Below are 55,608 nucleotides of genomic sequence, written 5' to 3'. Positions count from 1 at the left end.
TTAAATGAAAGTGTATGAAACTGCTAACAGTTTTGAGTGCTTAAAGTTAAAAACGCGTACAGTATGTCAGAGTAAAATAGAGACGCACGCGTTTTGCGTCGCATTCTGCAGTCCTGCGCACATATTAAATAAAAAACAAACAAACAGTAAAGATAATAAAACAACATAGATAACCTATGAAAAATAAACGTAGCCTCCCTGTGAGTGCGCAATCACGGAGAATGAGTTTACGCGTACTTAGACTTTCAATCACAGCTCATACTGTTCACTATAAGTGCGCGTGCTAAAACGACATCAACAAATCAACTTGAACTGAGAGGAAGTGTTCTCTCAGATTGACATGCAATAATTACAGGGTGGTTTGGGGGGGCATGAAACATGACTCCTCCACAGTAAGAGGTGTTTTAAACGGAGGACAATCATTCGATACAAAAGAGGTGGCGTGAGCCATGGAAACGTCACCAGTCCCCGCCTTAAGTTATAAGAATCAATTGTTGGATCCCCCCCCCCCCAAAAAAAAAAAATCAGAATAGATTGTTGGAGGCGTTATCTTAACTGCCAGACACAGAGGGCACGCGGCTGTTGGAGACTTATCATCAGGATAAGTCAGACTGAAATAAAAAATAAAAACATCAGTGGTGTAATTTAATAGCTCTCTTTATCATTTTACTGGGGACAGTTCAAGAGGTGTGAAGAATGCGTTGCACCTCAGCCTGGATTGGCTGGGCTTTATGTTTGTGCGCATCTCTGGCCGTGCGTGCACAGGACTACACCGAGGACGACGGGATGATCCTGGACCTGGTCGGCGAGGACAGGACTGATCCTGAAACCGGAACCGACCCGGCAGCCGAGTTCATCAGGTGCAACAAGGTAATGGCATAGTGATTGCGTCAAAGGCATTAAATGCGCATCTTCAGTCATCAGCACCTGTCATTATTCCAAAAACGGGTAAAATATTTGGTCAAATATTTCAACAAACAATCTTTGCTGATGTACCTGACAAGCTGCCAGTTTGAGATACAGATTCGTTAAAATGTGCGCTCACATGCTGGGAGATAATACTTATTCATGTGTTATTGTGAAAACAGCGCAATACACACAATATAGATATATATATAAATCCAACTTATTGCACGCATGCTACATTTCTCCTGTGCACGTGGACATGAAGATCACATGTGCGCTGCATTATTTTTACTGTCCAGGTAGCCTGGCGCATTCCCGGACAGTACATAGTTGTATTGCGTCAGGGGACGCACGAGTCTCAACTCCAGAGGACCATCAGGAGGCTGCGAAGTAAAGCAGCCAGGAGAGGATACCTGGTGGAGATCCTGCAGACCTACTCAGGAGCACTGCGTGGCTTTCTGGTCAAACTGAGTAGTGACGTCCTTCACCTGGTAATTGCGTCACTTCACTGGATGTGTTCGGAAAAAGTGTGATTTAAACCTTTAAGGCAAAAGGGGGAACACAGGGAAATAGATGTCAAATCATAGCAGATCCATTTTCTAAAGGTTAAGACATTCCGAACGGGACATCCTAAGAGCTTATAGGTGGAAGGCAGATCTAAGAAAGCAGCTATAGTCTTGAATAACACTGTTACATTGTAACATTGTATACTGGCACAAGACGAGTTAATGGCAGAAAAGATTGGAGTAATATGGATTTTCTGACTGCAGCTTTTTGCAGAGGTCTGTGCAGTCTGTGTATATTTGACCTACTTGACCAAAATAAAGTGAGAATACGGGAGTCTGGAATGAATGATAGACAAAGTGTACTACTTTCGGTTAAATATTGGCGGCGTTTTCAGGATTATTTATTTCGATTATTTATTTATTATATATTTTATAAAATGGACCGAGAATGATGAGATGTGTCTGTGTATTTATGTGTTTTTTATTTTAAAATCTGTAAAATTATAAGTAAGTATAGATTTAAAGTAAAAGAACTCCTCACCCGCCTTTAGAATGTTAACAAAGAGGTTTTGTGGAGCATTTGAAATCATTCAGCTGTTGGAGTTGAACAAAAATAATCAGAAACTTTGCTGAAAAACACACAGAAAACGTGAATTAGTTGAACTCTGTATAGTATGAGTGCTGGTGGTAATTTTAGACAGAGTTTCTTGACAGTTGAGAGGTTGTAGACCCACCTTTGGTATCTGCGCATTCTTGAATTATGTCAAAAAATAAAAATACACAAATAAAACGTGAAACAGTGAAACAGACTTCAAAGAAGAATGGTCAGCTTTACCCCCACCTGATTTAACAATCAACTTCCTGTTAATCATTCCTTACCACCCACAGTTAAGTTTGATTGTGTTCCTGTCAGGTGGCGAAGCTCCCTCACGTGCACTACATAGAGGAGGACTCATCCATCTTTGCTCAGAGCGCCCCCTGGAACCTGCAGAGGTTACTGCACCCTTACGGTGGTTTCTCCGAAAATGGAACATACAGACCTCCAAGTGAGTTTGTCTCTGTCCATGACTTATCTGTATTTTTCGTCAAAATATAGGAAACCACGTGCGCTCTTAAGCAATGTAACTACCGAGGCAAACAAAACATTTTGCATTAAGAGTTTCAGGAGTCATTGGGGCGGTTGGAGTAATATACAACTACCCCAATGTTTCTATTGTAAACAGCTCAAGAACAGCAGAAAACACGACTTTTCTTATTTCATTTTCCACATTTATGACAACAGGAACATTTATTCTACAGCAGCATATTCAGCAGTATCATCTCTCTTATTATATCAAGCTGTAAACAACAAGGAATTCCTGTCTTTGTGCAATAAGCCTGATATTGAAAGGTGCCTCTCAGTTTAATTTCTATGAAGTCACCCGACGGTCACCATCACCATGGCAACCTTTAATTGCAGCCGCTTCAGAAGAACTAATTACATGCTAATATCTGTGTTGTGTTAGTTCAATTCAAGCTAAGCTTAAATACAGTTAAGTCCATAACTTGCTGGGCCAAGACACCATTTTTGTAGTTTTGCCTTTGTGCACCGCCACAGTGGACTAGCATTCAAATTAGCATTATCTGTTAGGGAAGTAAATCCATTTTTTATATACAGATACATTTTCAGAGGCTCAATAATAATTGGAAAATGGACTGACAGTTTCATGGCCAGGTGAGGCCTGTTCCTTGGTATTTCACATGAAGTAGTATATAATATCTGTGGTTGAACCAGGGTGTTGAACTTGCATTTGGTAACTATCTACTAGAAGTCTCAATGCCAATGCAAGAAACATTAATTTGTATAAATTTACTAGCCCTTAGACTGTGATGGACAGGAGCTCAAAGAACCAGGTCTTTCTTTCTCATCTTCCCAAACATTTGTCACTGGAACTAAATGCTTATGGGGCTTTAAAAATGATCTTTTTTCCATTTAAATGACATCTGAGCCATTTGTGCAGTTTAGCTGTCAGATATCCATCAAGCAGTGCAGCTTTCCAACAGCAACCACACTGAGATTTCTCCCCTCAGAAATTGCATTTTCTAATTACATGTCAAATTCACCATCTGTCCTCTGCAGATGATGGAGGGAGGACGCAGGTGTATCTGATGGATGGCAGTGTGCAGAGTTCTCACAGAGAGGTTGAAGGACGGGTACTCATCACAGACTTCAATAACGCCCCTGAAGAGGATGGAGTCAGAGTTCACAGACAGGTTAAACACATGCACGCACAAATGAAACATTTCAATTCAACAGCACTTATGTATTTGCAATTGCAGCTCAATAACATTCTAAATCCTCGTTCCACTACAGGCCAGTCAGTGTGACAGTCATGGTACACACGTGGCAGGTATTGTGAGTGGATCAGATTCAGGTGTTGCTCGAGGGGCTGCTGTTAACCTAGTGCGTGTGCTCAACTGTCAGGGTAAAGGGACCGTCTCAGGAGCTCTGGCAGGTAAGACAGAAACTGTTGAACTGTACTTTGTACTAAAGACTACCAGAGCCAAGCAAAAACTCTTGAGTTTCTTTCTCTTGGGTCATGGTGACACAGCTTGTGGATGGCATGAAAAATATTTCAGTTTTATCAAAACATTGTCTTCCAAAGGACATCTTCTGACTATGACTCTGGCCCTTTCCCTCTAGATATACATGGGGAGTGTCATAACTGAGTTATTGCAAGAACATGAGTGGGTCATATGTTTAATATTTTGGCTGTTGACTGGTTCTTTGTGGGCACAGGTAGTGCAACCATCATCTACAGTGTACAGAATTCTAATCTACATTATGAGCGCCATGTTTCACTCTTACAGCAACTTTGATTTAAAGCTGCAGGTAGAAAAAAACGCCCATATTTGTAGAAAAAAATAAAATTAAAAAAAGACCCCAACTGCAGCAGTTCTTCAGTCTCTGTTCACCAGACAGAAGAACCAGACTTTTCTCTTCTTCTTCTAAAACCTGAGAAGTTCAGGTCAGACTGCTTGTGTTAAAATATAAATAATTATGGGTAGTATGAATCCCTAGGAGACCAATGATCCCTAACCATGCAGCTATAAACTTTTAGTCTGGTTTTAAAGACTTTTAGAACACACTTTCATTTCATTAACTGTATTGAAAGAGAAAAGGAAGATGACCACAGTGTAAAACTTCCAATTTTTCTTGAGTGTATGAGGTTTTAGATTGTCCCTTTCCCCTTTCTGTCAGGAATGGAATACATTCGAGCCACTTTACTGGCCCGCCCAGTGGATGCAGTAGTCGTGTTGCTTCCTTTTGCCGGTGGCCTCAGCCGTTCATTAAACACAGCCTGTCGAGACATGGTGGCTAACAGCGCTGTGGTCATCGCCGCAGCAGGCAACTACAGAGATGATGCCTGTCTCTACTCACCTGCTTCAGAGCCTGAGGTAATTTAACACTGAAAATGCAATCACATTCTGGCCCACCTACACGCGACCCTCACCTTTACCTCCTTTCATGTGTGTGTGTGTGTGTGTGTGTATAGGTCATCACAGTGGGGGCAGTTAACTCAATGGACCAGCTCATGTCACAGGGAGCAGGTGGTACCAACTTCGGCCGCTGCGTTGATTTGTTTGCACCCGGCGACGACATCATTAGTGCCAGTAGTGACTGCAGCACTTGCTTCACCTCCCGCAGTGGAACCTCACAGGCTGCTGCACACGCTGCAGGTACGCAAACACACACACGCGCACGCAAAAGCAATCTGTGTATGCTGTTGGTATATCAATCATTCTTTTATTACAGACTCAATGATCCTTACAAAAAAAAATCACATAAACACTAGAAAAAATATAATTGCATATTATAGATCATTGCAGGGAAAGCAGCTGTAGCAGTGTCTCCACACCTGGGATTGGTTGCATGTTGTAATACATCTTATATTTGATAATCCCGCAATGATTTTCAGAGGCATTAAGCCTGCAGATAAATTTATGCATGAGATTTCTGAAAACAACTTTAAAAGTACTGACTTGTGCATCCACAAATATTTCACTTGCGCTGACAAATCAAGGTTTTCTCTCTAATGATCACTCAGAAGACTTTCACTAGTTAGCATACAAGTATGCAGTGTACAGATGTGTACAGCTTGCTTTAAATAGAGATATCTTCACTAAGGTTGCATAAGAAAGGTTGTGCATAAATCATTTTTGCACATCAGTATCGTTACCATTTGTCACAGCACAATTACTTCATAATTTGTTTTTATCTGTGTAGGTGTCGTAGCAGTGATCCTGTCGTCCAGTCAGATTGCATCACCAGTGCACGTCCTCCATATGATGTTGCATTACTCCATCAGCAACACTATCGACTTCCTATCTCTGTCCGAAAGCCATCGGCTCACTACGCCAAACCTGGTAGCAGCCATGCCTCCGGTTATTAAAACGTCACCAAGTTAGTGACTCACATTCCTTTATCACACACAGACTTATAGTATCTATATGTGGTTCACATATGCGTTCCTATTTCTACAAGCAGATGGGGAGCTACTGTGTCGGTCAGTGTGGTCAGAGAGGTCAGGAGTCGCGAGCACCGACAGGGTCATCAGCCGCTGTCGTCAAGGGGAGGAAATGATGGGCTGCAGCAGTTATGCTCCTGAAGGCGTCCGTGTGGGGGAAACCATCACTGTTAGTTCAGTTACATCAGCCATAATATCAACAATAACTTCACTCTAAAGTCTATAAGTCTACGGACAAACCCTCACCCCCTGTGTTTACAGATGAACAGCGGACACATGGAGTGTATTGCCCATAATGGTCCAGCAGGTAAAGGTGTGTATGCTGTGGCCCGCTGTTGTGTGATAAGCGGTCTGCAGTGCCAGGTCCATGCTAGTCCTGAGCAAGGACAAGCTGCTCAGTGCGTCGGCCCCCAGCACCACCTGACCGGTGAGTCACGTGTACAAGCTGCAGGAGTTTGAATGAGGCAGTCAGTCTGACATTTTAGGAGAAGCTCTTACTTGTTTTCTTGCTAAGAGTTAGAAGAGAAAATAAATGACACCATCATGTGTGTCTATAAACCAGAAGTTCAACTATCAGCTCATAATTTTGCAAAAATATTACCGTAAAAAAAATCAAAGGGGTAATATATTAAATATTTACACTCACAGGACACTTTATTAGGTACACCTTGCTAGTACTGGGTTGATCTCTTTTTTTTTTTTTTTTTTTTTTTAACCTTGCTTTAGTTCTTTATGGCATAGACATAGATAGAATAAGGTGCTGGAAACATTCCTCAGAGATTTTGGACCATATTAACATGACAGCATCGCACTGTTGCTGCAGGTTTGCCGGCTGCACATGTATGATGCAAATCTCCTGATCCACCATATCCCACATGTGCTGGATGGTCATTTGAGTACATTGAAGTCATTGTCTAAGAAACCATTCTGAGATGATGTGAGCTTTGTGACATGGTGCGTTATCCATAAAGGGATAGACTTGGTCAGCAATAGTGCTAAGGTAGGCTTTTTCTGACCACTCTGCATATATCCAAGAGATTGTTATGTGTATTTCAGCAGTTTGTCAAGTACTCAGACCAGCCACTCTAGCACAAACGGCATTCAAAATCCCTTAAATCACCTTCCTTCCCCATTCGGATGCCCTGATGCTCAGTTTGAGTTATTTGCCAATCAAAGCTAACTTTATTTATAAGGCACTTTAAAAACAGTGAGCACTGACCAAGTGCTGAACATAAACTAAAAAGAATAAAAATATAAATACTAAAAAAACAAAAAAAAACAAATGAAATGACAGTAACAATAAAGAACACCAACATCAGAAAGACAATAAAATTAACATTCTATTCTGGGTCTATGTGATTAGCTGATTTGCATTAATTAGCAGTTGATGAGGTGTAGTTAAAGACTATTAATTTGGACTTAATCTTCCATTTAACAAGTCCTATCTATTTTTCATGAACACGTGTACAGATTACATAAAAATATAGCTGGTGCAGAGCTGTTGTTTTTTTTAAATTTTATTTTATTTTGAATATTTGTATTAATTTAATTTCAACTAGTTTTCAGTGTGTTAGGAGTCTTAGTTTGAAGTTAAGCAGGTTGTCTCAACTACGATGTGATTAGTGATATGATCATGACCATTTGTACCTAATATAGTGGACAGACAGTGAATAGGGCTCTTCAGATTTTATTTTATCCATACCAACAATAAAAAAAATAAAAAATAAATAAATACTAATACAAATCTAATACTGTTAGATCAAGGAAACAATGTTCCAGAAAGCATCTGGGAAAATGTGGAGGAAAAAATTATTTATTTAATATCTTTTTGTTTTAAATTAGTAATCAGAGATCATGGTTTAATAGCTGGCAGAATGAATACAGCTCTTTGAACACTGTTGATATTGCTTATGATAAGTTTAGCCAAGAGACTCCTCCCTCCAGCTTCACACTAAGAGATATAGGAAGTGGGATGAAATGTCAGCCCCCTTTAAAAACAAAAACAAAGTCTATTAATTTAAATTTAGTTGCTGTCGATGTACTGAAGCGATGCACCTCAGGTATATAATCTGTATTTTTTAGTCAAAGTCAGGCTGCTGCATTTAGAATATCTTAGCCAGGTATGCTTGTTCCCATGGTAATCACCCTGAAAGGAAAATGTAACCCTAGCCAGCACAATTGCCAGCTAGCAGCTTTTCAAATGTCATTAGAGCACTTAAATTACTTTACATTACATTTCTCATTGGTTGCCTCCATAGTGGTCTCTCTGAGGAGGATAGAATAGAATAGAATAGAATAGAATTCAACTTTATTGTCATTGCACATGCACAGGTACAGGGCAACGAAATGCAGTTTGCATCCATCCAGAAGTGCTTTAGTGATATAGATATATTACAATATATATTAGCAATAATATAGATATGTGAGTATATTACAGAAATGGGTCTATTATGGTATGTTATAATGTACACGGTATGAAGGATCAGTTAATGCTTGGCAACAGCGCCTCTAAAGTTCTTTGCTCCTTCGTTGTGTTTAAAGATTCAGCTGATTCTTCTCTAGGGTGTACATCGATGTCCACAGCTGAGATCTCATCTGATTCGCATCCACGTCACAGCCAGGGGAAGCGCTGCACGGTGAAAGAGGGGGTCACATCACACGCGATATGCTGCCATGCTCCATCTCTCGAGTGCAACCTGTTGGAAAACATATCAGCTGACAAAGATCAGGTGAAATAAAATAAAAATCACAGTAAAAACATTGAGAATCAGCTACTGGAAGTTACCTCAGAAGTTATTGTCTTCCTTCAGGTTGAGGTTTCCTGTCCTTCCGGCTGGACTCTGACAGACTGCAGTTTCGTCTCTCGAGGCTCTGCTATCTTGGGGCCAGTTGCCAAGGGAAACAGTTGCCATGTCTATGGTGTCACGGGAGTGGATGGAGCAGCGGGTGCTGCCGTCTGCTGTCGTGTCGCACCACCAGAGCAGCAAGCTGCAACACCTCACTGATCCGGTTTCACCTCACTTTGGTTTCTAACATCGTTGAAACAGCTTTGACGTTGCCATTTTTTGTCTTTGGTCAGTTTTAAACCCCCTTACACTTTTCTGAGAAACCTCAACATCCTTAATATTCACTTAAAGCACTTCTGTAAAGCTGTTTGTGTGTGTTTTAGTTTTAGGATTACGCCAGATTATGCTCCAGTGCACATATTATATGTGACTTGACAACCTGTAAGCTATTTTTGTATCTTTTTACAAAACAGTTATAATAAAAAGAGCTTTCACAAACATACGGTTTGGATAATAGTGTAGTATTTACCGGGTATACCATCCGCATGCTGTTTAGAAGTTAATAAACTGAACAAATGAAATCAAAATGTTAAGCTCTGGTGTCAGCCATGTGTGTTTTAGAGTGGAAAAACATGATGATGTGCACCACAGGTTGTCACAGTTAGCATGTGTTATGTATGCACTGATTTCCTGACATTCCTCAGTCTTGTGCAGCACAGCTGCAGGTAATCAGCCTGCTTGATTAACAAGTCAGGTACCTTTTGCTCATTTTGTGAAACAGTAGGTGGAAACAAAATGAGGTAAATGGCTAACAGTAGGGACACCAGTTAAACAAATTTCATGTCTACCCAGAGTGTTATTGTGACAGTGGCTTTTATGGCTCCACAGTTAGAGACTTAGTTCTGATACACAGGTGGGTGACGTCAGTGTGAACAAGAGCAAAAGGAAGCATATAAACCACTGTCAGCTAGCTTGCGCCAATCAGCTAGCTGTCTGATTGGCACAAGACAGCATTCTATCCGACTGAACCTATATGACCAAAGACTGATAAAAAATAAAAACAAAGTTTACCCAGAATACAGTAAATGAAGCTAGTGCTGAATTCATGTGTGTAATTCTGTTAGCAGGATGCAGAGTAGGTACAAATTAAAGATTTAAGCTATTCTGATTTAGAATCAGCATTCTTAAAGATTCAGTTGGTGTTTGTTTCTTATGTCATTTTTTGTAACCATTTAACTAGTGACCTGATCCATCAGCTGTAATGGTCAAACTTAGAAGCCTGAGCCTTCTATGAGTTCTAAAACATAAAAGAAACTGCTCTTGTTTTGGATTATTTGGTCTGCTGTAACCTGTAAATGGTTCCCAAATGGTGTGCCTCAAGGCAAGTTCAGGCCTGCTAAAAAATGAGCTGTTTATTGCAATTTACACAAATGGGCACCAAAAGTTTCAAAACCCATGCTGTAAACAAATTAAATTATCTGTTGTGCACTGTCTCTGATGCATAAATTGATATCAGTATCAACATTGGGGCCACAGGTAATGTTTTTAAGGTGCTGTAGACTGTATATAAAAGATGGATGTAGGTTCCAGGACTAAAAAAAGTATGTGTGGATTTGTGTGCATCTAGTTGCAAAGAGAAGTCCAGTTTAATAGAATGAGAAAGTGGTCCTTAGCTTGTTTGCCTAGTAAAAGCTTTCCTGATGAATTTAAGACCTTAGCGTGTAGATTCAAGCCTTGCTGAAGACAAGCTGGTGTTCATTTAGTGAATTATAGTTCCTATTCGTGTCTACAAAGATAATACATTGAAATGTGGCCTCCAAGTTTGTCATTATCTTGTTTTAAAAGAGCTAAGATGGTGAAAATGCTCAGTTTGAAGCTTCACAAAACAACTGGCGATGTCACAGAGGTTACGCCTTTTATATACAGTCTACGGTTGTATCATGGGACAGTATATAGAAATGCATAAAGACAATATTTGCAAAAGGTTGTGCATTCCAGTTTATTTTATATCAAATTTCCCCTTAATCAAACTCTGATGTACAAATTAAAACTGAGTCTTAACATGCATTACAGAGTCTTGCGATGTCAGAAGTGAAGTTTCAAAATTGAATGACAGTAAAAACCCGTATAGATGCCAATCCCTAACCTCGCACCTACCCATCCCTCCCTGCATCCCAGGATTAAAACAAGATTGTTTTGAAGTTGTTGTTTTTTTCTTTTTTTCTATTTTTAAGTATTTGTGGTGATGTAGCAGAGGGCCAAACCAACAAAACTCTTGGCTGAATGCAACTCATGTTGCCATGGTCATGTAATCACTTGGCACAGACTGCATGCAGCTCCTTCAGATCGCCCATAACCAGCCACTGTGAAGGGGCGTGTGTTTGTGACATTAATGATACCAAATTACACAGCAAACAACATGGGGAGGGGGTGGGGGCTGATTTTGTTTTTTTTCCATCACGCAGAAAAGACAAACCTCACCATCACTTACTGCCACACATGCAAACGTGCTGGAGAGCACGATGTGACATTCACATCTAATGAGAGGAAATGGGGTGGAGGAGCATGGAAGGGCTAAAGCAGTGTCTTTCCTCTTCTCGGATGCAGAGGAGCCAGCGGATTGATCGCATGTTGATTCAAACAGAAAATCATTTTGCATGGTAGCTTCCTAGGTCCTTACATTGTAAACATTGACCTGTTAAAGCTGAGAGCTAATCTGCTAAGCAAGTTTAGGCTCATGTCTTAAAACATGTTAGTGAAAGCGTGACTTCATTAAAACTACCTAGCATGAATTATCTACAAAGTGTCTCTGTCTGAGTGCAGAGTGAAGAGAAGCAGCATTTTACCATCATCAGAACCCTGTCGTGTTGCCTAAACCCTGTGTTACTGGGTAAAACTTCCACGCCCACCTCCCCATTCACACACAGAGTCAACAGTTACATTCCTACAGTCCTTTGTCACAACACACAGAGGAAATTCCCTGTAGTAGTTTCAAGAATAATGCAAAGGAAGAAGCCCTGTTGCCCTTCTACATGACCACAGGAGACACTTGGTTTAGCGTCACGGGTGGAGCAGATGAGGACGTACCTCATCGGAGATGTGACGAGACAGTGTCCGAGGGGAGACGGGAGGGAGATCGGGAGGTTAAGGCACTTCAAGTCTCCCGATGATGGGGGCAGGGATGATGGTAACATGGGTGTTGCTCTCCAGTAAAAACTAGAGCTACATTTGGGTTTAGCTCCTCTGTGTGTGTTTCCAAAGGTTGACAAAAGCAAAAGGCAAAGCAAAATGTGAACTCCATCGGAAAAAAAAGAAACCTGATAAAGCAGAGGTAACAGTGAGGTGAAGAGGACCTGTTCTCTGTCTTTGTGAGCGAAGTGAATGAGTGACACACGCCTGCATGTTTTTCAGAAGTTCTAGTTTTTGTATGCATGTGTGTGTGTAACCTTGGCACCTAAAAATAAAAACCTGCTCCTGAGCTCCCCTTCAGGCAGCACTGATGGCCCACCACAACTGATCTGCGCTCTTCCAGATCAGCTTTTTCCTGCATAAGGCTCGAGTCCCTAATCCTCTGCAGTAATTCAATTCATCCAGATTCAAAGAAAAGTGGCATTGAAAATAAAACAAAGCGACAAAAAGAATAAAATCCAGAACACGAGGCCGCTTGTCAGCAAGGAGGAGGAGTGGAGGGAGAGTACTGACCATGGCACTGCTTGTTTCAGATATGCTGAGGGTCTGGAACCGTCATACAACAGGACCAGCCCCCTACTGCATCCCGATGGCTACACTGTGGTGGCCGAGGGTCAAAGGTCAAGTCACAGGCAGACTGGCTTGCCATCAGGGCTCTCATGTGTTGCATAAGTGGCACTGCAAATATAAGTTGTTAAAAGCAAAAGAAGACGAGGCTCTAGAGGAACTGACCAGTGCTGCTGTACATCACAACAGAATGGGTTGGACTATAAAGTGCATACTTAAACCCACCCTCCCTCCCGAGTGCTCATATGTGGAGGTGTTCCTGTCTGTAAGTTCCTCTAGAGCAGCTAAATGTGACCTCCCGCAATTTGCATGGCTGTGAGAGAAGAGCACAGGACACTTTAAAATATTATCTTACACTGGAAATAACATCTATGGAACAAAATCTTTACAATATGAATATGTAGATAAATTGGCAAACATGAGCAGAAAATTGTTAAAACACAACCCAAACCCATCCTCCACCTTGCTGTCATTCTGAGTGAATGAATGAATAAAAGGATAAACTGAAGTCATCCATGATTGTGGAAGGTTATTTGCACTTCCCACCCTAATCAACTCTGCTGCCCTTTATGATAATGCATCTCCATCATCGCCTTGGCTCATGTGAAAGGAAGTAATTCATGATTTATTCATAGCTCCTTCGTTGCCTTAGCGACCGAGACAAATGTTCTGATTGGCTTGCTGTGGAGTCCTAAATGTCCTGACCAATCAGAGGCAAAGTGCAGCCTTTTCGAATGGCTTCCCGGAGCTGCCTCTCCTTTGGAGGGATCCCACTGGTAGGACGACCTAGGGGTCCACGTCTTCTAGATCGCTCTTAGAATCACCGAGCATCATGGGAGACTCTGACCCCTGTGGTAGAATAGAGGGAAGTTGGATTAAAAAAAAAAGTTGAATTATCCATCTGTTAGGCAGAGCCAGGAGGATTATAATTTCTATTCAACACACCGATTGTCTATAATGTTTTTATGTGAGCACAAGTGACAATCTGGGGCTGTGTGGGCTTCCTGACAGCCCCAGCGGGAGTTGGAGAAGAATGAAACAGCTTCAAATCCACCTCTAATAATAACCGTGGGCGGTAACAAACTGCCTTTATAGCTTTTGACAGAAGCCAATGAGATGATCCATTTTTGCTCTATTCTTCTCTTTCGGGCTTATGTGAGCTGAGCGGGAACTGCTTTAAAACCATGAGTCATTTGAGAGCTCCACTGTTCTAAGCTGCTCGTTTGGATGTAGCTGAGAGATACCTGTCGGAGACTGCGGTCAGCGTTTTCATTCGCCGGGCTGCCGTCAGAACCATTACTGCTACCAGACTGCTCTTTCTCATTTAACAATGCTGTAGCATAGGCCAAGGTATCCTGCAGAGTGTGACACACACACACACACACACACACACACACACACACACACAGGGAAAATAAACAGTATGAGTGACTGTGAGTGTAATAGGAGAACTGGAGGTCGTTGATATACGGTATTTTTGTGTGTGCGTGTATTTACCTGTGCAGAAATTGTGCGCTGGAAGGTTTTATTGGTGGATGTCTCATTTGAGACGTTGCTCTGTGGAGTCCAGTAATGTTCTGTCATCTGAAGGCAGAGAGAGTCACTGTGAGCATACAGCATAATTTACAGTTCTTCATAAGTGCCATAGTGGTTAAGCCAAGTGTCTCCTAAACAGGGGGCACTGTAAAGACTCTCGTTTAGCTCCAGTAATATGAAAATTAATGACGGAACAAAACAATTAATATACTGAGTGAGCTGTGAACAAAACTGTATACAGAAAGAAACAATAATGATAATAAATATGACTTAAAAGAGTTTTAAGTTCAGTTCGGAAAAACAGTTCAGTTACCTAAAGTTCGCTGTAATGAATAGAAAATAGTAACTGTATAGTCTGCATACAACAATGCTGTTTTTATGTTAGTTTATTGTTTATCTATTACTTAAATACTTTGGTGTAGTACGAATGGCCATGGGGGAGGTCTTTGTAAGTAGTAAAAGCGGTAAAACTTATGAAAACACAGTTAAAAGTCCAAAGTCGATCCTCCCCTTCACATTTTCCAATGCAGTCCAGTGGGCTGATTTGCTGAGCTGATTCTGGCCCTCGGACCTTATGTTTGGCACCAAGTGGTAACTAATATCAAGGCAAACTTTACTAAACTATCATTTAGCTAAATGAAAAAAAGTTCTAAAAATAAAAATAAAAATTTATGCCGTGCTAAACGGAGTTCAGATTTAAACTAATGTTTGAAAGGCTGATTAGTTTTTAACAACACAGTGTGTCCGAATTCACCTGTAAGAACTTGGAGGTTATGTTGGATTAAATAATAAGAAGGGAATGGGAAACACTGAGGTTTGGGCTTAAAGGCACTGGGGATTTTTTTTTGGCTGCTGTCCTCCATCCTTCTCACTTCTACTGTCAATTACAAAAGCCAAAAATGCCTCACACTAATGTGATGTACACTATATGGATAAACGTACTGGGCCACCTACAGAAACTGGTTGCCCATGGAAACCCAGGCTATGAAGCTCCCAGCCCACAGTTACTGAGCTGATGTTCATGGCAGAGGAGGTTTGGAAATCTGCAGTTACTGAATCATCAAGTGTTGGCATCTCTTAAGCACTATGCAACTCCTCTTAGTAACCTTATGTGATCTTCCATTTCATGGCTGAGTTGTTGTGGTTCTGAAACATTTTCTTCTTTCCCAAATGTTTAGAAATGTTGGGTGCAATGGGACTGAAAACATGTCACTTTAAAGATTAAGAGGTGTAGCCCTGTACTTTTGTTCATGTAGTGTAGGTCAGCGGTCCCCAATCCCCGGTCCTCAGACCGGTACCGGTCCGTGAGTCGTTTGGTACTGGGCCACAAGAGTTGAGGCTCAGGTGTGAAATGTATGGTTTTCAGGGTTTTTATCGGTTTTCAGCGTTATTTTGTTATCGTTTTTATCATTAACTCTGTTTTCCTGGGTCTTTTCACGTGTGTTATGAATAAATCTTCTTTTTTTCGGTAACGGTACTAGTTTGATCTTGTTGTATTTATCCGCGACACCTGAAAGGCCGGTCTGTGAAAATATTGTCGGGCATAAACCGGTCCGTGGCGCAAAAAAGGTTGGGGACCGCTGGTGTAGGTGGTCCTACAGTATTTCTTAGGCTTGCCTTTTTCTGGAGCCACTGCACCGCCCAACTCCAGGTACCAGACAAGTCCTTGAAGTAGTCCTTAGCTTGAGGACACCTGGAGAGTGGGAGGGATGAAAGCAGGGTCAGAATTATGTTGGTAGGTTAATCTGCTAATACTACTACTATTACAGTTGATAATAGTTCACACTGGGGGAAAAAAAACAACAAAAAAACCCCACATAACAACCAAATATTTTTCTGCCCAAGTCTGATCCCTAAACCGCATGTACTCACTTTTGAGCTAATGTGACCAGGAACTTAACACACTGGTAGCAGCGCCTGCTGTCCACATTGTTGCTCTGCTGCATCAAAGCTATGGAGAAAACACATTATGAGCTACAAGGATTTGTACACTGTTGTCAATAGGAAAAAACAAAACAACAGACATACCTAATAGACCTTTCTCTGACTCAAAAGCATACTTGAGTCTCTGGGATTGCAGAGGGTCTTCCACTACCTGTGGAAAAGATTTAAATGAAGTTAGGAAATGTGAGACGTCATAGTGACCACGCAACATGAAAGATCAACAGAGGAAGGGTCACTGAAGGATGTTACTCACTAGAAGCTCCTGCAGCATCAGAAAAATGTTCTTCAGTTCATGAGGTGGAGCTGTCTCCAGCTGTGTCTGTGAAGAGTACAAAACAATTTAGTGCATACTGACTGTGGAGTAAATGTGGTTGAGCTGCTTTTCAGAGATTCTTACTTTGAGTAACTGCAGAACTCCCAGAGAGAAGGGCTCATTACAGAACGAGCTGTAGGTCACCATCTCTATCAGGAGAGACAGTGCGCCTGATAACTCGCGCATTGCAAACATCACCTGTTGGGTATTTACAATTGACAAAATTGTCAATCAAAGAGCTTCTGAGTCTTTTCTATTTAATAATGAAGAAGTAAAACATTGAACTGATGGTTTTTATCTTACCTCTAGAAGGTAAGGCTGTCCTTCTGGAGTAAAGAGTGAGGCAAGGATGTCCGCATGGAGAGGGAGAAGAGGGGTGGAGGACAGGACACTACTCAGGCGCAGCTTAAGCCCTCCGGGAGCTACGTGAGGAACAACAGGTGATAAACAAACAATCACAATAAGACTCAGGCTGTGTCAGTAGGTGCACATTTGTAGTAGTGTGAGAAACAAATTTAGGTGCATCACCCTGTGTGCGCTGGGGGCTGAGGTCAGAGTGCAGAGTGATCAGGGCCAGAGTGCTGTGCAGGTGAAGAAACTCCCGAGCCTGAGCTGGACTCCACCTTCGGTTCTGTAAAAACACAAAGTAAAACCTCTCTGCCTTTCTTTGGAGGTTTTTTCTACGTATACCCAACTGAGAAGTGCCCTCAATACAGACCCAGAACTCGCTTGAGAGATTATATACCTCATTTTACCTGGGAATGACTTGGGATCTCTCTAAACTGTTACTATTGAGAAGGATGTCTGGAATACCTGCTTAACCTGTTACCACTGCAACTCAGTGTTGGATAAGCAAAAAACTTACACTTTGTTTCCTGAGTGTAATTCAGTGAGTGGAAAAGTTGAGTTAAAGTGAAAACATTAAGAATGACAAACATATGAAACACGCAGTGTGTATTATGTAAACTGTACCTGGTTGTTCTGCCTATTGGGGCCCAACAGAAAGATGAGCATCCGGCGATATGCCGAGTGTTTCAACAACAACTGACAAGGACCGCAACCCTGAGAGAGGGAGGGAGAGAGTGAACGAAAAATAGAGAACACTCAGGAAATCAAACAGTCATTAAATTTAATGGCTTGTACTTAAACACTCAATTTTGAAGAATTACCCTCTGAGCGAAGTTGCTGAAGAGGTTGAAATACTGCGCACAGTTCTTCACATTCTCAGGAACATCTTTGTCCAGTAAGGAGAGCAGAGCATCTGTTAAACTGTCTAGTCCTGGATCTCCAAACTGAAGTGCACTCTCCAGAGTCTTTTCGAGGATGGATGCAACCACCACCCTCACCTCTCTTACACTGCACTCCAACAGACAAACCCTAAGGAAATGTCAAAACCATCAATATCAGCACTCCAGTGAAGGGAAATAAACCTCTAAGGCAGGAACTTCAATTAACATGTCTAATGTCTTATCATAAGACACTCAGTATCTTATGATAAAATCTGAAAGGACAGACAAGTCTGCAACACTGTTCATGTGGGAAATTTCTTTGTTGTACTTTGTTTAACAGTTCTGGCTGCTTTGGCCTTGAGGCACATAGTTAAGTGTGACAATCTGTACCTCTGTTCTACGGGGAGGGGTGTGGTATGTAAAGGCAGCTGTGGTGTACTGTTGCCCAAAACATCCGATGTTCGACAACCAATCCTGTCTGAGGATCATATGATCACCCCATGCTTAAACATCAAGTAGTGTAAGACAACACCTTTCTCCCAAACACACGCTTTGGGAAACTATCCCGTGGTTCTAAATGTTTACATTCCAGAGAAGGACTTGCTTTTTTTTAGCCAATCAGCATTAAGTCAGTGAGCACCAAGCACACAAGTGTTTAATATCTCTACTGTCAGTAAAGATGCAACTGTAAGTATGCTCCAAGACTTTTGCAGTTATACTGATGAAGTGTGCAAATATAATAAATTATATAGCATTAAAACACTCCAGAGATAATGTGTGTGGGCATTATATATTTAGTAAAGCTTTAGGCGTTGTAGGAAAAATAATCAAAGCGGAATTATTTGGCCCTGGTCAGAGAGTTGAATGTGCATTGATTAGAATGAGGGCGCAATGCTTGGAGCCGCCAAGTCTAAAGTATCGCATATCACTAGGACAGCTACAAAAATGCTGTACTGATCAAACCTAGGTCAAGCTTCTGCAAAAGCAGTCCTACAAACATGGATTATGGTAAATGGTAAATGGCCTGTATTTATATAGCGCTTTACTAGTCCCTAAGGACCCCAAAGCACTTTACATATCCAGTCATCCACCCATTCACGCAGACATTCACACACTGGTGATGGCAAGCTACATTGTAGCCACAGCCACCCTGGGGCGCACTGACAGAGGCGAGGCTGCCGGACACTGGCGCCACCGGGCCCTCTGACCACCATCAGTAGGCAACGGGTGAAGTGTCTTGCCCAAGGACACAACGACCGAGACTATCCAAGCCGGGGCTCGAACCGGCAACCTTCCGATTACAAGGCGAACTCCCAACATCCACACCTGATGCAGACATAACTGTACCCTGTCATTTCCACTTTCAAGCAGCAGCAATATAGTATCGCTATCTAAACAATGTAGAAAATTGTTTCAATATTTCATATTAGTCATGAGAAATATAATGTGACAACAGCCCTGTGGGTTAATTAGTTGGCAGGAATGTACTAACTTGACGATTTCGCGGCCCTCTGGTCCCACCAGGTACTGCACCATCCACTGGCATGCCTCACTGCTCTTAGACAGCAACACCTCCACTGTCGCCATCCACTCCTCTGTGTCCACCCTGCAAGAGACACACAAATACAGATATAATGTTGCTCCTCATGAAGGTGCTCAAACTTAACACATGTGGATGCATGCAAGTGAAATCACCTGAGTTTCTTTTTGGTGTGCAAGTAGGTGTGGAACAGAAAGTGAACAGCCAGCTGAAGACTCTCTTTGGCCATTGGCTGGTAGCCTGGATGCTTCAGTTTTGTCTGCAAAAGGAACACAGCTTTTTAAAACATCACTGATTATCATACTGCATGTTATTTTATGTATATAAACACTATGGTATTGCATTATAGCATATATAATAGTAATATTGCAATGGCTGTGGGTTCCATTCTGCATCAGCACTCACAACATTTAAATAATTATCATTCATGTATGTCAGAGTATCTCTCTCTAATGGCAGAATGCGATCTGTCATTAAAGGTGAACAGTACTCTGATTCCTATAAGGAAGTGCAGTTACTGTAAAATGCTGACCTGCAATAAAAGCATTGCCTCAGAAAAGCAAAATACACACTGTTTTTTCAGTTGTGTAAACACAGACCAAAGGTGAAATCCAATATTTTACTTGCATCTACTTCAAGTACCAGAGAAAAACAAACTGCTGAATATGTGGAAGAAAACTTTTATCTAACTTGTTTTATGTCTTTTGATTACAATCGTCAAATACATGAAGCTTAAAGTGTTGTGTATCTTCAGTCTGTGTTTATGTATAATTAGACAAGCCAACAGAGAAACATACTGCATTGACTGAAGCCAGGGAAAGGGTGAAGTTGAAGTAGTCGCTGTTGTAGACATCTCTGTTTCTCATGAACTTCAGATTCTCATCTCTCACAATCTGCACAAACACACAAACAAAGCGGTGAGACAACTATGAATATTTAAAGCAATTCTCTCTCTAATATAACTCGTGTTTAGCTCATGTAAAGGCAGATTTTGCTTTACCTGATAGATGCTGACGGGCATTTTCTCTACAAACAGGCCCTTCTTCTCTCCCTTGCGGACCAGACGGGTGAGGAGAGTGAGACGGTCATTGTTGGCTCTTGGGGGGCGTGGAGAGGACTGTGGGGAAACATCAGGAGAAGATGGAGCAGACCTGGGAATAAAGAGACAACATAGATGGTTCATAATAGTTAATGCACTGGAGCCGTTCCCAACTGCTGTTCTTCTGACAGTGTTCATATACAAATATGACTCGCATCATGTGATTAACATCCGTGATGTTTCATTAAAGTTTCTGTATAATGCATATAAATGAAGTCTTTGTAAATAAGTCTTTAACTGTCAGCATCAAATCTATCACCTACTGCCTGCGGTGACATTTTGCTGACTGTTGCACATGGATGTATGAAAAGATGACAGATGCATTTTCAACAGTCCAATGAGAATGTTTACAAGGTGACTGTGGTACATATGGAAATTTGACTCACAGTGAAAGGTCCTCAGCTTCCTGTCTCATGATGCTGACTCTGCTCTTTTTGGGCAGAACAGGCGAATTCTGGTCGCTGATCTTCTGATAAAACAGCATGTAGGCATTCCAGTATCTCCTCCGCACGTCAGGGTAAGGGTTGGCTGAGCATACATCAAAGTTATTTAAGATTTTGTACTTGTGTGTACTGCTAATCCACATAAAGTAAAGTAATGTCAGCAACTTACACTGGTCATAAACCTTGGGACGATACTCCCCACCGAAGCACTCGTACTCCAAAGTTTCGTCATTCATATCGAACTCTTCTACCACGTTGTCATTGAACTTGTACCACCGACCACGCGCACCACCGCTATTAGTAAACAAAGATGGATGACAAAAAAGGATTTTGAGAAGATAAAGGAGAAAGAGAGACACACTGGAAACTCTATGAAGTTTAAATAATAACCTAATGCAAAAACTTAAAAAGCTTACAAGCAAAAAAACAGGATCTTCACTCATGTATGTACCCAGCACTATATGGACAGCACACCAGATTAACCTACTGGCAGATCACAGTATTCGCTTGCATCTATCCAGCTCATCTGCTAAGTTTTTATGTCACTGTTCTTGGCTTTAAACCCACACAGATCCCTACCTGACATAAACAATAAGTGACTAAAAAACAGCTTCAGAATGTGTCTGATTTCCTGGAAAGTAAGCATCATCCTGAGAACAGAATTTCTTAAGCATGGAAAGGAACAAGAAAATGAGTGAGAGCAGGGTGCCAAATACAAGCTTCTGTGGGCTCTTTACATTCCACTTCTCCAGTAAGCACGACTGCCTTCCAGAGCCAGACATCTGGAGATGCTTACAAACTAATCCAGGAGCCCATACAAAATCTGATACTGCATTCATATGCAAGACCCAAGGAGGTCTTCTAAATTCTGCCTGGAAAACTAAAGCAACCAATTAATGTATTCCACCAATTGCTGGTTAGGTACTCCTTATGTAAAGTAGCAAAGAGAAGGAAAAATACAATTAGGAAAAGCACATAGCTCTGCCATTAGAAAACGATTCCTGTGAAATGAGGTAAGACTGACTACAGTGTCTCTTACCGTCTATCTTTAATAAAAGAGTAGTAGTGGCCAGCATGCGCCTGACCACTGTGGACAACAACTCCCACAAGCTCATAGTTCTCAGAAATTGTGACTTTTTTCCTGGGTGACCCTCCTGAGGTCCCGTCGCCTCTCCCCTCGCCTCCCTCTCCGCTGCAGTCTTGACGAGCCATTCCAGATACAGTGTAGGGCTCCATGTTGAGCACCCAGGGGAACTGTGAAACAATGGAAACAACCTTAATCCCAATCACATTTACATTAAAGTTAAGGAGGCTGTAACAATATTAGGAAATGTGATTTATTAGGTACAAGTGTTTGATCTTCATACCCTAATCTGCTCATCATATTTGATAGACCGTCCGCTTTCCCAGTCGAAGCCAAAGCGCATAAGGTGAATACAGAGAACACTGGGCAGGGATTTGATACATGTCCTCTTCACTGTGGTCCTCTGTACAAACACACACACTAACACTTATAAGCACATATGATGTCAGTGCTGTATAAAAGCATGAAGGGGAGTGTACAGACCTTCTCTTTGCATTTCTCACAGTAGTAGGCATTGCTGCCCTCTAGCACCTCTCCTCGGACAAACTGGTCTAATGAGATCTCTAAACTCTGACAAGAGGTCACTCCAAGGTTCAGTGCCATGAATGTTTCCTCACGCTCATATCTGTGCAAAGGATGTTTGTGAGTCAAATTTCATGCATAAAGAAAAAGATTTGGTAAATTCTACACAGTAAAAACCTGTGGCTCACCGGTGAGGACAGTCTTTACAGATCTTCTGGTCAGAGAAAATTCCCTGGAATGTGTTTTTGAAGATCTGCTCTCGACCCATTTTCTGGTGGAAAAAGTTTGTCATTGACAAATTAAAGTTTCTAATCAAGTGACGACAGTGTTTCTTTAGTGTGTGAGTTATACCTTGAGATGTTCGTCAAGCTGATCCACCAGGCTAGTGAAAAACTCATAGGCATCCTGCTGTTCTCTTACATATAGCTCTTTGTTCCACATCTTGAAGATCTGCAACAGAAATATTATGCATGTTTATACAGTTACATATCTATTGATAAACTGAGTTTTGTCACTTTAGTTAATGACACTCAGTTGTGTCACTATCCAAGATAACAAACTCTATATGTGTTACACAGACTTTATAGACATAATGATTACAGACAGCACAACATGGTCCATCATTAGGACTTATTAAAACCCCCCACATAATTTTACATGATAAAAAAAAAATACAAGAAACAGCGATGAACTCCAAGATTGTGCAGAACCTCTTGCAAATTAAAAATAGAACTTTGTCTCTGGTTTCTAAATGATTTAACAGTGAACAGACTTTTACCTTCCAGAAGTTCTCAGGTACATAATACTGGAGTTTGCTCTCCATCAGATGGCCAAATAGAGACTGAACCTGATAGAAAACACTCTCTTCAGGCTGGTCTGTGTCATCTTCAATGGACAGGAAAGCCTAAAACAAAAAAACATGGTATTGTAGTCACAGATACTGGTGTTACTGCTAAGTATCACATAATGTATGGAAAAAAAAATTAAGTAAACAGTTCATTGAAAGTGTACCTCTGGGAGGCCGGGCTGCATGTAAAGCTGCTGGAACACAGCATTCATATAACAAGTGGCTCCACCGTTCTTCAACCCAACAAAACCTGAGACTGAACGGCTCTCTACAGGGGGTAGATACTAAAGGAAAGGAAGAAAGAGTTACTTTCACACCAAAAGCACTGTCAGACTACATGCAACACCAAACATGATTACAATTAATTCTATTTTAACCGGTGTCTTACATCAAACTCCTTGCAGAGCGAAGGATCTGACTGGTGGTGCATGGACAGCAGCTCTCTGGTGATGAGCTGTAGGTTTGAAAGAGAGCTGTCTGCCAGCATTACCAGCACCTCATAGGCTGCCAATCTGCTGCTGGCTGTGCTGCACCTAATCACACACAGAGAAATGATTAAATACCGCTATCAGGAATACTACAAAACACACAATGTTGTTTGCAAAATGGAGGGATTTACCCATTACTTAAAAAAAAAAAAAAAAAACAAGCAAACAAAAAAAGCAGATCCCTTTTATATGAAATCACAAAATGATTCTCAAAATCACATCTTAAAAAATGAAAAGTTGGATTAGAACAGAGAAAAAATGAAACTAATTGGAAGGAAAGGAATACATACTTTGGGTGGAAATCATGGCTGGGGGCCGGGGAAGTTGTAGGGTTGGAGCTGTTGATAATGATGCGTGAGGCTCGAAACAGGAAGTCATCGAGCAACTGCTGGATGAGAGATGGACCTGGACAAAAAGTTACAACATTACATAACAGCTGTGTCCTAAATAAAATAGAATATACATTGGATAGGTGTGGATATGCATGTATACTCAGTGTTTGCTCACCAAGATGTTCTTTCTCATTGCCACAGAGAGACAACAAGGTCTTGATGAGTCTGAGGTGCCCTGCTAGGAGGATGTTATCTGCCTCGCTGGTCTCCATCTCAGAGCTCCAGCTAGGCTCAAAATTGTCAAGCCAAGAGATCTCGTCCTCCAGCATGGTGGCTGCGCTCACTTTTAACACCTCCATCTCTGACGCTTGAGGAGGTGAGGCATGCAGCGAAGCGGGAGGAAGGAAAGGAGGGATAGAAAAAGAAAGGAGCAGAAAGCAAATGTGTGATTCACTGGCCTTTAGTTGGTGAAAAAGCAGTCTGTAAGGTCTGCATTACAACAGAGCCTCAATCAGGGACAAAACTTCATATTTAGGAATGTGTAACTGTGGCTTACTAGTTAGGTCGTCCAAAAGCTGGCATCTTAGATCAAAGTATTCAGTGCACTGGGACAGCAATCTGAAAACAAAAACCAACACTAACTCATGATGTCTGCATATGTTTTAGGGATTTTGCACCTTGTGCTTTATTGATTAGATACCTTTGGTTGACCCCCCTCATGACAGATGTGGGGCTCCATAACGGGAGCTGAGCAGTCAGGATAACTGAAAGGAGGAACAAGTTAGGTTTTTGGACTTCAGGGAAGGCTGATGTGTCAGTTTGGCTCAAAGTGTACAGTTGATCACAAGCCACACGGCGGATCTGAGAGAAGAAGAAACAGAAAAGATAAGTAAATATAATATAATGTTTGAAATACATTTCTTCTGTTATTTGCTGAGTGTGTTATTTACCTCTCCGCTGGGAGATCCGAGCAGAATATCAATAATAAAATCATTGACAGAGGGCAGGTTGTAAAAAGAAGCTGGAGAAAGAAACCAAACACAAGATTTACAGCCTGTTGGACACAGTACAGAATATCTCATTACAATACACAGTAAAAGTGAGACTGTGATCTTGTAGTGTTGTCTGTACGCCTGCAGGAGTCTTACACAGCTGCTGACAGCGTAACTGCAAACAGGTAACCAGCAGAGACAAAGCCTCGCGAGCGATGATGGCATCTTTGATGGAGACACTCTGCTGTCTGACACATATCCCTGCATGCAATGCTGTTGGTGTGGTCTCGCCCTCGCTACTGGAGCTGCAGTTACTCCCTGCAAAACACAAATACATTTACTTTCAATTCTTTAGGTTTAGTTTCAGTAAAATATTTTGAGCGTGACCTATTAATAACCAACAGTCAGCATTAGTCATAAATTAAAAATGAAGTTGTACAAGCCACATCCACTGACTGAAAAACATGTAGCTAACACCATAAGTTATCTACTTGGTAGACTTACAGAGACAAACAGACAAAATGTGTAATGATTGTTTTTTCTTTGTCTCACCAGTGCTGCTGACTCTAGTGCGTACTCCCTGGGGCAGAAGAGAGCCATGCGTCTCTCTGATTGGCTGTGGGCTACCGACTAGATCTAATCGACCTGCTGCAGCCGCCCAGGTCAGACGCATAAAACAGGCCACTGTGGAAGTGAAGTCCCCCACTTCCATGGTCTATAAAAGAAACAGCAGCAGATAGAGCATCTGGAGTACTTTACATTTACTGGACACCAAATTTATCCTAGAAATAACCTCAAAATTGAAATTATTTCTACCATACCTGAATAGCGACACGTGCAGCAGGTATGATTTCTTCAACTCTTATGGATGATCGCTCAGACAAAGACATCTGTCTGTAGGAGGACTTCTCTGGAGTGCCACATAGAGAGAGCTGTCGCCCTGCTCGCCCAGCATTACGAAACGGCCGAGATGATAGCGCATCGCCATCCCTGATGACATCATCGTCCAGTACAGCAGGCATGCTTTGACCAACCAGAAGGAACCTGCAAACAAAGCCCATTCAGTTAGAAGTTTGGCATAGTATGTGATGATTATATAAACCTTGTATGTTTGTGACATGTATTGCACCTGGCCAACTGAAGACAGATTGAGTAGACCCCTTGTCTGGTCTCATAGTCCACTTCTGATGGGATGGAGTCTCTCTGCATAACATTTACCACCAGACTGCAGAGGTGACAAACAGAAACACAATACTCAAGACTAAAAATAAAAAGATGCCATAAGGCATTTTGGATAGAAGCATATGCCATGTGGAATATATGTACTGGTGTATAATGTAGCTTGACAACTATGCTGACACCTCCTACAGTGGCTCAAAGCAAACAAAGAACAGCAATTGTTTTAAAGGTCTGTTGTTTGTGGTGCTACCTGAGGCCTCCTGCTTTCAGGAAATTCTCACAGAAGGATTTGCTGCTTGTTTTGGCCATCTCATCATCAGATGTGGGCATGAGTTTTGAACTCAACACCTAACAAAGACATAGGAGAGAAAAAGGAAAAGAGATGAAAACTGATGTCATGCAGCTTAGTCAACTTTAAAACAGGGAATTTTGCATTTATATACGTATTTGGGGTTTTACGTTTAAATATACCTCAAGGTTGTATAGCACTCTGAATGTGGACATGCCAGGGGCTGAAGATCTAAAAAGGGACTCCAAGATGGAAGCAGCACTGGGCTGATGTTGCTGCTTGGAGGACATAGAAGGAGAACGAGAGCCTGCACCCTGGCCGAGGGTGAAGAGCGTTTTCTAGAGAAAAGATACACAAAAGATAGAAAATAACTCCCTCAGACAACGGATAAGGCAAAGAAATGCACACAAGAGAAATTTGTTTAGACTTATAATAAACCCTCCTCCAAAAGCAGAAAATTAAAAATTTCAGAGGTTTATCGTTCTGCATTAAGCACTGTTAATAAGAAAAGAGTTCAAGTAACCTGATGGCTCCAGACGCTGGATTCTTTGGGAACAAAGTTGTCAAGTGCATCCTGTACTTCAGGATCTGTTGGAATGAGCAGCAGCAACTTCCTCACACGCAGAGTGATCCTGGAAAGTACAAGAAATATCCAAATACATAAAAAGGGTTATTAACTGCCTTTGGTCTTAATACATGAATTATGAAATAGTAGTGACTTAAATATTAATTACCAATCACTTTTTACCCAGCTAAACATGCATGCAAGAGTCTCTGTCTATGTTTTTATGCATTTTTGTATCTACACAAATTGCTTCAAAATGAGGTGATGTAAATAGCTAAATAGCGTCTTCTGTTGTCATATGGAAGAAATATTACCTTACCTGGACTCATCAAGGTTTGCTAGCTGGTAAAGCATCTCAAACACATTACAGACCAAAGCCATCACAACTCCAGGCAGAGACTTCTCCTAGAGACACAGAAATGTACGCACTTTGCATTAGAACCAGCGGAAAGTTTAATGGATGCACAATTTGCAGTTCTAACCATGTCTATGATGGTACCTGCTCTAGGGCATAAGCAGAGTTGAAGACAGCAGAGCTGGAACTGCTGGAGGCAGAGGCTGAGGACTCGGAGCTGCCAGAGGGAGTGCCAGTGCCTGAGCTCTTCACAGTTAAGCTCTGCTCATCGCTAAAGCCAAGCTGAGACAGCAGCTTATGGTCTCGATTCATGGTCAACTAATACACGTTGGAGGTGCAGTAAAAGGACAATGTGAGAGAAAAAACAAAACAAAATTAATTTTGTTCAAGGACACACAACAGGATAGTGGACGACCTTCCCCAGACAGGCACTGCACTGAATCATCAACACTTACCACACTATCATTGGCAAAGATTTGGACATTATCCACCGGACAGCTCAAGTGCTCAGATATCTTCCACCGGATACTTCCTACTGTTTCATTACTGTGAGTCTGTACAACAGACAGACGAGTAAAATTAGCCATTTCCTCTGAAGACCTGAACTGTGCACAAAAGGGCAGAAGTTTATAATACCTCTAAGGTAAAAGTGTCTTTGGTTGACTCGTAGGTGATGTGAAGAGTGACAGGGTGTCCATTGAAAGAGGCCCCGTGAGGTAGAATAGTGCGAGGAACTGAGTACATATCCTACACAGAAATACACAAAAACATGAGGTTAAAAAAACCCATTATAGCATAATCATTTTTATTTACACGTGTAATGAAACCTTGGAGACAGAGTGCACAGCTTACCTCTATAGTGATGACATAGCGCTCAGCCAACAGCAGCAGTCTTTCAATTATCACCAGCTTAGTGGATCTGGAGGTGGAAATTCACAGAAGCGTCTCAACAATAACAAGCATATTTATACTCAAAACATTTTATCCATCACTAACATGCAAGATAAATTATATAAACACAAATGTATTTTAATAGGTTTAGTAACTATGTTCTTACCCAAACCCCCCTCTGTACCTGGATGGTGATTGTACAGATGTGGCCACAGTCGGCATGGCCGTGGCTGTCAGCATCTTGGTTGCTTTAGTAACAGCATGTGTCAAAGTAGGCCCACCCAGTGCCGAACTGGCTGCCTAAAAGAAGAACAAGAAATGTGCTGCTGGATCCCACTTTCTGTGAAATGGCACAATCATGCTAGTAACATATTCAACAGCTTACCTCTAGTCGTTTGTAGCAATCAGCAATGAACTTCTTGTGCAAAGACACAGAATCCTGTGAGGAGGAAGATTTATTTCTGCGTGTGATTTCTTTGTTTCAAAAACAGCCACAAAGCAGTAATTCAATTTTTATTATTGGAATACTTCTGATCATTTCTCATCAAAGTGAGGAGTGAAAACAATAGGCAGTCTGCAGCATCTTAAAAGGAAAATTCTTCCCAGGATAAAATATGCATATTCCCTCTGGTCCGTGTAACTTATCCACCTAAATTGTTCTGCTTTGAGTTTCCCAGTTTTGGATAGAGGGAAAAGAGATGACTGCCTTGTCTAGAATATAAAGGAACCAGAGAGCACATCCTTTTGGGGATTCAAAGTAATAGGTTCATTAGAAAGGAATTAATTCCAACACCAAACTGCTCACAATAAAGGTAATGACTTTTTTTGGGATCATGTAAAGAGACATTGCTGCTGATTTTAATGTGAACTGTCCTGTTAAATGACACTTCCACTCTCTTTAGAAGCAGTGCTAAAATTAAGAGGCCAGAGCAATAAATGCAAAAATATACTCAAACCTTCTTCATCTTGGGATTGAGGTTGGTGTAGCTATATGTAATAATCAGTTGGATTGCTTCATTGGCTATTTCTTCATCAGGGGTCTCCATGGCGATGCGCCAGATAAAGTCCATCCCTGCCAAGTCAATGCGCTCCACACACTGAAATCAAAGCACATAATACTTTAAATCTAAATGTCAACCAAGATGTATTTCAGTATTCTTTTCCTTTGCACGCTGAATGGTTCACTGTGTACTAAGGATCAAAAGAGAGAAAATGAAAGCTGACCAGCTGAGTTCCTTGGCGTTTTAGTCGATGATCACAAAGGTTGACATTCTCAAAGAAGGTCTTAAAAAGATTAAAACCTGAAACACATACAAAACATGTTAAATACATATTTATAATCCACTGCTGTGGGTCAATAATGTATCACCATAGAGTATCTCTCACCATTCATGGTGATTTCATAGGGTTCCAGTTTTAAGATCTTCTCCTTGAAGAGTTGCTGCTGAACATCACTCTCAAGGTCATGTTGCCCTTTTGTGAACCACTCAAAACACATCTGCACACACAGAAACACACTGTGTTAATCTCAGTTACAGTGAATTTTAGAGACAAATGAGATGGACTGGCTTGAGTTCTACCAAACTGAGCCTAACACAAAGACTAAATGAATGATCTGTTAAAGGCTGGAGGTAGTTAAACATTTGATTCTAACCACTTGTGCCCAGAATGATCTCATACTATTGGAAAGGGCAGAAACCTGCCTCCAGTTCTTTCTGTCCTTTTGTTGTTTTTTTTGTTCTCATACAAAGAAGCACTTGATAAAGCTAAACTTTACTGGATGATACATTGAGAAACCTAAACAGAATGGATGTCACTTTCTTGCCAGCTTGCTCTGTATTTAAAACTTGTATGAACATTCCTTTTATTGTGCTTTAAAAGGAAGAGGTAAAGTTTGTGCATTCCTCCAGATCAGTTATCCAGAGAAAGGAGGCTGCAATGATAAACAAATGGCCAAAGGCAAGGTTTCATTTGCAATGACTGTTTTTATACCTCACGGTCAAGTTCACAAACATCCGGCCCTGACACCAGGCACTCCCACAGCTCCTTGGCTCTGTTCCAGACCAGGTAGAGGCTAGCTTCCTGGAGAAAGAAGGCCAGGAAGCGCAGGTGGCTGTCCAGATACTAAAGACATATTGAAAGAGAAATGTGTTATCTTGTAACACTATCAATATGTAACATTATGTTCTTCAGGTGTAAACCTCATTCCAGCTAAGGGAAACTTGCATATTACCCACATTAATTTCTAATTATGCAATTAATCAAAATATCCAGCAATACAGCTCCCAGGAGGAGCAGAAGGCTATTACGTTTTAGTCAGTGTACTCAGGTCATTTACACATTTTATTTGATTTTTAAATACATTTATTCAGTTGTAACCTGGGGGGGCAAACAGAGGAGACAGGAACTATGGAAAATATGCATCCAGCAGATATTTTACTTATGAAGCTATAGTCACTAGTCAAATCCCTTAATAATGGTTTTGGTCATTAGCAGTAGAAAAGATGTTGAGGTTTTTATCTTATTTTTTAAAATATTTTTCCTTTATCTATTATACATTTACAAATCTTACTCAGCAGCATTTAATATCTGGGTATCAAAGTGTGTAAATATTTTAACTTAACTCTTGTGCAGCCTATATTCAACAATGTAATTTCAACACTATCAAAATCATCCTCAGTAATAAATATTCACACATTTCCCTGCATGAAGCTAACAGTAACCTGAGTGTTCATTACTGTGGTGGATCACAGGATGATAAATGACTGTTTACTGATCAGTCTCTTATGTGTCGCTGTATATAGATTTTCTTTATTTAAACAGTAAATGTTAAGTTACTGCAGCCTGACATTTGCCTTTATATTCAAAGAGTCACACTGTTATAAGGCAGGCACATGTTCTTATTATACATTAAACTGATCTGAGGATGAAACCACATTGCTGTGTTTGTTTTTACAATGATGACAGTTTGATCACGAAAAACGTCCTGGGTTAAAAAAAAAGTTGGAGTATCTAACCTGGATTTTGAGGTTTGTAAATATTCAAATTTCTGTGAATCACTGTGATAAAAGAGAGCAGCTTCAAGCCCAGCAGGATGGGATATATCAGAGAGGAACTCTGGGTTTGATCAAGAAAAGCTCTCAGGGATGTCTCACTGACATCACTTTTTGATGTCAGTGAGAGCGAATATCCCTAATATGGCCATCTCACGCACACAGCTCTAGCTGTGAGAATGTAAACTGTTCCCACATGCTGTTTAAATCTTTTGTTTGTGAGGGAGCTAAAACAGCCTGTTTTAGACAATGGTTGAATTAGCATGACCCAGTGTGAAATGAATGAGGATTATTTTGAAATATGAGTCATGCATTGCTAATCTAGTAGCGAGTCCATGGATTCTATAGGGTTGGAAATGAGCATTATAGGTCACCTTTAAATTAAAAAGACAGACATACCTCCTGGTAGGTGTATCGTCCATCTACCAGGGTTGAGCCTGAGAGGCCGCTGTTACCAGCAGCTGTCACGGCAAGTCGATGGCAGCATACAAGGGATCCTGTGATTAGTTTGACAATCTCAAAATTCTTCTTCAAGTCTTGGATGATGCTCTGTTGGGAGACAGAGGGAATGTTAACTTAAACACAACGTAGAGCAGATTATTCAGGTGTGCATTTATATATGTTTTTATGTGTCACCTTGTCTTGTTTCTGGTATGTCTGCTTGATGAATGAACGGGTTATCTCATGCAGCTGACGGAGAGCAGGAACAACCCAGACCGCCTGTGGACTGCTCTGCTGTGAAGCCTGTTGAGATAAATAGATACACATGCGTGCATATCAGATGATGATATTTACTAAATCACAAAGCAAACACAGACGCTTGTTACAAAAATAGAGGTCAGCGATGATCTTTATGAATCACTTTTAATTTTATGTAACTGTTTTGTCATCGTAGACTTACTATTTTTGTAATTAAGGGCGTTGTTAAAACAAGAAGGGAAAAAGGAAAATCAGAGCCAGAGATTTAAACCACGGAAGATCAAATCTGCCACTTTTAACCCTCATCCTAGTGTTTCAGGTTTGCTTTTTGTTTTTTTAAATGACGTTGATAATGATTTAAAATCTGTTTCCTGTCTCTGCTTTGATGAACACTTTTTAAAAAATACAAATATTTTGGAGTCATGAGGGATTTCAGTCAAAAGTACCCATTTGCACCTATGCAGGAACTACTTATCTCAGGTAATGGTTGCCATGGGTCCTAAATTAATTTACCTAGCCACCAAGCGGAACTCTGTTAGTCATTTTAAAGAACAAGAATGGCATTGCTGCATTCATTGTCTGTATGGGGAAACTTCCCACACTGAAAGTTTTCAGAACGTTAGCAACATCGCCAAATCTGCTTGAAACAGCTGGGGAATGCTCTGGTTATGTTACTGCTATATTGCAAACACCAGTTGATTTGAGCAAGAATGAGTCTCCTGGGAGTTAAGAAACCTCTACTGCTGATGTGCCTGTCCAACACTGTGCTGGAAGAATCTACTTGAAAAAGGTGTTACTTTGCTCCCGAAACACAGACAGGAAGCTAGCAACTTTTTGTTCCTCCTTTTACATGCCAGCACGTGCTGATGATGACGCAAACTGTATGCTATAACTGCCTATAGTAAGGGTTTAGCTTTAGGTTTTGTGTTGCCAGCAATAAGTCAGTCTCTCTCATTGGGTGCTGATCCCTTCCAGAGCTGCTCTTTGTTACCAGTTCTGTTCATATTTATGCATCAAATCTGATGCCGAGTGTAAATTAGTTGGGACGCCGACTCCTTCTTGGGCACAAACTGCTGCCCCAAGTGGAGGACTTTCAATATCTTGGGGTTTGTTCACAAGAGAGAGGAGACTGGAAAAGGAGATTGGCAGACATATTGGTGGGGTCTTGGCAGTGAAGTGGATGCTATGCCGATCTGTTGTGGTGAAAAGAGAGCTGAGAGTGAAAGCAAAAGTACAGCTATGTTCACAAGCTCTGGGTAGTACGGTAAATGAAAGAATAAGATCACAGATGCAAGCAGTGGAAATCAGTTTCTTCTGAAGAGGATTCGTACTCAGCCTCAGAAACAGAGCAAGGAGCTTGGTCATTGAGAAAAGGTAAGAGTAGAACCCCCTCCTAGGTGATGTGTTTTGAGCACATAATGGAGACTTTGGGGAAGACCCAGAATGCATTGGAGAAATTATTTCAATTATTTTATATTGGGATCAAAATAGATCCAGCAGCTTTCGTCATATAACTACAATACAATTGATGTTTACTTAAAATTACTGAAAACTAAGGAATATCAGAATCAATTAAGCTTTTGAGTATTTAGTGTGGATTGGGCGATAAAATGCAATTTTACAAAAATCTAATAATGATCTACTTTTTAGATGACATAGGACACATAACTAATAATGCTTTGAGCAGAAAAAAATATTGCTAGTATTATAATCTTGCTATTGTGACTGGTAGTCACAATAGCAATTAATGATCCTTGCTGTCCCCAAGGACCCCAGGTCTATGTATGTCAAATATGCTGGTAGGATGAGGGTTAATGTGAAAGGCCAAATATCAAACAAAAGCCTCACTTGGGTATCCATGGTTCTGATTAGAGTCCTCGCATGAGTAAAAAATTTCCACCAAAGCTAACCAGTCATCCAGCAGATAAATCACTCATTTATTTCCACAAGCGTTCACCCAAGACAAGACCAACACCACTGTGTAATCATTAGCGAGTGCCAAAGCCCTCTTAGTGAGGCAAGCAGAAGATTAACATACACCTGGTCAAACAACCTCATGTTGCAATCATCTGTGAAATTATCAACCTGAGACCAACGAAACCCCTTTGTGGTCAAACCCCCTCCTCCACGATTGGATGCCAGGACTGAAGCAGCAAGATTGGATACACACCAGTCAGTGGAAATATAAATCATAATGGATACCTCTTTTAATTTGGCCAGTGAGTTAGATTTCTTCTTGCCCCAAGTGCCAATATGAAATGAGCTATGAGTCTCGTTGCCTTTACTGTCTTCCTGAGTGAAGTTCTAGAGACATACATATCATTTGAAGTGGGATATTTGTACACAAATAACAAGCAGGATTTCCAAGGATGACACACATATTTTCTTCCATGTGTGGCAACAGTCAGTCCAGCAGTCATTTTAAAATATGGTTATTGTATATAATTTCAAAATAGGAAAAGCATACATGCAACTGATATATCATGCCAATTTCCATTTCTTGTACTGTGGCTCAGTTTGTCCACTGTCAGTTTTAGTTCCCTTCCCCCTCCCTTAAAGCCTATTTTCTTCTTATTAACTGTCATACGAAATTAACAAAAGAATAAACAGAGAAACAAAAAGGAAAAAGATCTGAATAGCAGGTGGGTGAAGCTGCTGAGAAGACCATATTAAATATATCACAAAGATTTCAAAGTAGAATAAAAATATCAGAAATTGAGCATTTAAGACAGAATCCTGAGGCTCACCAGGACTATTGAACATATGCCACGTTTAGTATGAGCATCTGCGTGTGTCCTCTCTAGGGTGAACCAGTTTGTCATGTTGGACAGCCAGGATGTGCAGTACCAATTTACTGACACAGTTATTAATGACATATAAAGTACACATTTAGAAAAGGCAAGATGAAGCATAAATTCCTCACATACTTGCAGTTTATAACGTTATCTACCACATTTTCCACGCTTTGAGAGTAGTTTACTTAACAGTTCAGTCACACCACTGTTTCACAATATAGTCATTAACTGACTGTATCAGCAAATCAACTAATTATAAAACCTGCATTTACAGATACCCACAGAGGGTGCTACAGATGCAGACAATGACAAAAATATAAACTAATAAAAAAAGTTTAAAAATAAATTATTCTAGATAGATGGGTACTTGTTTAAAAAGAAAGACTCCCTTCATTACAGTGGGGTACACTGTATTGCAAGAGTTTGACAAACTTATAAGGGAATGCTAACATGCAGTAAAACTGTTACTGAAGGCAGAAAAAGACCTAGATATCTAGTAGATCTGTCTAGTGTTTCATTAAAACTGCTGAGCTGCAGTTTTAAGATTCGTGACAAATGCTCCCAGTTTTTTCTTTGTGTGTGTACAAAATAAACAACACCTTTAAAGCACCGGCTCAGTGAAATGCTAAACCCCAACAAGAGCCCAAGTAAACAAAGAAAATACTATACTTTGTCTGTCTCACCTTCTTAATGTCTTCAATGCATTTAATAATATAACTGCGTTTCACCAACTCCTTAACAGCGTAGGCATCGCTCAGAATCCCCAGGTGCTCCTCCAGTGCCTGCTGAACTAGACTGGTAGGCAAGGTGGGGAGGTGAGCCAGTTCCCACAGCACCTCTAGCACCTGGACAGATACACACACAAGGACAAGGTTGACTCAAGGGAACATCCTTATATCAAAACCTTTCACAATATCTTTACCTGTTTTTTCTCCAATTACTTTTGAATGAGCCTACCTTTGACAAAAAGACATTTACACAGCATACCTTTCCTGTTGTGGTTTCAGAGCGAGCTTCTCTGCCTATCCTCCCGATCAGGCTGAGCAGCTTTTGCCTTACACGGTCACTCTCAACTTCCCAGCTCTAAATATCATGCAAACATGTTAACATAAATATCACGCACACATGTAGAAATCTCTTCAAATATAACCTATTTTATCAAAATGTCAGAGAGTGAGCGCTGACCTTTTGTATGAGAACGAAGAGGTGAGTGAGCTGGTCAAAGCTGAACTTCACAGCAGCAGCAGCAATTATTGTATGAATATTTTCTATTACAGTTGATGATTGACCCGCCTGAGATGGTCACACACAAAAAGAAATCAATACATCCACTGAGCTGACAGGTATTTGTCACATACTTACAGATATGCACATATAAAAGCACTCAGTGCAGTTTACTGATTTTCTTTAAGAGTTATAAATAGATAAAACCGATCAGAATGAATAATAAATATGTAATAACACATGCAGTTGAGATATAAATGGTTCTTACCTGTATTCTCCAGATCTTGGAGAGTTCATCTAGTGACAGTTTACTCCCCAGCAGCTCAATGATTCCCTTAATCCTCTCACAGTACTGAGCTTGATCAATGTTACCTGGAACAAAAAGAATGAATCAGCCAAAGTTAAACTGAAATCTTAATTTCCCGATTTCTCAGTTTAAATTTATGTCAGTGGTGACTACGTTTAACTATGTCTGTGTGTTTTGCCAAGCACTCATCAAAACTCTAGTAAGTTATGTTTTAACAAACATCGTTACCTTCCAGTGCTATTGACAGGACAGAGTTCTCTACAAGCCAGTCCAGCAGTTTATCTGTGTCAATGGCGTTTTTCACAGACTTTGAAACCGTGCTCTCTTCTATTAACTTTGTCACCTGAGAGACAAGCATACAAAAATAGTCTGACATGAGCTCAGAAATGGAAGCACTCAGAAAGAAATACTTTAAAATCTTCTTTTTGAGCTGACCTCTTTGAGGGAGTTCATCTTAGTGGAGAAGTGGGGTGTTTTGAGCATACGTAGAAGCGTATCCAGCCGGAGATCATCTACCACAGTAACCAACTCCCTCTGGAACCTCATACACAATAGCTTGATGGCTGACAGCAGGTCCGGGATGCTCACCAGACGCTAGGGTTGAATAACATTTGACTGAGTCATAAAATTCTTGTGAAGTTTCAATAAAAGAACCATTTCCACACTAATTTAGTTTCCTGAACTCAAGATGAGCAGTGTTTGCACTTACCATAGTCTTCTAAGACAGTTTATTCATACTATATGATCTAGCAGGTGCCAACAAAAGTCACCAGTCCCATATTCATTCTGAACTCAAATTTACTGGGTAGCACAACTAAGAGGGCAGTGAACACATTCATCTCTGTCCTCTTTTTCTTAAAATTATGAGGTAGTATAAATCACTACCTTATCTTTAAGGTCCTTCTCCTCCAGGTTTTGTACATATGTGATCATCTTGTGGATGACTGGATCCAGCATAGGCTAGGAAAAACAATATGAAACTGTGTTGATCCCTGTGGGGTAAAGGGACCACTGGAGCAGCAAAACAGTAAGAGGATACAGCAAATAAAAATAGAATATAAATCAGAATGGGGTAGAAGTGTCATGTAATAAACACAAGCGATGATTTTATCACTGGAACAAAACTACGGAGCCACAGACAAACAATGTATATACACATATATATTACTGGCAGAGGAAAAAAAAGCAATTACAGGCCAGATTCTACAACTGTGTGTCCATGTGTGTACATACCTGTACTGCTATTTTTAAGAGGACCATTTTTAACATTAGATGTTAAAAGTGTATGTAACACCCTGTCACATATTATGCACTGCAGCCTTGAACTTCTCTACCACCCAGCAGAGATCCATGTGAGAACATAAATATCAGCACAGTCAGATTAGACATTAGCAGGTTTTTAACCCGGCAGCTTCCTGGTACAAAGTCTCTGTGACTTTGAAGTGCAAATAGAAGGAAAACTAGATTTACCAGCAATCATAATGCCCACCAGTGAGTGTATGCTGCCTTGATCCAGTTAGCTCCTTTGCTTAAAACACAGTAGTTTGAATGTGTCTGAACTTGATAATATCCTTCTGGGTGCTACATGTGAGAGCTGTGCATAAGTATCCCAACCCAAGTGTCTGACACTAATCGAAATCAGCTTAGGACACATAGGCCAGTCCTCACTTTATCCTACAAGGGGCCATTAAAGGGCTAAGACATTGTTTTAAGGTAGAAATGTATAGTGAGCATCATTTAGTGTGTGTGTCAGGGAGAGTAGATAAGGTAGCTCACCTGGACAAGACTGGAGTTAAGGTATTCAGCACAAACTCCGAGGGGTTGGACTAGAGCAGATACATACTGCATGGACAGATGAAAAAAAGTATAAACAAGTCAAGAAAGAAAGGAAAGGGAGGAAAATAATTTATCAGCACCAGCTTTGATTGTCTTAAGAATAATTCACTGACTCTGAAGCATTGCTAAAACTCACTAACAGATGTGTGCAAGACTTTTTATGGCATCACAACATCACTCCTCCTGATGTAAAATGTGTAGGGTAGAGATCAACCTGCATTTAAACACATGAGTGCATGTGAGCGAGAGGGAGTGACTGTTAACACATGCGTGGATGAGTATCGAATACCAGAGCCCAGCTGTCATTTGTCATTCACTGCTAAATCAAGAGAGGCTAATGAAAGCTTCCTGTGTTCCTGTCAGTTTTTTGACTATCCTCCATCTCTGCCTTCTGCAAGTATCTCCCTCTCCTCCACCTTCCAACTCTACCCTTCCACCCTACATGCCTTCCTGCTCAAAGCACACAAATGAATGTGTCACCCTTGGTAGTAAATAGAGAAGTGAGCACTACTCGTTTTTTTTTTTACTTTCACTTTTACCATCATCCAATGTGCCTCTAGTGTGTTAGGGATCTAACGGCTTACACACTCTGCTGAGCTCCCACTGCAACTGCAGAGTGCAACTGTGGTGTGCAATGAGTCTTTGCCTTATTAAAATGCTAATGGTTAGAGGGTGTGTGTGTGTGTATGCACGCGCACTGAATTAATGGCCATGCGCTGCTGAGGTTCCGGCCAGGTTCCCAGAAGGAAGCATCAGTACAAGGATGCCTCAGAACACATAAAACAACAGAGCATTTCAACCATCACACAGTAGGAGGATGCAGGACTGTGTTTGTGTTTAAGTGAATATTACAAAGAGTGAAAGAAAGAGAGAGAGACATTCAGTGCTGTGCAGCTGAGAGCACTGAGTTCAAACATGATGACCTTTCGCCTGCATAGACTGTCTCAAAGTACTCTGTCAGTCTTAAGAAATGCCCGGAAAAAGATGATAAGAAGACGTAAAAACAATAGTTCTTACAGCTATCTCAATTTCCTCAGTGTTGAGTTTCGTCTGGATGGCAGTGAATCCTCCCAGCTCTCCAAACTTGACAAAAATTACAGAGAGAAAGGAAACATGAGGCAAAACTGATATAACTCTGGTATATATTTATGGAGACAATATCTAAGTGGTGGTTTATTACTCACTCGATTCACCAAATCAACCAGCCAACCATGGGGCTCCTGAAACAGATCACTATGATTTAAGTAAATGCTTTCAGCAATGACACTGAAAATTCTCATGAGACATACACATTAAGTTTTCAAGCAGCTGCTGTGTGTCAGCCACCCATGGTCTCTTGACCCTCTGCGGCTCAGTTATGCAACACTGAAGAATTGGTCTGTCTGAACCTTGAACATGACTATACACCATAAACAAATTCTTTAACATGTAAACATATATAAATACTTGCCAATGCATCTGGATTAACTGCCACACATACAGCACAATACTACAATGCTACAGTACAATCTTATAATGCTTCACAGACAAATTGGTCTTACTTTCTGATAGGCGTTGCTTGGAGAGACGGCAAACATGTTAGCCTCGTCTCCAAAAACTTCAGCCCAATTTCTCTGACAGGCCTTCATCCGGTTCTTAAAATGGTACTCGTTGTCAGGATTAAGGGCCTGCGTGTAAGAAGAATTACACATCATAAATATTTATTTTTATTTCCCCTCATACGTATGAAATAAATTAGCTTTTTTTTTTTTAGTAAAGCTGAACAAAACCCAAAATAAATGGAATGACACTGAACCACAGTGGTTAATAACATTTTGAATAAGGTGATTATAAAAAGAAAAAAGACAGTAAATGAGATACATAAGCATCGTAACAGGAAGGTTTTCTATCATTTTAGGAAAACATTACTAAGTGAGACGACGCACCATGGTCAACACTCCCATCAGGTTTACAGGTACAGGGTCCTGCTTCACCCTCTCTGCAACCAGTTCCACCAGCAACATGAGCATGTTGTAGATTCCCTCATGAATCTCTGTGCCCCATTTGTGTACGGCACTGCTGGTCAGTAGCTGGTGATAATGAACAAGGCATGTAGAAAGGAAGTAAGTCAGGTATGCTAAATATTCAAAGAGGCACCTTGACTTCAGTTTCTCTTTTGCTTACCTTTTTAAAGGCCTCTGGCATGCAACGATCCATAAAGCGCTTGCAATTCTCATCAGCGTCAGCAAGACCTGACAGGGAAGGAGAAGTTGGATTCACACATCTAAACTTGGAGAATTTTTGGCTGTCAGATTAGTTACATATTGAGTCATGCGACACAAGTGGCCGAAATAACAACATGTGAAAAACACCCGATGGTCCAAACAAAACACGCCACCCACATAATAACGCAAATGTAGTTTACTGCAGACCTTAAAAACAACATTTTCATCACCTCCACACACGCAGTCTTACCATGTCGAGCAAGGCAGGAGGAGGCAATGAGACACTTGCCCAGGGACTCCTCTCTCTTGTAAGGTATGGACCAGTGGTCAGTAAAGACTCGACTTTCCAGTTCATACAGGTTGGTGGTGGGAAACTCCATGCTTCCCCCAGAGCAGTTCCCATTCTCATCATTGCTCCTCTGTAACACACAAACACAACAAAATTGTGACATAAAGCAGAGGGTGACTGCATTTCATACGGCTCATCCCATTGTTTTATAATGACACTGCAAATGTCCTCTGTGTGATGCTAGGATAATACAAATGGCCTCTGGCGATGATAAAGTCAGACAGGATGATGCCTGAGTCTTCTCCTCTCTCTCTGGGAGAGGAGCGATAGCAGTCATTTGGAAAGTGTGTCCTCTCCTCTATGATCTGCCCTTCATCTCTGTAATATTTTTATCTTTCTATTTCCTCCCAAGAAGCTTTCAGAACAAATTAAGGCAGGTGCTTGTTAGTAAGTCCTTTGGCAGCAATTAAGTCTAAAGAGTGGTGATGTGTAAGTCAGGGTGTGAGAGCTAGACAGTCAAGTTCAATGAATACCCTGCCAAATGACATGACACTGTCTTGTTAGCTGTATGATGGCGTCATGCCTGAGCAGGTAATAAAGAGAGAGCTAAAATTCAACTCATTTAGAGTCAAGTTTTATACCATCTGTAGTTATGATTCACAGAGCAGAATTAAGGCTCAGCTGGAATAAGAAGACAGAAGAAGGCAGTGGCAGTGAAGCCTAGGAGTCTATGTGGTAAAAGCAAAAACAGTTAAAGGGTTAGTAAATTATTTATGCCATAAACTTGCTTACATATTCATGAGGTCAAGTGTATATTTATGATTAACCTTCACAGCCTCTTCCTCTCAAACAGTGCTGCCCAGCCAATTCATTCAACATTTAAGGATGGCGCAAACTAGGTGCAGATGTTAAAGTAATAACTGAACCTAGAGCTGGGCGATATGAGATTTTTTCATATCACGATATGTTTTTTTTTCATTTCAGGCGATAACGATATCTATCACGATATAAGCCAAATAACTATATTTGTAAGATTTAAATGTGCCGTTGCTCACAAGTAAAATGTGAAATAATCAGCAGCTTGTTTTGATTTAAATATTTATTTCCTATAATAAGTTCAACAGGGTAGATGTACTTAAGGAACATGAGACTTTTTCAGATAAATAAAGGCAAATATTGCAAACTACACAAAAGGCAGCCGCTAAAGCGTTTAAGTTTCAAAATAGAACAAACAAAACAGACTAAATTGTCAATTCCACTTAGAAACAAAATATTAATTGTAAAAATAAATCTTAGTTTGTGTTACAGAAGAACAGACAAAACTGACTAACTTTTGTCAATATCAAATAAACTGAGAACTAAAAGGAAATTCTCAATCTCTCCTTGTTGTATAGCTTAGCTTTTCAAACAGTTTTAACAGTTACTTTAGTCTGACAAAAGCCGAATGACGAATTAGCGCTTCCAGTCAGAGACTGAGGCTACGTCCACACGTGCACGGGTATTTTTGAAAACGGAGATTTTCCGTTTTCGTTTTAAAAAATAATCCCGTCCACACATAAAGGCAGAAATGAAGGAAAACGCCGCTATGAACATGCCAAAGCAGCAGGTGGCGCTAGATTCCTAACCGTACCGAAATGTTGGCCAATCAGAAGTCTAGAAGCCTCGGTGGGAATAAGTAAACAAAGCTGGGGCATAGAAGCAGAACCGAGTCGTATGTGTGGACGGACAGTAACTGTGTGTATATGTAAGCATTTAAACACTGCAGAGAGTAGAATTAACAGTATTGTAGAAATTCTTTTCACCGAAACAATAACGTGGCGCACAGTGTGATGCATGCACCAGTTTATTGTATTTCCAGACTTGCTTTCGGCACAATTTACAGTGCACGCTACTCTGTTTTTTGTCAGACTTGAAATAGCCGAAATACCTTCACACAACGGAACTCCTATGGCTCTTCCGTTCGACAATCTCTCCGGCATTGAAACCATCATCTGTTTTCTCTTCGGTCACGCTCGGTTGATTTTTCTAGTCGGCACACTCATTTCCTCCATTACGCGCTGGCTCCATTACCCGCTGGCTGCTTCCCAAACAAACACACGTGCGGCTTGGCACTTGTGCTGTACGTAACAAGTCACGCGACGTGACGCTGCGGCTGTGATTGGTTCGGCGCTGCGCTACTTAGTTTGGATTGGCTAAACTTTTATTTTTTTTAATTTTTTTTATTTTAAGAGGACAAGAGCGGCGAGGTCTATCGCGATAGCTTAATTTCTCTATCGAGTAAAAGTTATATCGCGATACATATCGTTATCGTTCTATCGCCCAGCTCTAACTGAACCATTTAATAAAGCTTGACCTGCTGTGTTACATTGGAAATTATGTTAAACTACAACTGCGCACTAGGATTCAACTTCCACTACATTATGACTGTAACAAACTATTAGAGACCATTGCTCATGTGGAAGCTGCACAGTATAAATATTAATTAGCGGTACAGTTAAATATAGTTATATACATATTAACATAAACAGTGGTCAGTGCATTCAGTACATGACTGTCCTGCATATCAATGTATATGAGAAAATATTATTAATCAATCACAGAGAGGAGAAGAGGAGGCAAAGGGAAAGATAAAGCATAAAGGAGGAGCATCATATTTCATCTCTTCCCTTTCTTAGAAAATTAAATACGACAGATAGATGAGAGGAAGAAAAGCTGGAGAAAGACTAAACTAATACAGATCTTTGGAAACACCCCAATGAAAGAGCACAACTGGCAGAATTACCTAACCACAAGTCAATGCCCTGTTTCAAAGAAGTACAATATAGGGAAAACCACAAATCACCATGAAACATGCACTAGGCTCCAATACTTTCAATGCTTCCAGACTTAAGGGCTTTAGAGGGAAAAGGCTGAAAAGCACTGCATGCGTGTGGCTGGCCTGGACAATGAGGTAACTCAGTGCCACTGTTACTATGCACCCGCAATCCTCCTGGGATCCTCTGCAAAAACTGCAACGTGTTTGTGTGTGTCAGGGACACTGCAGGGCTATATTTAGGAGCATGACATGAGGCCAAAGACCTATGACAGCCTTCATGAACATTAATACAAGAAACAAGGGAAGAGAAGAGGGCAAATACAGCACTTTCCAACTTTGGATTATTCTCTATAACTTTATAATTTTTGTAGGAATGAGTGAGATTTATTTCTCTGTAGTATATCAAATACGCCACACACACACGCACAGACACATTTATATAGCAATTACAATAAATGCTCAACTAGTAAATAGTAGCAAATATGTTTGGTTGGAAAAAGATTCAAATTGTACTTCTAACTTTTTCTGGCAGATGAACAAACAGGGGGAAAATGGGATTAAATAACAGGAGTTACTTGGTGGTAAATTAATCTGTAACAACATCATTATTAGAATGTTTTTAAACATAGGCTTCTTATTGACCTGTGGGTGTGCTCTATTTTCTGCACACTGTGAATGCCAAGTGTTGTTTATATTACACTTACTAAAACAGCCTGTAATAAACCACCACCGTGATAACGGGGTAGAAGAAAAAGCAGGTGTAAACAGGAACAGGTCAGTAGTTTATGTGTACTTATTCTATTGACCCACAATCACAGCATCTCACTACAATCAAAGGGACACAACAGGTGGCTATCAAGTCTGAATCAATAACCTCACAAATTGAAGGACTGGTCACTTTCAATAGCCTTAAGTTTTTGCAAATCTATAAAAGCAATGGGTTTGAGGTTAGGTTTGTGTTTAAGGTGTTCAAGGTGTCAGGTGAATCATATGTAGATGGGCATCTGCGGTTTACTGTAATAGCACATAAACGCCGTAAATTAGGACAAAGTGTTAAGACCTGTAGGTAGGTAAATTACTGTGAAAGAACTAGTGACTGGTATTTTTCAATCAACTGCAACCCTTCTCATACACGCAAATATGTAAGAATTATCAATGAATGACACAAAAATAGATACTCATATGATGACAACTGACATTATGAATAGAAAAATAATCAAAATGGCCACGTATGCTTAAAAATGAAATTGCGAAACCGCTCTAAGCCCGGTTCGAGTGGACTGCAATTCCTACAGCAGCGGAGCAGTCTGATAACCATCCAGCTAACGTTAGCTAACACATGCAAAGCAGACATAAGAGATCAAACTGTCTGCCTGCAGGCTGACTGGCTGATAGAGCTGTTTACCTGTTACCAGAGGTCCCAGCTGAAATCTCTAACTGCAATCCCCCAGAGTGATGCCTCTGTGCTCCTAACCTTGGTCCCCTTACTGGCGCGTTTAACTCTAAACTAACGTTAGCTAGCCTGCTACAAGCTAACCGCGTTAGCTTTTATGTTCAAAATAGGCTTTCAGCGCAATTTTTAAAGGAACGAAGCTTATCAATCACAGGCAACTCTCTTGCCCTCTCCATTAGTATCGAACAGAATTTCACCTCCTGCTCTGACAGTTCGCGTTAGGTGCATGTAGCACTGAAGATGCTAAGTTTAGCCAGTTAAATGGGCGAGCCCACTCTTTCTTGCAAGCGGCAATTAGCCCGGTTTCCTCCCCTCGCTGCTTCAATTCATGGTTGCTAAAACTACAGGTTTCTCTTACCTCACTATCCACTACGTCGTGGTATGCTGGAGGAGGGTCAAACCCTCCTGTGCCAGTCCGCCCGCTGTTTTCCCCCTCTCCACTCGAGCCCAAGCCGGGGTTAGGCCCACTCTCCATCGGTTCATATCCATACCCGAGTCCGGGGCTTTCGTTCGTCAAGAGCGCCACTGCCTCGTTGATGTCATTCTTAGCCAGCCGGAGCGCTTTTCGTATCACGTCGGGGTCTGGGAAGCCCATACAGAGGAGCGTCGTTATGTGCTGCTCCTCTTCGGTCTCCATTTTTGGGGTGTCTCTGTCTAGCAGACTAGTAGTAACGGGGTTTTCGGCACAGCCCTGTAGCTGTGCACGCCGCCATGTTTACAGTCCGCTGCTACTAGCCTGTCACGATTTGCTTCGCTCACAACAGCGCCGACACAGGTGTTACGGCGACTTCTGCCTGCCAAGCGCTGCATGCTTCTCGCGGGAGCGCGCAGAGGGAAACGAAAATCATTTTATTTTGACGCAAGGCCCAATTTCATATGTAACTATTGCTTAATAATTTATTTTTAAAAATCCCAGCTGTCCCCCTTTCCTTTCACTTAAGTTTAAGTGCATTCTGGAAACGTTCACATTTCATAAACAGTCCATTTATTAAACTGATGAACAACAGCCTGAGATGTCATTTAAATGGGCTCAATGCAGTTTTGAACACTACTTAAAGAAGTCCTGACCCTTTTCTTTCCAATTTTGAACAATAATTTTTCACATTCACCTGGTCTTACAAAAAAATGACGTACTGTAGTAAAGAAAGGAAACCCATCAGTGGGATGGGTTACTTTAGTTGTGGCATGGTAAGTAAAATTATATATATATATATATATATATATATATATATATATATATATATATATATATATATATATATATATATATATATATAGAGAGAGAGAGAGAGAGAGAGAGAGAGAGAGATATGTGTGTGTGTGTGTGTGTGTGTGTGTGTGTGTGTGTGTGTGTGTGTGTGTGTGTGTGTATAGTAAAAAGTTCAAAATTCCTGGACTCCTTTTTGCGATGTTTACATTCCCAAGCCATGCAGTAGGCCAGTTCGGGCACTTTCCTCGTCCCCTGGCCACACATTTGACATCCATTCTCAAACTGTTTAACAATAGTGTCATTTTCACTGCTGGTGTAATTATAATGTATGGCCGTCTATTTTGATTAGAAAGTAAAATAAAAATGAAAAAAGACGTTCTTTTTTTTCTAGAAAAATGAGCATTGCAACAAAATTTGAGAAACCACAGAAATATTATAAAGTATTAACAATCTTAAAATTTTGACCTACCGTGGTTATTTTCACAAATAAAACTTTTCTTCGATTAAATTTGGTGTAACCTTCTTAGGGATCAAAACACTTGGTTATAATCATGGGACGAAACATGATAAAAGGGCTATATGTAAGTTTTAAAATGGTGGCAGCTGAAGGAACAGATAATTAATTGTGAGGATCAGTTCAGATCAGACATCAGCTCATACCACCAGCACCTTACTCTGAGAATGGTTTAATTAGAAAAACCCAAGCCCAGGTTAGTTTTCTTTTGTTTTGTTCAGCAAAATGCTTTCAGACATTAACTTAGACTTAGACTTAACCTTCTTAACTGAACATTAACACGTGAGCAATGAATGTTTGAAGATATTGCAGTTTATAATAAATTGCTGTAGTTTATAAAAATGTATAATAATTTCGTTTTGTTAAATAAATAAAATAAATATTTTTTCAGGCATAAGTGCCTGATAAACCATGTTATTTAAAAGTCCAACTTTTTTTTTTACATTTATATTAAAGCTACAGAGGATACCCTTTAAATACCGAAGAGCCGTTTACTAATGAAGGGCGTGGCTTTGCCATAGAGCGCGAGAATGGGAGCGGCGGCTGTTGGTGGCGGGCGTGCGTCACGTGAACGCTCGGCTCATGTGACAGGGGAAAATCAAAACAGGAACAAAATGGCAGCAACTGGAGACGAAGCCGCTGCCATGGACAGCATATCCAGGGCACCATCGACTCATTCGGCGACTCTGAATCCGACCGCAAGTGATAGCGGTCAAGCAGAGGGCCCGGGGGATGCAGCGGAAAGCCTCGCAGCCGCTCCGAAAAAACACGGCACAAACAGTGAGTCCTGGTTTCTTTGCACTTCCCTAGCTAATGCTAATATAGCATACAGTAATCCAATTATTTAGTTTTCTATTTGTGGGTCTTACATTGTCTGCTCTACATGGCATCCTTCTTATTTGTGTAATGTGATTGTATTTTGCGTTATTTCATTTATATTGTGGCCACATTTAAGTTTGCAACTGGATTTAAAAGCTGCGCTGTGTTAATGCTGCTGCATTGTTTTCAGGTGATGGTGGTGTGGAGACAGCAGAGGAGGCTGTGGAGCCTGCAGAGCCCGATATAAACGAGTTGTGCACCGATATGTTTGAAAAGATGGCCATCTTCTTGCAAGGAGAACTAACAGGTCTTATTTTTTGAATATTGGAAACACTCGCATTTTCTTTTCAAAGAATGAAACAGTTATATTCTTAAATGTCAAAGCCATAGGGCCAGTTGCTGATGTTCTTTGCTACTCGTATTCATTCTTACCCATTTTTCTCTAAATGTTCTCCCAATCTCCTTAGGCACTTGTGAGGATTACCGTCTATTGGAGAACATGAACAAGATTACTAGCTTGAAGTATATGGAAATGAAAGACATTAGCATTAACATCAGTCGTAACCTACAGGATCTTAACAACAAGTGTGAGTACAAAAAACTAAAAAAAACTAGCCCCATAATTTTCATCTGTTACTGGAACTTGTAATATAAGAAGACTTGTCTGGTGTGCATGTTTTCTTTAGATGCAAGTTTACAGCCCTACTTGGACCAAATAAACCAGATTGAGGAGCAAGTATCTGCACTTGAACAAGCTGCTTACAAATTGGATGCATACTCCAAGAAACTGGGTAAGACAGTTAATGACAGAGGTGTAAAAGTGTTTGTTCTGCACAGAGGACAGGATATCTTTTGACACAACATAACTGAATCAGAGTCAAGGATGTTCTAAAAAGCACATCTTAGGTTAATTAAAATCAACAGCTGAAAGCAAAACACATTTGGGGCAGTGTTATCCATTCTTTACTATTATAATTTTTAGATTTCACTGGTGGCTCTACATTTTTTATCTTTAAATGTAAAGTTACTTTAGGAAAGTAACTTTGTCATTGTTTGTTTTGATTTCACAGTACCATCTTTCTTTGTTTTAATTTGCTATGCCTAGTGAACATATTATTTTTTTGTTGTGTCTTTGAGAGCACAGTCAAGGTGACAGTGTAGGCTCTTTCTGTATCTGTTGGCTGTTGAGGTTATTATTTATGGTAAAGTCAGCACAATCGTGTTGGCAGCTTCCATGCCAATAGATGGCGCTGTGTCACCACAAACAATTCCTGACCTAAATATTGTAATGTTAAGGTCAAACATTATTTGATTGTTCAGTTATAGTGCAATGTATTTTTATTACAGTAGAGTGAGAAGTCATCCCTTTCTTTATCTTTATAGAGGCCAGGTTTAAAAAACTGGAGAAGCGATGAGGGGGAAGAGGCGGTAGACTGAGAGCTATGGTGCCTTCCCTTTCACCCTGCCTTGCATTCTGTTTTCCCTGCCAGTGGAGCCAGGACCTGCAGGGAGGATGTGAACTGAGACTGAAACAACAAACAGTCAGAGACACTTTGACACGTAGAAAATACCAAGGAGGAAGCAGCTGAATGCACATGAGTTAGTAATCCAGTGTTTGACTTAGATTTGACTCCAATATCACGCAGCCAAGGTATACAACGTATACCCAAATCCTTTTGCAGATTTTTTTTTTTTTCTTTTTCCCCTTTGTAGAATAAAAACTCTAAATAGACGGGCTATAATAACTGCGAGATGGAGGATATATTTATTACTAATCAGATAGAAATTCAATGGAGTATTCAACAGCAATGTTATACACAATTTACATGGCAAAGCATGGTCACAGATGTGTTTTAAGAATGTGTTGGAATCCCAGTCTCCTTCCTTGGAAATTGTCTGATTACTGAGCCCTGAAAATTTCATTTGGTAGTTCTGATTTAAAATGAATGGTATAAAAAACCTTTTACACATTCACTAAAGACTTCAAGATGTTTACCAATGATGAAGCTATTGTATAGAGGGCAGTTGATAATGATGACACTTTGACCATGGAGTTTGAAATCTGGAGTTTAAAGGCATTTAATATGACTGGCTTTTTTTTTTTTTTTTTTTTTTTTTTTTTTGGAATAAATTATGATCTGCATATCATTGCTTGATTGATAATACTTTCCTTACAACGGTACTTATTATTTTGCTTTATAAACATGTACATGAGGTGTGTATGTTTTGGGTGTTTTTGTTTGTTTTAAAGCTAATGTAAATGTAATGACGAGGGGAAGGGAGAGGAGAGGTCCTCTTCAAACTGGTGGAGAGCAGCTTAATAAAAAAAAAAAGTGATGGTAGCCAAGGAATACAAAACTCAAGTGTAGCAGTTTATTTTATTTTTTACAATAAATAAATGTGGAAAAAACAAGCTAAAGTCCAACTATATATTATAAGTATGGGTGCAACAGTCTTGAAACAAATGCTCTAGTAGCAGCCATCGGAAACCAGTCACCTGTTCTGTCTCAGGACCCAGTAAAAAGGCCTTCACCTACTGGTGTTGGCCAGAGGGGCCGATGGCGAGATATGGCAGCCTCGCTTCTGTCAGTCTGCCCCAGGGCAGCTGTGGCTACAACTGTAGCTTGCCTCCACCAGTGTGTGAATGTGGAATTGTACAGCACTTTGAGGGCCCCGAAAAGCGCTATATAAAATGCAATCCATTATTATTATTCAAGGGTAGAGCTCCTTGGCATACATCTGTACTATCGATCCTGTTGGTCCCCTTCCTCTGCTGAAGCTCTGCTGTCTTCTTCTTTGTGCCTCATATGCACCTGCTCTCTTGACTGTCCTCACCTCCCATCTTTTATGCAGAGTGTGCACTGTTGATACTTTGTTTAATTAGGAAGATGTGAGAAGAAAGTAGAAACATTTCAAAACAAAAGCATGCAAAATATGAAGGCTATAAAACATTAAATCTTTCACCTCATGACATAAACAGTGAAAACAGGTTCTCAGATGAAATTTGTATTGACAGCAGATGGCGGACTTGTACCATGATAATGCTCTAAACTAGTACATTGTTGACAAATTAGATATAGTAAACTGTAATTCTGGAAAAACTGACCCACTCCTGAAGGAGGTTTGAGTCACAAACTTCTCAAATGAACTCTGGGAAAACCAAGACCAACAGAGGGAAATGGATGACACACACTTGATAATTCAAAGGAAAGGATGAATGCGTGACTGAAGATGTGTGTGATGCCCTCTGCCTCCTTTGTTTCCTCCTTTAAATTAGCTCTCCCAGAGCCGAACAGAGCCATGTTTGCCATAGGCAACAGATTATCCAAACTGATAGAACCTCCCTCTGTGTGTTGTTTCATGCACACATATTCATGCGTGTGTGTGTTTGTATAAGGGCTAATCTAAAACAGGTCTCTGTCATTAGTCCAGTTGAGGCCCTGGCGCAGAGGGAGCCCATTATTCAAACTGTAATGTTATTTACTGTTGCACTGTGATCCTTCCATCTCTCCCTTTCCCTGCCTTTATCCAGGACCCTGGGGCATAAATTCACCTCCCCTCCCAAAGGCTCTCAAATCAGGTCTATTAGATGATTGAGAGTTGTTTTCTGAAGGCTAAATGTGAGTGCCAACAGGCAGTCAAGCATAGAAAAGAACATACAAATCACGAACCTTATAATATTAAGTTTGTAAAAATATTGTAAAAGCTGGCTGTGCTATAACATCATAATTTGGGTATCACATGTTCTGTGCTAAATGTGTGGATTTAAGACTGGACATACATAGCATACAGAAAAAAAAGAATTCATGTAATGTGGTCAAGCATATACCCTAGGCGTGACTCAACCATCCCCATCCATTTTCTTCTGCTTATCCATGGGGATAGCATCGTGGGGCTGGAGGTAATCCCAGCTGTCACAGGGCAAGAGGGAGAGAACACCCTGGACAGGTTTCCAGGCTGCCATAGGGTTAACACAGAGAGATAGATAGCCAGTCACGCTTACAGCCAATTTAGACTCATCAATAAACCTAACCACACTACCTGCATGTCTTTGAACTATGGAAGGAAGCCACAGAACATACAAAACTCCACCCAGCAGCTTCTTGCTTTGAGGCAACATTGCTAATATCAACCAGTTAATTAAAATGCAAAGGAATTAAGGAACAATTATATCACATTTATATTTTCCAAAAAAAAAGAGCTGTTATTCCAAGGTGTTGCCTTAGGAAGCAGTAAAACAAAAATATCTGACAATATTTGGAAAATGGTAAGAATAAATGGGTGAATGTGTAAGAGCCTCATACTTGTAATAACTACATTTCAAATTCTTCTCATCTTTGTGGACACACAAATACGCATCCATGCAATGCATTTAGTGCAATCAAACTAAATGTATGTGCAATGTAACTTGTGCGAGATGTTGGTCAGTATAATAAAGGATAAGCTTATAATAATCCATTTACATGATGACTTACACTGTTAGTTGCAGAGTTAAATGACTGCATTGATAATGCCCCCGCATTATATCATTCTGCTAAATATAACGCTACAGCCAACGAATGGTTAGCTTATCATAAAGAATAACATGAAAGAGAAAAAGGAAGCCTGGCTTGTCCAAAGTTTGCAACATTTGCCTGTAAGCACTCGCAATATAACACTCATTAGATAACAAGATCAGACTATTATGAATTGAGACTTGAGGAGATTAGTGCACCTGAGTAGCAGCCTTGCATTTATCCAAATATTACAGAACAAGTGTCTGTTTCTAAACCTTTTTTCAAAAATCAGTAAAATGTCTTTTATTTTTTTCATCCCACCTTTAGAAGTGCATATTGTGTTACATATCGTAGGTTACTTCAGGCAGGCCATAAAACCGCATTCAGTCAGCTAATCTCATTGCCTGCATAAATATGATCACAGTTCAGCTGATACCCTTATACTCGTCCAATTTGCAAATCTCTCATAATGACTTCCAGCACATCCTGGGTAGTGTAGCTGAGTGTCAAGCGACAGAGATGACATTTAGCACCTTCCAGTGTGAGGCCATAGCTCTCGGCCGGAAAAAGTTGAGATGCCTCTGGGTTGCTCAGGGGTTGCGGCTCCAAATAGACAAGTTAAAGTATCTTGGGGTCTTGTTTCACAAGTGAAAGTAAAATGGAGTGGGAGATCGACATTTGGATTAGTGCATAGTCTGCAGTGATATAGATGCTGCGCTGATCTGTTATAAAGAAGAGCTAATCATGAATGCACAGCTGGTGATTTACTGATAATAGCAATAAGATCCCAGATAAAAGCAGCACCAATGAGCTTCCCCCACAAAAGTCTGGGCTCAGCCGCAGAGACAGTATGAGGCGTTGGGTGTTCAAGAGGCGCTCGAGACCTAAGAGCTGCCTGGGCTGTCCTTAGGTGAGGTATTTCGGGGGGAAGAACCAAGGGCAGAGCAGATATGCTTGAGTGATTATAGCTGGCTTGGTAATGGTTTAGATGGAAGGATGGATGATTGAATTGCATTCTAGTCAGAACACAGTGGCTGCACAACTGCAAGCCACTTTGCAACCCATCTTACTTTTAGCTTCTTTTTTTCATGATGTCATCATCTGTCTTCTTTTTTGGTCTTGCTACTCACTGTATGCCTGTGGTGGGGGATGAGGCTTTTAGGACTGCAAGGTTCTAGAACAGAACCATGCAACCAGGTAAACATTATTGCAGATGGAGATAACAATCTTCTTTTGATTATAGTGAATAATAGTGGGGTTTTTTTTTAATACAGAGCCAGGTTTGCTCTTTCCCCTACTTCCATTCTTTATGTAAAGCTGAACTGATACTGGTTATAGCTTCATATTCATTGTAAATACTTGTCAGTAATATAAATCTTCTCATCTAACTATCAGCATTATATTTTATCAAATGTCAAACTCATCATTTAATTGCTGATTTTAGACATGAAATTATCTTGACACTCATTGCTGTTTGCGTTAGGTGACCCTCTTATATTTACAGTGTTACTCAATAACTCAGTCATGTGTTTTGATCAGGATTTTACTCCATACAGGTCCAGAGTGAGTATCTTTTACTACATGCTGTGATGGGCTAACTCATACTTTATTAGATTATTGTAACAGCAAAACGCATGCTTTTAATTTTTTTCACAAGAAAACATCTCTTTTCATTCTCCTTCTCTTTTGTGATTCCCATCCACAATGTAAATGCCGATTCCCAGAGTTGTAATACACCACAGACAGCAGGGGACATGGTGCAGACAATGAGTCCTCAAAAAATATGCTCTAAAATTGATCTTGCAAACCTCACAGCTTTTCCAGCATGCAGGGCTAAAACAATGCATTACAGATGTCTTAATATATGCAACCTATATATCAATAGAAAAGAAACATAGAAGGATTTTTGATTGAATTGCATATTAGTAAGATTTAATCCATTTAAAATATTGGTTACACAATACTGGAATTGTTCAAATTCATATCTTCTGAAACGATATGGCCTCAATCTGAAAGATCTCAAGAAATTCCCAGAAATGTGCCTGAGAAAGCATCAAACATATGTCCATCATCAGCTGAAGCAAAGGCGCTGTTTTCTCCAAGAGGAGATTGGGCAAGTTAACAATAACAGGGCAGGATGCCACACCACAGTGTTGTGTAACTGACAAGCAAGCACAAAGTTTGGGAAATGTTGCCTGTGTTCATGAATGAGAGTGAACAAGGACACTCAGAAAGTCATTTTCAAACCACATTTGCTCTTTGTTTTTAGGCCTTGCTCAAAGTTAGCATTCGGCTTAATTGGGCAGTGTCAACAAATTTACTAGTATTGAGAAATTTAACTTTATCCCTTTGGCTTTTGCTTACTTTCACACGCACACTCTGATGAGATAAACAGCCCCCCATAACTGCACTGCAAGGCGTTTAAATACCCTTCTATGCTGCTGTAAAGCAGACCCTTTAAAGTCAGCCAGCTAGCTGAAGATAAAGAGTTTTATGTTAACATTCATTTCAAAAAATCCAACAGATCTGGGAGGTATTTGGGTGCAAATACAAGCCACATGTGAGATGTGAGGGACTGAGTCAAACTTCAAAAACTTTCTACCAAAAGGGCATGAAAAGCCACATGAGGTCAACGTTTGGCATTGCAATCATTCACCTACTTCTGCTGCTCACACCTTTGTCATATAATGTGCACATGTGAGAATGCAAAGGGAAAAAAAACACACAAAACCTACACATGTCACATCTGACCTCACTAAAATTCAACTCCAAAAGCCAGTGTCTGTCAGGTATGTAGTTCTTGGAAACACACCAACCAATGCTAGACAAATGCAATCCATTCTGATTAGACCAAAAATGTCCACGCTATCCTTCCATTATTGCAAATCTAAAATGACACCAGATGCGACTGTTGCACAAAAACATAGCTGCAACGTTGTTTTGAATGTGAGGCAAAACCCAGCTGTTCTCAGTAGGTAGGAGACTCATGTTGTCAGAATCTGTTTCTGGCGTCAGATCACGCATTGCTCCTGGCAGCATTGAAAGGAGGACCGAGAGAATCTTTTCCCTGCAGGGCGTCATAACTAACACCACCTGAGGACAGTTTGATTTAATCCTGCTCAAAATGTGATGTTAGTTCAGTCCTGGTGCACTGACGTTGTTTGTGTTCCTGTTTTGACTTTCTATGAAGAGTCTTCCTTTCATGCTCACTGTGTTCAACACCATGTCTAAATTGATTGAGCGCCTTTAAAGCACCGCTCAAACTCTTTGGCAGCACAGTGTTTTTCTGTCATTTTCTGCCATTTGCACAAAGCCCACACAGTCATAGCAGGGTGGCATTTGATACACAAAACATGTCAATCCTTTGTATTATGACATTATACATTCTTATCACAATCTTTGCACCCTGTAAAAGAATTTGAAACAATTTCATTCACCACTAGAAAAGCACATACAATTCCACAGACTGGTATTTTGTACCAACTATGGGTCAAATGACTACATATAATCTAAAATAGTGTTAATCAGAGTGATTAATCTACAAATAATTATGCCCTAATTCAGTTCCTCTAAGCTCTGTGGACCCTTATGATTTACCTCCATGCTGTTTTGGTGCAGCCTTACCATTCCCACCTTCTTAATTTTTAGCTGGACAATTTGTAGGAAAGACTTACTGCCCATTTGTGTTTAGCATCAGGTGACAGACAACGCTTCAGTAAGAAACATCAATATAAAATTGAAAGGGTTTAGACAGGAAACTGTTTATTAACACGTCTCAATTTTA

At 40.5% G+C, this 55,608-nt stretch overlaps 3 protein-coding genes across 6 annotated transcripts; 2 read left to right on the top strand and 1 right to left on the bottom strand.

Annotated features, from left to right (window-relative positions):
• Positions 1–569: 569 nt before the first annotated feature.
• Positions 570–10,199, top strand: pcsk9 (proprotein convertase subtilisin/kexin type 9). Of its 2 annotated transcripts, none has more exons than XM_085449870.1 (12): positions 570–870; positions 1,206–1,397; positions 2,326–2,458; positions 3,532–3,665; positions 3,766–3,907; positions 4,654–4,850; positions 4,949–5,132; positions 5,680–5,856; positions 5,941–6,089; positions 6,182–6,347; positions 8,483–8,649; positions 8,731–10,199. In XM_085449870.1, the coding sequence occupies exons 1-12, from the start codon at positions 697–699 to the stop codon at positions 8,923–8,925; spliced, it is 2,010 nt and encodes a 669-aa protein (XP_085305996.1). In that variant the 5' UTR covers positions 570–696; the 3' UTR covers positions 8,926–10,199. The 2 variants fall into 2 exon arrangements, with proteins under 2 accessions (XP_085305996.1, XP_085305995.1); XM_085449869.1 differs by having other exon boundaries at positions 5,938–6,089.
• A 481-nt stretch (positions 10,200–10,680) lies between these two features.
• Positions 10,681–45,530, bottom strand: usp24 (ubiquitin specific peptidase 24). Of its 3 annotated transcripts, none has more exons than XM_085449866.1 (67): positions 45,144–45,530; positions 40,479–40,647; positions 40,188–40,255; positions 39,950–40,093; positions 39,566–39,691; positions 39,209–39,244; positions 39,042–39,107; positions 37,965–38,030; positions 37,074–37,148; positions 36,624–36,782; positions 36,417–36,531; positions 36,150–36,253; positions 35,843–35,950; positions 35,645–35,740; positions 35,341–35,502; positions 34,065–34,166; positions 31,800–31,907; positions 31,563–31,712; positions 30,103–30,234; positions 29,497–29,608; positions 29,335–29,411; positions 29,067–29,207; positions 28,496–28,549; positions 28,277–28,410; positions 28,072–28,138; positions 27,856–27,966; positions 27,675–27,773; positions 27,364–27,537; positions 27,184–27,269; positions 26,823–26,931; positions 26,482–26,637; positions 26,261–26,358; positions 25,961–26,056; positions 25,653–25,875; positions 25,384–25,546; positions 24,988–25,149; positions 24,790–24,860; positions 24,540–24,700; positions 24,396–24,457; positions 24,015–24,206; positions 23,798–23,912; positions 23,408–23,552; positions 23,184–23,303; positions 22,951–23,076; positions 22,524–22,622; positions 22,361–22,443; positions 22,134–22,275; positions 21,934–22,053; positions 21,606–21,820; positions 20,736–20,860; positions 20,510–20,651; positions 20,025–20,175; positions 19,822–19,917; positions 19,180–19,283; positions 18,977–19,090; positions 17,425–17,632; positions 17,228–17,317; positions 16,784–16,886; positions 16,559–16,677; positions 16,340–16,453; positions 16,196–16,261; positions 16,027–16,093; positions 15,871–15,949; positions 15,616–15,691; positions 13,960–14,046; positions 13,707–13,817; positions 10,681–13,311 (listed from the first exon to the last, which is right to left on the bottom strand). In XM_085449866.1, exons 1-67 carry the CDS (start codon positions 45,420–45,422, stop codon positions 13,249–13,251), a joined length of 7,893 nt encoding a protein of 2,630 aa, XP_085305992.1. In that variant the 5' UTR covers positions 45,423–45,530; the 3' UTR covers positions 10,681–13,248. The 3 variants fall into 3 exon arrangements, with proteins under 3 accessions (XP_085305992.1, XP_085305993.1, XP_085305994.1); XM_085449867.1 differs by having other exon boundaries at positions 28,295–28,410; XM_085449868.1 differs by lacking the exon at positions 34,065–34,166.
• Positions 45,531–47,039: 1,509 nt separating this feature from the next.
• bloc1s2 (biogenesis of lysosomal organelles complex-1, subunit 2) lies at positions 47,040–50,453 on the top strand. The gene is made up of 5 exons (XM_085449361.1): positions 47,040–47,289; positions 47,519–47,635; positions 47,796–47,915; positions 48,015–48,119; positions 48,712–50,453. The coding sequence occupies exons 1-5, from the start codon at positions 47,040–47,042 to the stop codon at positions 48,741–48,743; spliced, it is 624 nt and encodes a 207-aa protein (XP_085305487.1). The 3' UTR covers positions 48,744–50,453.
• Positions 50,454–55,608: the final 5,155 nt, after the last annotated feature.

This window comes from Copadichromis virginalis, linkage group LG23, assembly GCF_057382275.1.
Source record: "Copadichromis virginalis isolate Kocher_CV1m ecotype Utaka linkage group LG23, C_Virginalis_male_GT1.1, whole genome shotgun sequence".
Classification (NCBI taxonomy): Eukaryota; Metazoa; Chordata; class Actinopteri; order Cichliformes; family Cichlidae; genus Copadichromis; species Copadichromis virginalis.
This window is presented reverse-complemented; position numbering and strand designations above follow the sequence as displayed.

What these genes read in the sequence shown, in the direction of transcription:
- pcsk9 (XM_085449869.1), top strand. Translation starts at nt 697, where the DNA reads ATGCGTTGCACCTCAGCCTGGATTGGCTGGGCTTTATGTTTGTGCGCA. An exon ending in GTAGTGACGTCCTTCACCTG is followed by an intron (nt 1,398 to 2,325) that starts GTAATTGCGTCA and finishes TGTTCCTGTCAG; the next exon opens with GTGGCGAAGCTCCCTCACGT. An exon ending in CCCCCAGCACCACCTGACCG is followed by an intron (nt 6,348 to 8,482) that starts GTGAGTCACGTG and finishes ATTCTTCTCTAG; the next exon opens with GGTGTACATCGATGTCCACA.
- usp24 (XM_085449866.1), bottom strand. Translation starts at nt 45,422, where the DNA reads ATGGAGACCGAAGAGGAGCAGCACATAACGACGCTCCTCTGTATGGGC. An exon ending in CAAGCAACGCCTATCAGAAA is followed by an intron (nt 39,245 to 39,565) that starts GTAAGACCAATT and finishes GATCTGTTTCAG; the next exon opens with GAGCCCCATGGTTGGCTGGT. An exon ending in ATCTGTCTTCAGTTGGCCAG is followed by an intron (nt 25,876 to 25,960) that starts GTGCAATACATG and finishes CTTTGTTTGCAG; the next exon opens with GTTCCTTCTGGTTGGTCAAA.
- bloc1s2 (XM_085449361.1), top strand. Translation starts at nt 47,040, where the DNA reads ATGGGAGCGGCGGCTGTTGGTGGCGGGCGTGCGTCACGTGAACGCTCG. An exon ending in CTTGCAAGGAGAACTAACAG is followed by an intron (nt 47,636 to 47,795) that starts GTCTTATTTTTT and finishes CAATCTCCTTAG; the next exon opens with GCACTTGTGAGGATTACCGT. An exon ending in TGCATACTCCAAGAAACTGG is followed by an intron (nt 48,120 to 48,711) that starts GTAAGACAGTTA and finishes TTATCTTTATAG; the next exon opens with AGGCCAGGTTTAAAAAACTG.